The sequence below is a fragment of the Phyllobates terribilis genome, unplaced genomic scaffold (genome assembly GCF_046119375.1).
Source record: "Phyllobates terribilis strain yellow unplaced genomic scaffold, ASM4611937v1 Scaffold_9__5_contigs__length_417890890, whole genome shotgun sequence".
Taxonomy (NCBI): Eukaryota; Metazoa; Chordata; class Amphibia; order Anura; family Dendrobatidae; genus Phyllobates; species Phyllobates terribilis.
This window is the reverse complement of record NW_027362769.1, coordinates 406812349-406884437: the sequence shown is the minus strand read 5'-3', so window position 1 is coordinate 406884437 and position 72089 is coordinate 406812349. Positions and strand designations below refer to the sequence as shown.

Genomic DNA, 72089 nt, shown 5'->3' with positions numbered 1-72089 from the left:
AGGGATGGTCTTGATCAGAGCAGTGATGACATTGATTAGAGCAGTGATGGCCTTGATCAGAGCAGGGATGGCCTTGATCAGAGCAGTGATGACATTGATCAGAGCAGGGATGGCCTTGATCAGAGCAGGAATGGCCTTGATTAGAGCAGGGATGACCTTGATCAGAGCAGGGATGGCCTTGATCAGAGCAGGAATGGCCTTGATCAGAGCAGGAATGGCCTTGATTAGAGCAGGGATAACCTTGATCAGAGCAGTGATGGCCTTGATCAGAGCAGGAATGGCCTTGATTAGAGCAGGGATGGCCTTGAACAGAGCAGTGATGGCCTTGATCAGAGCAGGGATGGCCTTGATCAGAGCAGTGATGACATTGATCAGAGCAGGTATGGCCTTGATCAGAGCAGGAATGGCCTTGATCCGAGCAGGAATGGCCTTGATAAGAGCAGGCATGGCCTTGATCAGAGCAGTGATGGCCTTGATCAGAGCAGGGATGACCTTGATCAGAGCAGGGATGGCCTTGATCAGAGCAGTGATGTCATTGATCAGAGCAGGAATGGCCTTGATCAGAGCAGGGATTACCTTGATCAGAGGAGGAATGACCTTGATCAGAGTTGGGATGGCCTTGATCAGAGCAGGGATGACCTTGATCAGAGCAGGGATGGCCTTGATCAGAGCAGGGATGGCCTTGATCACAGCAGGAATGGCCTTGATCAGAGCAGGGATGGCCTTGATCAGAGCAGGGATGGCCTTGATCAGAGCAGGAATGGCCTTGATCAGAGCAGGAATGGCCTTGATCAGAGCAGTGATGGCCTTGATCAGAGCAGGAATGGCCTTGATCAGAGCAGGAATGGCCTTGATTAGAGAAGGGATGGCCTTGATCAGAGCAGTGATGGCCTTGATCAGAGCATGGATGGCCTTGATCAGAGCAGGAATGACCTTGATCCGAGCAGGAATGGCCTTGATCAGAGCAGGGATGGCCTTGATCAGAGCAGGGATGGCCTTGATCAGAGCAGTGATGACATTGATCAGAGCAGGGATGGCCTTGATCAGAGCAGGAATGGCCTTGATTAGAGCAGGGATGACCTTGATCAGAGCAGGAATACCCTTGATTAGAGCAGGGATGTCCTTGATCAGAGCAGGGATGACCTTGATCAGAGCAGGGATGACCGTGATCAGAGCAGGGATGGCCTTGATCAGAGCAGGGATGGCCTTGATCAGAGCAGTGATGACATTGATCAGAGCAGTGATGTCCTTGATCAGAGCAGGGATGGCCTTGATCAGAGCAGGGATGGACTTGATCAGAGCAGTGATGACATTGATCAGAGCAGTGATGGCCTTGATCAGAGCAGGGATGGCCTTGATCAGAGCAGGGATGGCCTTGATCAGAGCAGGGATGGCCTTGATCAGAGCAAGAATGGCCTTGATTAGAGCAGGGATGACCTTGATCAGAGCAGGGATGGCCTTGATCAGAGCAGGAATGGCCTTGATTAGAGCAGGGATAACCTTGATCAGAGCAGGGATGGCCTTGGTCAGAGCAGGGATGGCCTTGGTCAGAGCAGGGATGGCCTTGATCAGAGCAGTGATGACATTGATCAGAGCAGGAATGGCCTTGATCAGAGCAGGAATGGCCTTGATTAGAGCAGGGATGACCTTGATCAGAGCAAGAATGGCCTTGATTAGAGCAGGGATGACCTTGATCAGAGCAGGGATGGCCTTGATCAGAGCAGGAATGGCCTTGATTAGAGCAGGGATAACCTTGATCAGAGCAGGGATGGCCTTGATCAGAGCAGGGATGGCCTTGGTCAGAGCAGGGATGGCCTTGATCAGAGCAGTGATGACATTGATCAGAGCAGGAATGGCCTTGATCAGAGCAGGAATGGCCTTGATTAGAGCAGGGATGACCTTGATCAGAGCAGGAATACCCTTGATTAGAGCAGGGATGGCCTTGATCAGAGCAGTGATGACATTGATCAGAGCAGGGATGGCCTTGATCAGAGCAGGAATGGCCTTGATTAGAGCAGGGATGACCTTGATCAGAGCAGGAATACCCTTGATTAGAGCAGGGATGTCCTTGATCAGAGCAGGGATGACCTTGATCAGAGAAGGGATGACCGTGATCAGAGCAGGGATGGCCTTGATCAGAGCAGGGATGGCCTTGATCAGAGCAGTGATGACATTGATCAGAGCAGTGATGGCCTTGATCAGAGCAGGGATGGCCTTGATCAGAGCAGGGATGGCCTTGATCAGAGAAGTGATGACATTGATCAGAGCAGTGATGGCCTTGATCAGAGCAGTGATGACATTGATCAGACCAGTAATGGCCTAGATCAGAGAAGGGATGACCTTGATCAGAGCAGGGATGGCCTTTATCAGAGCAGGGATGGCCTTGATCAGAGCAGGGATAACCTTGATCAGAGCAGGGATGGCCTTTATCAGAGCAGGAATGGACTTGATCAGAGCAGTGATGACATTGATCAGACCAGTGATGGCCTTGATCAGAGCAGGAATGGCCTTGATTAGAGCAGGGATGGCCTTGATCAGAGCAGTGATGGCCTTGATCAGAGCAGGGATGGCCTTGATCAGAGCAGTGATGACATTGATCAGAGCAGGGATGGCCTTGATCAGAGCAGGAATGGCCTTGATCCGAGCAGGAATGGCCTTGATAAGAGCAGGGATGGCCTTGATCAGAGCAGTGATGGCCTTGATCAGAGCAGGGATGACCTTGATCAGAGCAGGGATGGCGTTGATCAGAGCAGTGATGTCATTGATCAGAGCAGGAATGGCCTTGATCATAGCAGGGATGGCCTTGATCAGAGCAGGGATGACCTTGATCAGAGCAGGGATGTTCTTGATCAGAGCAGGGATGGCCTTGATCAGAGAAGGAATGGCCTTGATCAGAGGAGGGATGACATTGATCAGAGCAGGGATGGCATTGATCAGAGCAGGGATGGCCTTGATCAGAGGAGGGATGGCCTTGATCAGAGCAGGGATGGCCTTGATCAGAGCAGGGATGGCCTTGATCAGAGCAGTGATGACACTGATCAGAGCAGTAATGGCCTTGATCAGAGCAGGGATGGCCTTGATCAGAGCAGGGATGGCCTTGATCAGAGCAATGATGACATTGATTAGAGCAGGAATGGCCTTGATCAGAGCAGGGATGACCTTGATCAGAGCAATGATGACATTGATTACAGCAGGAATGGCCTTGATCAGAGCAGTGATGACATTGATCAGAGCAGTGATGTCCTTGTTCAGAGGAGGGATGACCTTGATCAGAGCAGGGATGGCCTTGATCAGAGCAGTGATGGCCTTGATCAGAGCAGGGATGGCCTTGATCAGAGCAGTGATGACATTGATCAGAGCAGGGATGGCCTTGATCAGAGCAGAAATGGCCTTGATTAGAGCAGTGATGGCCTTGATCAGAACAGGAATTCCCTTGATTAGAGCAGGGATGTCCTTGATCAGAGCAGGGATGACCTTGATCAGAGCAGGGATGACCGTGATTAGAGCAGGGATGGCCTTGATTAGAGCAGGGATGGCCTTGATCAGAGCAGTGATGACATTGATCAGAGCAGTGATGGCCTTGATCAGAGCAGGGATGGCCTTGATCAGAGCAGGGATGGCCTTGATCAGAGCAGTGATGACATTGATCAGAGCAGTGATGGCCTTGATCAGAGCAGGGATGGCCTTGATCAGAGCAGGGATGGCCTTGATCAGAGCAGTGATGATATTGATCAGAGCAGGGATGGCCTTGATCAGAGCAAGAATGGCCTTGATTAGAGCAGGGATGACCTTGATCAGAGCAGGGATGGCCTTGATCAGAGCAGGAATGGCCTTGATTAGAGCAGGGATAACCTTGATCAGAGCAGGGATGGCCTTGGTCAGAGCAGGGATGGCCTTGATCAGAGCAGTGATGACATTGATCAGAGCAGGAATGGCCTTGATCAGAGCAGGAATGGCCTTGATTAGAGCAGGGATGACCTTGATCAGAGCAGGAATACCCTTGATTAGAGCAGGGATGGCCTTGATCAGAGCAGTGAAGACATTGATCAGAGCAGGGATGGCCTTGATCAGAGCAGGAGTGGCCTTGATTAGAGCAGGGATGACCTTGATCAGAGCAGGAATACCCTTGATTAGAGCAGGGATGTCCTTGATCAGAGCAGGGATGGCCTTGATCCGAGCAGGAATGGCCTTGATCAGAGCAGGGATGGCCTTGATCAGAGCAGGGATGGCCTTGATCAGAGCAGTGATGACATTGATCAGAGCAGGGATGGCCTTGATCAGAGCAGGAATGGCCTTGATTAGAGCAGGGAAGACCTTGATCAGAGCAGGAATACCCTTGATTAGAGCAGGGATGTCCTTGATCAGAGCAGGGATGACCTTGATCAGAGCAAGGATGACCGTGATCAGAGCAGGGATGGCCTTGATCAGAGCAGGGATGGCCTTGATCAGAGCAGTGATGACATTGATCAGAGCAGTGATGTCCTTCATCAGAGCAGGGATGGCCTTGATCAGAGCAGGGATGGACTTGATCAGAGCAGTGATGACATTGATCAGAGCAGTGATGGCCTTGATCAGAGCAGGGATGGCCTTGATCAGAGCAGGGATGGCCTTGATCAGAGCAGGGATGGCCTTGATCAGAGCAAGAATGGCCTTGATTAGAGCAGGGATGACCTTGATCAGAGCAGGGATGGCCTTGATCAGAGCAGGAATGGCCTTGATTAGAGCAGGGATAACCTTGATCAGAGCAGGGATGGCCTTGGTCAGAGCAGGGATGGCCTTGATCAGAGCAGTGATGACATTGATCAGAGCAGGAATGGCCTTGATCAGAGCAGGAATGGCCTTGATTAGAGCAGGGATGACCTTGATCAGAGCAGGAATACCCTTGATTAGAGCAGGGATGGCCTTGATCAGAGCAGTGATGACATTGATCAGAGCAGGGATGGCCTTGATCAGAGCAGGAATGGCCTTTATTAGAGCAGGGATGACCTTGATCAGAGCAGGAATACCCTTGATTAGAGCAGGGATGTCCTTGATCAGAGCAGGGATGACCTTGATCAGAGCAGGGATGACCGTGATCAGAGCAGGGATGGCCTTGATCAGAGCAGGGATGGCCTTGATCAGAGCAGTGATGACATTGATCAGAGCAGTGATGGCCTTGATCAGAGCAGGGATGGCCTTGATCAGAGCAGGGATGGCCTTGATCAGAGAAGTGATGACAATGATCAGAGCAGTGATGGCCTTGATCAGAGCAGTGATGACATTGATCAGACCAGTAATGGCCTAGATCAGAGAAGGGATGACCTTGATCAGAGCAGGGATGGCCTTTATCAGAGCAGGGATGGCCTTGATCAGAGCAGGGATAACCTTGATCAGAGCAGGGATGGCCTTTATCAGAGCAGGAATGGACTTGATCAGAGCAGTGATGACATTGATCAGAGCAGGGATGGCCTTGATCAGACCAGTGATGGCCTTGATCAGAGCAGGAATGGCCTTGATTAGAGCAGGGATGGCCTTGATCAGAGCAGTGATGGCCTTGATCAGAGCAGGGATGGCCTTGATCAGAGCAGTGATGACATTGATCAGAGCAGGGATGGCCTTGATCAGAGCAGGAATGGCCTTGATCCGAGCAGGAATGGCCTTGATAAGAGCAGGGATGGCCTTGATCAGAGCAGTGATGGCCTTGATCAGAGCAGGGATGACCTTGATCAGAGCAGGGATGGCCTTGATCAGAGCAGTGATGTCATTGATCAGAGCAGGAATGGCCTTGATCATAGCAGGGATGACCTTGATCAGAGGAGGAATGACCTTGATCAGAGTAGGGATGGCCTTGATCAGAGCAGGGATGACCTTGATCAGAGCAGGGATGGGCTTGATCAGAGCAGGGATGGCCTTGATCAGAGCAGGAATGGCCTTGATCAGAGGAGGGATGACATTGATCAGAGCAGGGATGGCATTGATCAGAGCAGGGATGGCCTTGATCAGAGGAGGGATGGCCTTGATCAGAGCAGGGATGGCCTTGATCAGAGCAGGGATGGCCTTGATCAGAGCAGTGATGACACTTATCAGAGCAGTGATGGCCTTGATCAGAGCAGGGATGGCCTTGATCAGAGCAGGGATGGCCTTGATCAGAGCAATGATGACATTGATTAGAGCAGGAATGGCCTTGATCAGAGCAGGGATGACCTTGATCAGAGCAATGATGACATTGATTACAGCAGGAATGGCCTTGATCAGAGCAGTGATGACATTGAACAGAGCAGGGATGGCCTTGATCAGAGCAGTGATCACATTGATCAGAGCAGGAATAGCCTTGATCAGAGCAGGGATGGCCTTGATTAGAGCAGTGATGACATTGATCAGAGCAGGGATGTCCTTGATCAGAGCAGTGATGACATTGATCAGAGCAGTGATGGCCTTGATCAGAGCAGGGATGACCTTGATCAGAGCAGGGATGGCCTTGATCAGAGCAGGGATGGCCTTGATCAGAGCAGTGAAGACATTGATCAGAGCAGGAATAGCCTTGATCAGAGCAGGGATGGCCTTGATCAGAGCAGTGATGACATTGATCAGAGCAGTGATGTCCTTGTTCAGAGGAGGGATGACCTTGATCAGAGCAGGGATGGCCTTGATCAGAGCAGTGATGGCCTTGATCAGAGCAGGGATGGCCTTGATCAGAGCAGTGATGACATTGATCAGAGCAGGGATGGCCTTGATCAGAGCAGAAATGGCCTTGATTAGAGCAGGGATGACCTTGATCAGAGCAGGAATTCCCTTGATTAGAGCAGGGATGTCCTTGATCAGAGCAGGGATGACCTTGATCAGAGCAGGGATGACCGTGATTAGAGCAGGGATGGCCTTGATCAGAGCAGGGATGGCCTTGATCAGAGCAGTGATGACATTGATCAGAGCAGTGATGGCCTTGATCAGAGCAGGGATGGCCTTGATCAGAGCAGGGATGGCCTTGATCAGAGCAGTGATGACATTGATCAGAGCAGTGATGGCCTTGATCAGAGCAGGGATGGCCTTGATCAGAGCAGGGATGGCCTTGATCAGAGCAGTGATGATATTGATCAGAGCAGGGATGGCCTTGATCAGAGCAAGAATGGCCTTGATTAGAGCAGGGATGACCTTGATCAGAGCAGGGATGGCCTTGATCAGAGCAGGAATGGCCTTGATTAGAGCAGGGATAACCTTGATCAGAGCAGGGATGGCCTTGGTCAGAGCAGGGATGGCCTTGATCAGAGCAGTGATGACATTGATCAGAGCAGGAATGGCCTTGATCAGAGCAGGAATGGCCTTGATTAGAGCAGGGATGACCTTGATCAGAGCAGGAATACCCTTGATTAGAGCAGGGATGGCCTTGATCAGAGCAGTGATGACATTGATCAGAGCAGGGATGGCCTTGATCAGAGCAGGAATGGCCTTGATTAGAGCAGGGATGACCTTGATCAGAGCAGGAATACCCTTGATTAGAGCAGGGATGTCCTTGATCAGAGCAGGGATGACCTTGATCAGAGCAGGGATGACCGTGATCAGAGCAGGGATGGCCTTGATCAGAGCAGGGATGGTCTTGATCAGAGCAGTGATGACATTGATTAGAGCAGTGATGGCCTTGATCAGAGCAGGGATGGCCTTGATCAGAGCAGGGATGGCCTTGATCAGAGCAGTGATGACATTGATCAGAGCAGGGATGGCCTTGATCAGAGCAGGAATGGCCTTGATTAGAGCAGGGATGACCTTGATCAGAGCAGGGATGGCCTTGATCAGAGCAGGAATGGCCTTGATCAGAGCAGGAATGGCCTTGATTAGAGCAGGGATAACCTTGATCAGAGCAGTGATGGCCTTGATCAGAGCAGGAATGGCCTTGATTAGAGCAGGGATGGCCTTGAACAGAGCAGTGATGGCCTTGATCAGAGCAGGGATGGCCTTGATCAGGGCAGTGATGACATTGATCAGAGCAGGTATGGCCTTGATCAGAGCAGGAATGGCCTTGATCCGAGCAGGAATGGCCTTGATAAGAGCAGGGATGGCCTTGATCAGAGCAGTGATGGCCTTGATCAGAGCAGGGATGACCTTGATCAGAGCAGGGATGGCCTTGATCAGAGCAGTGATGTCATTGATCAGAGCAGGAATGGCCTTGATCAGAGCAGGGATTACCTTGATCAGAGGAGGAATCACCTTGATCAGAGTTGGGATGGCCTTGATCAGAGCAGGGATGACCTTGATCAGAGCAGGGGTGGCCTTGATCAGAGCAGGGATGGCCTTGATCACAGCAGGAATGGCCTTGATCAGAGCAGGGATGGCCTTGATCAGAGCAGGGATGGCCTTGATCAGAGCAGTGATGACATTGATCAGAGCAGGAATGGCCTTGATCAGAGCAGGGATGGCCTTGATCAGAGCAGGAATGGCCTTGATCAGAGCAGTGATGGCCTTGATCAGAGCAGGAATGGCCTTGATCAGAGCAGGAATGGCCTTGATTAGAGAAGGGATGGCCTTGATCAGAGCAGTGATGGCCTTGATCAGAGCATGGATGGCCTTGATCAGAGCAGGAATGGCCTTGATCAGAGCAGGAATGGCCTTGATTAGAGCAGGGATAACCTTGATCAGAGCAGTGATGGCCTTGATCAGAGCAGGAATGGCCTTGATTAGAGAAGGGATGGCCTTGATCAGAGCAGGGATGACCTTGATCAGAGCAGGGATGGCCTTGATCAGAGCAGGAATGGCCTTGATCAGAGCAGGAATGGCCTTGATTAGAGCAGGGATGGCCTTGAACAGAGCAGTGATGGCCTTGATCAGAGCAGGGATGACCTTGATCAGAGCAGGGATGGCCTTGATCAGAGCAGTGATGTCATTGATCAGAGCAGGTATGGCCTTGATCAGAGCAGGAATGGCCTTGATCCGAGCAGGAATGGCCTTGATTAGAGCAGGGATAACCTTGATCAGAGCAGTGATGGCCTTGATCAGAGCAGGAATGGCCTTGATTAGAGCAGGGATGGCCTTGAACAGAGCAGTGATGGCCTTGATCAGAGCAGGGATGACCTTGATCAGAGCAGGGATGGCCTTGATCAGGGCAGTGATGACATTGATCAGAGCAGGTATGGCCTTGATCAGAGCAGGAATGGCCTTGATCCGAGCAGGAATGGCCTTGATAAGAGCAGGGATGGCCTTGATCAGAGCAGTGATGGCCTTGATCAGAGCAGGGATGACCTTGATCAGAGCAGGGATGGCCTTGATCAGATCAGTGATATCATTGATCAGAGCAGGAATGGCCTTGATCAGAGCAGGGATTACCTTGATCAGAGGAGAAATGACCTTGATCAGAGTTGGGATGGCCTTGATCAGAGCAGGGATGACCTTGGTCAGAGCAGGGATGGCCTTGATCAGAGCAGGGATGGCCTTGATCAGAGCAGGAATGGCCTTGATCAGAGCAGGGATGGCCTTGATCAGAGCAGGGATGGCCTTGATCAGAGCAGTGATGACATTGATCAGAGCAGGAATGGCCTTGATCAGAGCATGGATGGCCTTGATCAGACCAGGAATGGCCTTGATCCGAGCAGGAATGGCCTTGATCAGAGCAGGGATGGCCTTGATCAGAGCAGGGATGGCCTTGATCAGAGCAGTGATGACATTGATCAGAGCAGGGATGGCCTTGATCAGAGCAGGAATGGCCTTGATTAGAGCAGGGATGACCTTGATCAGAGCAGGAATACCCTTGATTAGAGCAGGGATGTCCTTGATCAGAGCAGGGATGACCTTGATCAGAGCAGGGATGACAGTGATCAGAGCAGGGATGGCCTTGATCAGAGCAGGGATGGCCTTGATCAGAGCAGGGATGGCCTTGATCAGAGCAGGGATGGCCTTGATCAGAGCAGTGATGATATTGATCAGAGCAGGGATGGCCTTGATCAGAGCAGTGATGACATTGATAAGAGCAGGGATGGCCTTGATCAGAGCAGTGATGACATTGATCAGAGCAGTGATGTCCTTGATCAGAGCAGGGATGGCCTTGATCAGAGCAGGGATGGCCTTGATCAGAGCAGTGATGTCATTGATCAGAGCAGTGATGGCCTTGATCAGAGCAGGGATGGCCTTGATCAGAGCAGGGATGGCCTTGATCAGAGCAGGGATGGCCTTGATCAGAGCAAGAATGGCCTTGATTAGAGCAGGGATGACCTTGATCAGAGCAGGGATGGCCTTGATCAGAGCAGGAATGGCCTTGATTAGAGCAGGGATAACCTTGATCAGAGCAGTGATGACATTGATCAGAGCAGGGATGGCCTTGATCAGAGCAAGAATGGCCTTGATTAGAGCAGGGATGACCTTGATCAGAGCAGGGATGGCCTTGATCAGAGCAGGAATGGCCTTGATTAGAGCAGGGATAACCTTGATCAGAGCAGGGATGGCCTTGGTCAGAGCAGGGATGGCCTTGATCAGAGCAGTGATGACATTGATCAGAGCAGGAATGGCCTTGATCAGAGCAGGAATGGCCTTGATTAGAGCAGGGATGACCTTGATCAGAGCAGGAATACCCTTGATTAGAGCAGGGATGGCCTTGATCAGAGCAGTGATGACATTGATCAGAGCAGGGATGGCCTTGATCAGAGCAGGAATGGCCTTGATTAGAGCAGGGATGACCTTGATCAGAGCAGGAATACCCTTGATTAGAGCAGGGATGTCCTTGATCAGAGCAGGGATGACCTTGATCAGAGCAGGGATGACCGTGATCAGAGCAGGGATGGCCTTGATCAGAGCAGGGATGGCCTTGATCAGAGCAGTGATGACATTGATCAGAGCAGTGATGGCCTTGATCAGAGCAGGGATGGCCTTGATCAGAGCAGGGATGGCCTTGATCAGAGCAGTGATGACATTGATCAGAGCAGTGATGGCCTTGATCAGAGCAGGGATGGCCTTGATCAGAGCAGGGATGGCCTTGATCAGAGCAGTGATGACATTGATCAGAGCAGGGATGGCCTTGATCAGAGCAGGAATGGCCTTGATTAGAGCAGGGATGACATTGATCAGAGCAGGGATGGCCTTGATCAGAGCAGGAATGGCCTTGATTAGAGCAGGGATAACCTTGATCAGAGCAGTGATGGCCTTGATCAGAGCAGGAATGGCCTTGATTAGAGCAGGGATGGCCTTGAACAGAGCAGTGATGGCCTTGATCAGAGCAGGGATGGCCTTGATCAGAGCAGGAATGGCCTTGATCCGAGCAGGAATGGCCTTGATAAGAGCAGGGATGGCCTTGATCAGAGCAGTGATAGCCTTGATCAGAGCAGGGATGACCTTGATCAGAGCAGGGATGGCCTTGATCAGAGCAGTGGTGTCATTGATCAGAGCAGGAATGGCCTTGATGAGAGCAGGGATTACCTTGATCAGAGGAGGAATGACCTTGATCAGAGTTGGGATGGCCTTGATCAGAGCAGGGATGACCTTGATCAGAGCAGGGATGGCCTTGATCAGAGCAGGGATGGCCTTGATCAGAGCAGGAATTGCCTTGATCAGAGCAGGGATGGCCTTGATCAGAGCAGGGATGGCCTTGATCAGAGCAGTGATGACATTGATCAGAGCAGGAATGGCCTTGATCAGAGCAGGCATGGCCTTGATCAGAGCAGGAATGGCCTTGATCAGAGCAGTGATGGCCTTGATCAGAGCAGGAATGGCCTTGATCAGAGCAGGAATGGCCTTGATTAGAGAAGGGATGGCCTTGATCAGAGCAGTGATGGCCTTGATCAGAGCATGGATGGCCTTGATCAGAGCAGGAATGGCCTTGATCCGAGCAGGAATGGCCTTGATCAGAGCAGGGATGGCCTTGATCAGAGCAGGAATGCCCTTGATCAGAGCAGGAATGGCCTTGATTAGAGAAGGGATGGCCTTGATCAGAGCAGTGATGGCCTTGATCAGAGCAGGGATGGCCTTGATCAGAGCAGGAATGGTCTCGATCCGAGCAGGAATGGCCTTGATCAGAGCAGGGATGGCCTTGATCAGAGCAGGAATGGCCTTGATCAGAGCAGGAATTGCCTTGATCAGAGCAGGAATGGCCTTGATTAGAGCAGGGATGGCCTTGATCAGAGCAGTGATGGCCTTGAACAGAGCAGTGATGACATTGATCAGAGCAGGAATGGCCTTGATCAGAGGAGGGATGGCCTTGATCAGAGCAGGGATGACGTTTATCAGAGCAGGGATGGCATTGATCAGAGCAGGGATGGCCTTGAACAGAGCAGTGATGACATTGATCAGAGCAGGAATGGCCTTGATCAGAGGAGGGATGGCCTTGATCAGAGCAGGGATGGCCTTGATCAGAGCAGGACTGGCCTTGATCAGAGGAGGGATGGCCTTGATCAGAGCAGTGATGACATTGATCAGAGCAGGGATGGCCTTGATCAGAGGAGGGAAGGCCTTGATCAGAGCAGGGATGGCGTTGATCAGAGGAGGGATGGCCTTGATCAGAGCAGGAATGGCCTTGATCCGAGCAGGAATGGCCTTGATAAGAGCAGGGATGGCCTTGATCAGAGCAGTGATGGCCTTGATCAGAGCAGGGATGACCTTGATCAGAGCAGGGATGGCCTTGATCAGAGCAGTGGTGTCATTGATCAGAGCAGGAATGGCCTTGATCAGAGCAGGGATTACCTTGATCAGAGGAGGAATGACCTTGATCAGAGTTGGGATGGCATTGATCAGAGCAGGGATGACCTTGATCAGAGCAGGGATGGCCTTGATCAGAGCAGGGATGGCCTTGATCAGAGCAGGAATGGCCTTGATCAGAGCAGGGATGGCCTTGATCAGAGCAGGGATGGCCTTGATCAGAGCAGTGATGACATTGATCAGAGCAGGAATGGCCTTGATCAGAGCAGGGATGGCCTTGATCAGAGCAGGAATGGCCTTGATCAGAGCAGTGATGGCCTTGATCAGAGCAGGAATGGCCTTGATCAGAGCAGGAATGGCCTTGATTAGAGAAGGGATGGCCTTGATCAGAGCAGTGATGGCCTTGATCAGAGCATGGATGGCCTTGATCAGAGCAGGAATGGCCTTGATCCGAGCAGGAATGGCCTTGATCAGAGCAGGGATGGCCTTGATCAGAGCAGGAATGGCCTTGATCAGAGCAGGAATGGCCTTGATTAGAGAAGGGATGGCCTTGATCAGAGCAGTGATGGCCTTGATCAGAGCAGGGATGGCCTTGATCAGAGCAGGAATGGTCTCGATCCGAGCAGGAATGGCCTTGATCAGAGCAGGGATGACCTTGATCAGAGCAGGAATGGCCTTGATCAGAGCAGGGATTGCCTTGATCAGAGCAGGAATGGCCTTGATTAGAGCAGGGATGGCCTTGATCAGAGCAGTGATGGCCTTGATCAGAGCAGGGATGACGTTTATCAGAGCAGGGATGGCATTGATCAGAGCAGGGATGGCCTTGAACAGAGCAGTGATGACATTGATCAGAGCAGGAATGGCCTTGATCAGAGGAGGGATGGCCTTGATCAGAGCAGGGATGGCCTTGATCAGAGCAGGACTGGCCTTGATCAGAGGAGGGATGGCCTTGATCAGAGCAGTGATGACATTGATCAGAGCAGGGATGGCCTTGATCAGAGGAGGGAAGGCCTTGATCAGAGCAGGGATGGCGTTGATCAGAGGAGGGATGGCCTTGATCAGAGCAGGGATGACCTTGATCAGAGCAGGGATGGCCTTGATCAGAGCAGTGATGACATTGATCAGAGCAGTGATGGCCTTGATCAGAGCAGGGATGACCTTGATCAGAGCAGGGATGGCCTTGATCAGAGCAGGGATGGCCTTCATCAGAGCAGTGATGACATTGATCAGAGCAGTGATGGCCTTGATCAGAGCAGGGATGGCCTTGATCAGAGCAGGGATGGCCTTGATCAGAGCAGTGATGACATTGATTAGAGCAGGAATGGCCTTGATCAGAGCAGGGATGACCTTGATCAGAGCAATGATGACATTGATCAGAGCAGGGATGGCCTTGATCAGAGCAGTGATGACATTGATCAGAGCAGTGATGGCCTTGATCAGAGCAGGGATGACCTTGATCAGAGCAGGGATGGCCTTGATCAGAGCAGTGATGGCCTTGATCAGAGCAGGGATGGCCTTGATCAGAGCAGGGATGGCCTTGATCAGAGCAGTGATGACATTGATCAGAGCAGGGATGGCCTTGATCAGAGCAGGAATGGCCTTGATTAGAGCAGGGATGACCTTGATCAGAGCAGGGATGGCCTTTATCAGAGCAGGAATGGCCTTGATCAGAGCAGGAATGGCCTTGATTAGAGCAGTGATGGTCTTGATCAGAGCAGGGATGGCCTTGATCAGAGCAGGGATGACCGTGATCAGAGCAGGGATGGCCTTGATCAGAGCAGGGATGGCCTTGATTAGAGCAGTGATGACATTGATCAGAGCAGTGATGGCCTTGATCAGAGCAGGGATGACCTTGATCAGAGCAGGGATGACATTGATCAGAGCAGTGATGGCCTTGATCAGAGCAGGGATGACATTGATCAGAGCAGTGATGGCCTTGATCAGAGCAGGGATGGCCTTGATCAGAGCAGGGATGGCCTTGATCAGAGCAGTGATGACATTGATCAGAGCAGTGATGGCCTTGATCAGAGCAGGGATGGCCTTGATCATAGCAGGGATGACCTTGATCAGAGCAGGGATGGCCTTGATCAGAGCAGGGATGGCCTTGATCAGAGCATGGATGGCCTTGATCAGAGCCATGATGACATTGATCAGAGCAGGGATGACCTTGATCAGAGCAGGGATGGCCTTGATCAGAGCAGGAATGGGCTTGATCAGAGCAGTGATGACAATGATCAGAGCAGTGATGACATTGATCAGAGCAGGGATGGCCTTGATTAGAGCAGGGATGGCCTTGATCAGAGCAGTGATGGCCTTGATCAGAGCAGTGATGACATTGATCAGAGCAGGGATGGCCTTGATCAGAGCAGGAATGGCCTTGATCCGAGCAGGAATGGCCTTGATAAGAGCAGGGATGACATTGATCAGAGCAGTGATGACATTGATCAGAGCAGGGATGGCATTGATCAGAGCAGTGATGACATTGATCAGAGCAGTGATGACATTGATCAGATCAGGGATGGCATTGATCAGAGCAGTGATGACATTGATCAGAGCTGGGATGACATTGATCAGAGCAGGAATTGCCTTGATCAGAGCAGGGATGACATTGATCAGTGCAGGGATGGCCTTGATCAGAGTAGGGATGACATTGATCAGAGCAGGGATGACATTGATCAGAGCAGGGATGGCCTTGATCAGAGCAGGGATGACATTGATCAGAGCAAGGATGGCCTTGATCAGAGCAGGGATGGCCTTGATCAGAGCAGGGATGACATTGATCAGTGCCGGGATGACATTAATCAGAGCAGGGATGACCTTGATCAGAGCAGGGATAACCTTGATCAGAGCAGGGATGACATTGATCAGAGCAGGGCTGGCCTTGATCAGAGCAGTGATGACATTGATCAGAGCAGTGATGTCCTTGATCAGAGCAGGGATGGCCTTGATCAGAGCAGTGATGACATTGATCAGAGCAGGGATGACATTGATCAGAGCAGTGATGACCTTGATCAGAGCAGTGATGACATTGATCAGAGCAGGGATGGCCTTGATCAGAGCAGGGATGGCCTTGATAAGAGCAGTAATGACTTTGATCAGAGCAGGGATGGCCTTGACCAGAGCAGGGATGGCCTTGATCAGAGCAGGAATGGCCTTGATCCGAGCAGGAATGGCCTTGATTAGAGCAGGAATGGCCTTAATCAGAGGAGCAGGAATGGCCTTGATCAGAGCAGTAATGGCCTTGATCAGAGCAGGGATGGCCTTGATCAGAGCAGGGATGGCCTTGATCAGATCAGGGATGGCCTTGAACAGAGCAGGAATGGCCTTGATCAGAGCAGGAATGGCCTTGATTAGAGCCGGGATTGCCTTGATCAGAGCAGTGATGACATCGATCAGAGCAGTGATGGCCTTGATCAGAGCAGGGATGGCCTTGATCAGAGCAGTGATGACATTGATCAGATCAGGGATGGCCTTAAATCGAGCAGAAATGGCCTTGATCAGAGCAGGGATGGCCTTGATCAGAGCAGGGATGGCCTTGATCAGAGCAGTGATGACATTGATCAGAGCAGTGATGGCCTTGATCAGAGCAGGGATGACCTTGATCAGAGCAGGGATGGCCTTGATCAGAGCAGGGATGGCCTTCATCAGAGCAGTGATGACATTGATCAGAGCAGTGATGGCCTTGATCAGAGCAGGGATGGCCTTGATCAGAGCAGGGATGGCCTTGATCAGAGGAGTGATGACATTGATTAGAGCAGGAATGGCCTTGATCAGAGCAGGGATGACCTTGATCAGAGCAATGATGACATTGATCAGAGCAGGGATGGCCTTGATCAGAGCAGTGATGACATTGATCAGAGCAGTGATGGCCTTGATCAGAGCAGGGATGACCTTGATCAGAGCAGGGACGGCCTTGATCAGAGCAGTGATGGCCTTGATCAGAGCAGGGATGGCCTTGATCAGAGCAGGGATGGCCTTGATCAGAGCAGTGATGACATTGATCAGAGCAGGGATGGCCTTGATCAGAGCAGGAATGGCCTTGATTAGAGCAGGGATGACCTTGATCAGAGCAGGGATGGCCTTTATCAGAGCAGGAATGGCCTTGATCAGAGCAGGAATGGCCTTGATTAGAGCAGTGATGGTCTTGATCAGAGCAGGGATGGCCTTGATCAGAGCAGGGATGACCGTGATCAGAGCAGGGATGGCCTTGATCAGAGCAGGGATGGCCTTGATTAGAGCAGTGATGACATTGATCAGAGCAGTGATGGCCTTGATCAGAGCAGGGATGACCTTGATCAGAGCAGGGATGACATTGATCAGAGCAGTGATGGCCTTGATCAGAGCAGGGATGACATTGATCAGAGCAGTGATGGCCTTGATCAGAGCAGGGATGGCCTTGATCAGAGCAGGGATGGCCTTGATCAGAGCAGTGATGACATTGATCAGAGCAGTGATGGCCTTGATCAGAGCAGGGATGGCCTTGATCATAGCAGGGATGACCTTGATCAGAGCAGGGATGGCCTTGATCAGAGCAGGGATGGCCTTGATCAGAGCATGGATGGCCTTGATCAGAGCCATGATGACATTGATCAGAGCAGGGATGACCTTGATCAGAGCAGGGATGGCCTTGATCAGAGCAGGAATGGGCTTGATCAGAGCAGTGATGACAATGATCAGAGCAGTGATGACATTGATCAGAGCAGGGATGGCCTTGATTAGAGCAGGGATGGCCTTGATCAGAGCAGTGATGGCCTTGATCAGAGCAGTGATGACATTGATCAGAGCAGGGATGGCCTTGATCAGAGCAGGAATGGCCTTGATCCGAGCAGGAATGGCCTTGATAAGAGCAGGGATGACATTGATCAGAGCAGTGATGACATTGATCAGAGCAGGGATGGCATTGATCAGAGCAGTGATGACATTGATCAGAGCAGTGATGACATTGATCAGAGCAGGGATGGCATTGATCAGAGCAGTGATGACATTGATCAGAGCTGGGATGACATTGATCAGAGCAGGAATTGCCTTGATCAGAGCAGGGATGACATTGATCAGTGCAGGGATGGCCTTGATCAGAGTAGGGATGACATTGATCAGAGCAGGGATGACATTAATCAGAGCAGGGATGACCTTGATCAGAGCAGGGATAACCTTGATCAGAGCAGGGATGACATTGATCAGAGCAGGGCTGGCCTTGATCAGAGCAGTGATGACATTGATCAGAGCAGTGATGTCCTTGATCAGAGCAGGGATGGCCTTGATCAGAGCAGTGATGACATTGATCAGAGCAGGGATGACATTGATCAGAGCAGTGATGACCTTGATCAGAGCAGTGATGGCCTTGATCAGAGCAGGGATGGCCTTGATAAGAGCAGTAATGACTTTGATCAGAGCAGGGATGGCCTTGACCAGAGCAGGGATGGCCTTGATCAGAGCAGGAATGGCCTTGATCCGAGCAGGAATGGCCTTGATTAGAGCAGGAATGGCCTTAATCAGAGGAGCAGGAATGGCCTTGATCAGAGCAGTAATGGCCTTGATCAGAGCAGGGATGGCCTTGATCAGAGCAGGGATGGCCTTGATCAGATCAGGGATGGCCTTGAACAGAGCAGGAATGGCCTTGATCAGAGCAGGAATGGCCTTGATTAGAGCCGGGATTGCCTTGATCAGAGCAGTGATGACATCGATCAGAGCAGTGATGGCCTTGATCAGAGCAGGGATGGCCTTGATCAGAGCAGTGATGACATTGATCAGATCAGGGATGGCCTTAAATCGAGCAGAAATGGCCTTGATCAGAGCAGGGATGGCCTTGATCAGAGCAGGGATGGCCTTGATCAGAGCAGTGATGACATTGATCAGAGCAGGAATCGCCTTGATCAGAGCAGGGATGGCCCTGATCAGAGCAGGGATGGCATTGATCAGAGCAGGGATGACATTGATCAGTGCAGGGATGGTCTTGATCAGAGCAGTGATGACATTGATCAGAGCAGGGATGGCCTTGATCAGAGCAGGGATGACATTGATCAGAGCACTGATGGCCTTGATCAGAGCAGGGATGACATTGATCAGAGCAGTGATGGCCTTGATCAGAGCAGGGATGGCCTTGATCAGAGCAGGGATGACCTTGATCAGAGTAGTGATGACATTGATCAGAGCAGTGATGACATTGATCAGAGTAGGGATGAAATTGATCAGAGCAGGGATGACAATGATCAGAGCAGTGATGACATTGATCCGAGCAGTGATGACATTGATCAGAGCAGGGATGACAATGATCAGAGCAGGGAGGGCCTTGATCAGAGCAGTGATGGCCTTGATCAGAGCAGTGATGGCCTTGATCAGAGCAGTGATGACATTGATCAGAGCAGTGATGGCCTTGATCAGAGCAGTAATGACATTGATCAGAGCAGGAATGAAATTGATCAGAGCAGTGATGGCCTTGATCAGAGCAGTGATGGCCTTGATCCGAGCAGTAATGACATTGATCAGAGCAGTGATGGCCTTGATCAGAGTAGTAATGACATTGATCAGATCAGGGATGACATTGATCAGAGCAGGGATGGCCTTGATCAGAGCAGGGATGGCCTTGATCAGAGCAGTGATGACATTGATCAGAGCAGGGATGGCCTTGATCAGAGCAGTGATGAAATTGATCAGAGCAGGGATGGCCTTGATCAGAGCAGGGATGGCCTTGATCAGAGCAGGGATGACCTTGATCAGCGCAGGGATGACCTTGATCAGAGCAGGGATGGCCTTGATCAGAGCAGTGATGACATTGATCAGAGCAGGGATGGCCTTGATCAGAGCAGTGATGACATTGATCAGAGCAGGGATGGCCTTGATCAGAGCAGGGATGGCCTTGATCAGAGCAGGGATGGCCTTGATCAGAGCAGGGATGACCTTGATCAGAGCAGGGATGGCCTTGATCAGAGCAGGGATGGCCTTGATCAGAGCAGTGATGACATTGATCAGAGCAGGGATGACATTGATCAGAGCAGTGATGGCCTTGATCAGAGCAGGGATGGCCTTGATCAGAGCAGGGATGGCCTTGATCAGAGCAGGGATGGCCTTGATCAGAGCAGGAATGGCCTTGATTAGAGCAGGAATGGCCTTGAGTAGAGCAGGGATGGCCTTGATCAGAGCAGAGATGTCCTTGATCAGAGCAGGAATGGCCTTGATCCGAGCAGGAATGGCCTTGATCAGAGCAGGGATGGCCTTGATCAGAGCAGGGATGGCCTTGATCAGAGCAGGGATGGCCTTGATCAGAGCAGTGATGACATTGATCAGAGCAGGAATGGCCTTGATCAGAGCAGGGATGGCCTTGATCAGAGCAAGGATGGTCTTGATCAAAACAGTGATGGCCTTGATCAGAGCAGTGATGACATTGATCAGAGCAGTGATGGCCTTGATCAGAGCAGGGATGACCTTGATCAGAGCAGGGATTGCCTTGATCAGAGCAGTGATGACATTGATCAGAGCAGGGATGGCCTTGATGAGAGCAGTGATGACATTGATCAGAGCAGTGATGGCCTTGATCAGAGCAGGGATGGCCTTGATCAGAGCAGGGATGGCCTTGATCAGAGTAGTGATGACATTGATCAGATCAGGGATGGCCTTGATCAGAGCAGGAATGGCCTTTATCAGAGCAGGGATGGCCTTGATCAGAGCAGTAATGACATTGATCAGAGCAGGGGTGGCCTTGATCAGAGCAGGGATGTCCTTGATCAGAGCAGTGATGGCCTTGATCAGAGCAGGGATGGCCTTGATCAGAGCAGTGATGGCCTTGATCAGAGCAGGGATGGCCTTGATCAGAGAAGGGATGGCCTTGATCAGAGCAGTGATGGCCTTGATCAGAGAAGGGATGGCCTTGATCAGAGCAGGGATGGCCTTGATCAGAGCAGTAATGACATTGATCAGAGTAGGGGTGGCCTTGATCAGAGCAGGTTTGGCCTTGATCAGAGAAGGGATGTCCTTAATCAGAGCAGTGATGGCCTTGATCAGAGCAGGGATGGCCTTGATCAGAGCAGTGATGACATTGATCAGAGCAGGGATGACATTAATTAGAGCAGGGATGGCCTTGATCAGAGCAGGGATGGCCTTAATCAGAGCAGTGATGGCCTTGATCAGAGCAGGGATGACATTGATCAGAGCAGTGATGACAATGATCAGAGTAGTGATGACACTTATCAGAGCAGTGATGACATTGATCAGAGCAGGGATGACATTGATCAGAGCAGGGATGGCCTTGATCAGAGCAAGGATGGCCTTGATCAGAGCAGGGATGGCCTTTATCAGAGCAGGGATGGCCTTGATCAGAGCAGGAATGGCCTTGATTAGAGCAGGAATGACCTTGATCAGAGCAGGAATGGCTTTGATCAGAGCAGGAATGGCCTTGATCAGAGCAGGAATGGCCTTGATCAGAGCAGGAATGGCCTTGATCAGAGCAGTGATGGCCTTGATCAGAGCAGGGATGGCCTTGATCAGAGCAGGGATGGCCTTGATCAGAGCAGTGATGACATTGATCAGAGCAGTGATGACATTGATCCGAGCAGGAATGGCCTTGATCAGAGCAGGGATGGCCTTGATCAGAGCATGGATGACCTTGATCCGAGCAGGAATGGCCGTGATCAGAGCAGGGATGGCCTTGATCAGAGCATGGATGACCTTGATCGGAGCAGGGATGGCCTTGATCAGAGCAGGGATGGCCTTGATCAGACCAGTCATGACATTGATCAGAGCAGGGATGGCCTTGATCAGAGCAGGGATGGCCTTGATCAGAGCAGTGATGACATTGATCAGAGCAGTGATGGCCTTGATCAGAGCAGGGATGGCATTGATCAGAGCTGGGATGACCTTGATCAGACCAGTGATGACATAGATCAGAGCAGTGATGACATTGATCAGAGCAGGGATGGCCTTGATCAGAGCAGTGATGGCCTTGATCAGAGCAGTGATGACATTGATCAGAGCAGGGATGGCCTTGATCAGAGCAGTGATGACATTGATCAGAGCAGGGATGACATTGATCAGAGCAGGGATGGTCTTGATCAGAGCAGTGATGACATTGATCAGAGCAGTGATGACATTGATCAGAGCAGGGATGGCCTTGATCAGAGCAGGGATGGCCTTGATCAGAGCAGTGATGGCCTTGATCAGAGCAGGGATGGCCTTGATCAGAGCAGTGATGACATTGATCAGAGCAGTGATGGCCTTGATCAGAGCAGGGATGGCCTTGATCAGAGCAGTGATGACATTGATCAGAGCAGTGATGGCCTTGATCAGAGCAGGGATGGCATTGATCAGAGCTGGGATGACATTGATCAGACCAGTGATGACATTGATCCGAGCAGGAATGGCCTTGATTAGAGAAGGGATGGCCTTGATCAGAGCAGTGATGGCCTTGATCAGAGCAGTGATGACATTGATCAGAGCAGGGATGGCCTTGATCAGAGCAGTGATGACATTGATTAGAGCAGGGATGACATTGATCAGAGCAGAGATGGCCTTGATCAGAGCAGTGATGACATTGATCAGAGCAGTGATGGCCTTGATCAGAGCAGGGATGGCATTGATCAGAGCTGGGATGACATTGATCAGAGCAGGGATGGCCTTGATCAGAGCAGGGATGGCCTTGATCAGAGCAGTGATGACATTGATCAGAGCAGGGATGGTCTTGATCAGAGCAGTGATGACATTGATCCGAGCAGGAATGGCCTTGATTAGAGAAGGGATGGCCTTGATCAGAGCAGTGATGGCCTTGATCAGAGCAGTGATGACATTGATCAGAGCAGTGATGGCCTTGATCAGAGCAGGGATGGCCTTGATCAGAGCAGTGATGACATTGATCAGAGCAGGGATGGCCTTGATCAGAGCAGGGATGGCCTTGATCAGAGCAGTGATGACATTGATCAGAGCAGGGATGGTCTTGATCAGAGCAGTGATGACATTGATCAGAGCAGTGATGACATTGATCAGAGCAGGGATGGCCTTGATCAGAGCAGTGATGACATTGATCAGAGCAGTGATGACATTGATCAGAGCAGTGATGGCCTTGATCAGAGCAGGGATGGCCTTGATCAGAGCAGTGATGGCCTTGATCAGAGCAGGGATGGCCTTGATCAGAGCAGTGATGACATTGATCAGAGCAGTGATGGCCTTGATCAGAGCAGGGATGGCCTTGATCAGAGCAGTGATGACATTGATCAGAGCAGTGATGGCCTTGATCAGAGCAGGGATGGCCTTGATCAGAGCAGTGATGACATTGATCAGAGCAGGGATGGCCTTGATCAGAGCAGTGATGACATTGATCAGAGCTGGGATGACATTGATCAGACCAGTGATGACATTGATCCGAGTAGGAATGGCCTTGATCAGAGCAGTGATGACATTGATCAGAGCAGGGATGACATTGATCAGAGCAGGGATGGCCTTGATCAGAGCAGTGATGACATTGATCAGAGCAGTGATGGCCTTGATCAGAGCAGGGATGGCATTGATCAGAGCTGGGATGACATTGATCAGAGCAGTGATGGCCTTGATTAGAGAAGGGATGGCCTTGATCAGAGCAGTGATGGCCTTGATCAGAGCAGTGATGACATTCATCAGAGCAGTGATGGCCTTGATCAGAGCAGGGATGGCCTTGATCAGAGCAGTGATGACATTGATCAGAGCAGGGATGACATTGATCAGAGTATATGTGTACAGCATGTGTGTTTATATGTGTGTAATTATATTTTGCGTGTATTTTGTGTGTGTAGTATTGCCTCTTGTATGCTTGTATGTGTATACTGTATATATATATATATATATATGTGTGTGTAGTATTGGCTCTTGTATGTGTATATATATATATATATATATATATGTGTGTACCGTATTTTTGTCTGTGGATACATCTGTATATCTTTGTGCACAGATGGATAAATGATTGCGGTCCCTTGGATAATGGATCCATATCAGGGGCCGTGGACCCTGGATGATATAATAGACAGAAGGAAAGCGGTGACCTCCGGTGCTGCCGCGTTGCTGCCTCCGCCATCAGGACAATGTATCAGAGGTGAATAGTAACCGGCGACGTCCAGGACACAAGAGAACATTTATTCTACAAGAACAAATCTATATGAAGGATGAGGAGAAGTCACAGATCCGCCTGTGATACAACAGTGTAAAGTCCAGCACAAAACGACACAAAAAGGGAGAATCCGACCTCAACAATATCCATCAAAACCATCATAGAAGTATCCTAAACTTATGGGAAAAACTGCGTCCAGTAACACCGCAGCGGGTCTGTGGCTCCCTGCGCGTCACACGTAGGTCATGGTGTAGAGGTCCGTACTGGGTGGTGACCACCCGCTCATGAGAATGACCCATTGACGCTGATCATGACCCCTAGGTTCGGATGATGACCCAATGATGTTAATAATAATGACCTTTGCATAATTAATGAGTATCAGTTCTTGACGATGAAGCTTTGGTAATCGTGTTGACCTCCTAGTAATGATGATCATAGCTCTCTAGTGATTATGGTGATGACTGTGTTCAGTGATGATAATGATGACTTTTAGGTGATGATGATGATGACTCTTGATTGATGATGATTGTCACGATAACACACTTGGTCAGACCTTGCAGCTCTCTGGCGCCCCCTTATCCTGCTGGTCACACACGGTATTGACCAAGGATAAGCACAGGTACAGCTGCTCTAATTTATGTCGACTATTGCGGCACGTGATGTGACAGGACGTATATATACCACCAGTTCCTTCCAAGAACGTATATATACCTCCGACCAGCCACCCTCAAACCACAATATCACATAAATACTGGTATACTGCCACCACCGATCGCTTAACAGGTGGATCGGGTACCTGGTAGGTAACGTGAATTAGCGAGTGAGGAACGTGTTTGCTCGACATAGGACAAGAAGAACGAAGCTGGTAAATAATTAATGATTTACTCCCAAAAGGGGGGCAGTGTTTACAAAATATATACAAGATATTATAAAGGAGACAATTTACATGTATGCATAAACAGTTATTAAAATAAAAGGGATAAGTAATAGCAAAACCTGCTTCACAAGGTGATGGTCTCAGATTCTGTGGGGGGGACGGCTCCCCGGAAATTAGGTGTGATTCTTCCACGCAGCGAGGGGTGCATGCGTCTGACTTCCCGGGGTAAGAATGAAGTAAAATTGCCATTCTGGTTTTTAGTAAGGGGCCAAAACATTAGGAGACACCCATGTTGTTTACCTCACACGGGGGCTCGGTTTTGTGAACCCACTCAGCTGCATAAGACATAAAAATCCTTTAGATTTCATATCTTGGTATGGGGGGGTCCCACATCCAAGATGGAGACATCATGTTTACTGTCACCAATATTCATGAAGATGGATATCAAATATGATATCTCTATGATGCTCAGAAGCTTAGAATCCATTTCCCAGGTTCCCGGTGATCTCCCAGCCACGAAAACCACACCATCACAATTGGAAAAAGGTGAACATCTCAAAAATGTGGTCCCTGGGTTTGTGACAGTCATGTGCATTATTAAAATCGACATTAAAAGTTTGTACAGTTAGACAATAGGATTGGAAGGAAAATCCAGGGTACACCAGTATGCTTGCTCTGGGGCTGAGGTTTTATGGCGGTCATAAAAATTCCTTGTTTGGGGGGAGAAGAGTGAGTTCTATGTCGGTCTCTTCCAAATGAGCAGGGGGTGGAGATTTAAGACATCTCTCATTTTTTAAACTAGGACAAAAATACATTTTGCCTGACACCTCCCCCTTTTTAGACTGCGCTATGGAGGTAGGACCTTCTGGTACTCCTCCAGGCGTATCTCTGGAGGCTCCCCTCGCCGGGACAACCCATCAGCATTGCCATGCTCGCTGCCTTTGCGGTGTTGAACGGTAAAGTCGTTCTGCTGGGGGGTGAGGCTCCAGCGTAACAACCTTCCGTTGGCACCGGACATGGTGTGCAGCCAACTCAGGGTGTTGTGATCAGTCACGACAGTGAAGGGGCGCCCGTACAAGTAAGGCTGTAAACGGTTGAGGGCCCATACAATGGCCAGGCACTCCTTCTCTGTGGTGGAATAGGCCACTTCCCTCGGCAGCAGTTTCCGACTTAGGTACAACACGGGGTGTTCTTGGTTATACATATTCCAGTAAGAGTGTCCATTTTCTGCTGGCTGTACCAGGACTCCCCAACTACGACCATGATCACCAAAATAAAAATAGAAAAGAAAAAACGAAGAAGGGTAGGGGTAACTGCTACACATACAGTATTGTCTCAGATCTAATAAATACTGAGTTCGATCTTCAAAACTTTTGTGCAAGTTTTTAGTGAGAGGAATGATTGCTCAAACCAGATCACTAATGTCCTATGATCCCACCGCTTGCCACCAATTGTCATGAAAACCACCACTTTGGTCAGACCTTGCAGCGCTCTGGCGCCCCCTTATCCTGCTGGTCACACACAGTATTGACCGAGGATAAGCACAGGCGCAGCTGCTTTCATTTATGTAGACTATTGTGGCACGTGATGTGACAGGACGTATATATACCACCAGTTCCTTCCAGGAATGTATATATACCTCCGACCAGCCACCCTCAAACCACAATATCACATAAATACTGGTATACCGCCACCACCGATCGCTTAACAGGTGGATCGGGTACCCGTTAGATAACGTGAATTAGCGGGTGAGGAACGTGTTTGCTCGACATAGGACAAGAAGAATGAAGCTGGTAAATAATAATGATTTACTCCCGAAAGTGGGCAGTGTTTACAAAATATATACAAGATATTATAAAGGAGACAATTTACATATATGCATAAACAGTTATTAAAATAAAAGGGATAAGTAATAGCAAAACCTGAGCCACGAGGTGATGGTCTCAGATTCTGTGGGGGGGACGGCTCCCCGGAAATTAGGTGTGATTCTTCCATGCAGCGAGGGGTGCATGCTTCTGACGTCCCGGGATAAGAATGAAGTAAAATGGCCGTTCTGGTTTTTAGTAAGGGGCCAAAACATTAGGAGACACCCATGTTGTTTACCTCACACGGGGGCTCGGTTTTGTGAACCCACCCAGCTGCATAAGACATAAAAATCCTTCAGATTTCATATCTTGGTATGGGGGGGTACCACATCCAAGATGGAGTCATCATGTGTGCCGTCACCACTATTCATGAAGATGGATCAATTTCCCAGGTTCCTGGTGATCTCCCAGCCACAAAAACCACACCATCACAATCGGAAAAAGGTGAACATCTCAAAAATGTGGTCCCTGGGTGTGTGACAGTCATAGGCATTATTAAAATCAACATTCAAAGTTTGTACAGTTAGACAATAGGATTGGAGGGAAAATCCAGGGTACACCAGTATGCTTGCTCTGGGGCTGAGGTTTTATGGCGGTCATAAAAATTTCTTGTTTGGGGGGAGAAGAGTGAGTTCTATGTCGGTCTCTTCCAAATGAGCAGGGGGTGGAGATTTAAGACATCTCTCATTTTTTAAACTAGGACAAAAATACATTTTGCCTGACAATGATGATGTCTGTTCAGTGATAATGATGATGACTCTTCGGTCATAATGATGATGACTGTTCAGTGATAATGATGACTCTTCAGTGATAAGGATGATGACTATTCGGTGATAATGATGATGACTCTTCAGTGATAATGATGATGACTCTTCAGTGATAATAATGATGACTCTTCGGTGATTATGATGATGACTGTACAGTGATGATGATGATGATGATGACTCTTCGGTGATAATGATGATGACTCTACAGTGATGATGATGATGATGATGACTCTTCAGTGATAATGATGATGACTCTTCGGTGATAATGATGATGACTCTTTGGTCATAATGATGATGACTCTTCAGTGATAATGATGACTCTTCAGTGATAATGATGATGACTCTTCGGTCATAATGATGATGACTGTTCAGTGATAATGATGACTCTTCAGTGATAAGGATGATGACTATTCGGTGATAATGATGATGACTCTTCAGTGATAATGATGATGACTCTTCAGTGATAATGATGATGACTCTTCAGTGATAATAATGATGACTCTTCGGTGATTATGATGATGACTGTACAGTGATGATGATGACTCTTCGGTGATAATGATGATGACTCTACAGTGATGATGATGATGATGATGACTCTTCAGTGATAATGATGATGACTCTTCGCTGATAATGATGATGACTCTTTGGTCATAATGATGATGACTCTTCAGTGATAATGATGACTCTTCAGTGATAATGATGATGACTCTTCAGTGATAATGATGATGACTCTTCGGTCATAATGATGATGACTGTTCAGTGATAATGATGACTCTTCAGTGATAATGATGATGACTCTTCAGTGATAATGATGATGACTCTTCAGTGATAATAATGATGACTCTTCGGTGATTATGATGATGACTGTACAGTGATGATGATGATGATGATGACTCTTCGGTGATAATGATGATGACTCTACAGTGATGATGATGATGATGATGATGACTCTTCAGTGATAATGATGATGACTCTTCGGTGATAATGATGATGACTCTTTGGTCATAATGATGATGACTCTTCAGTGATAATGATGACTCTTCAGTGATAATGATGATGACTCTTCAGTGATAATGGTGATGACTCTTCGGTGATAATGATGATGACTCTTCGGTGATAATGATGATGACTCTACAGTGATGATTATGATGATGACTCTTCAGTGATAATGATGATGACTCTTCAGTGATAATGATGATGACTCTTCGGTCATAATGATGATGACTCTTCAGTGATAATGATGATGACTCTTCGGTCATAATGATGATGACTCTTCAGTGATAATGATGATGACTCTTCGGTGATGATGATGATGACTCTTCGGTGATAATGATGATGACTCTTCGGTGATAATGATGATGACTCTACAGTGATGATGATGATGATGACTCTTTTGTGATGATGATGATGACTCATTGGTGATGATGATGACTTCTTCACTTGCTGATTTCAGATTCTTCACAATGTCACGCACAGGACGATAATCAGCACAACAAATAACACGAGGATGCCGCCTCCAATAATCCAGAGCACCTAAGAGACAAGCACAATTACTGAGACATTTTATCAGCCGTATTGCAGCGCTCCACCATCCTGACCCTGGGATCGGATCTTCTCATCATGAGTCATTCTCTAAGATTACATTTACATAGTGGCGCCGTGGTTAGCACTGCAGCCTTGCAGCGCTGGGGTCCTGGGTTCAAAGCCCACCAAGGACAACATCTACAAGGAGCTTGTATGTTCTCCCCGTGTTTGTGTGGGTTTCCTCCCACACTCCAAAGACTGATAGGGAATGTAGATTGTGAGTCCCAATGGGGACAGTGCCCATGATGCATGTAAAGTGCTGTGGAATTAATGGCGCTATATAAGTGAGTAAAACAAATAAATTAAAAGAATATATATATATTTCTTCATTTCCACTTTGTCCCTGTTCACATTGTCTGTTGGTTATTGAACACTGGGGTGGGACTGAATCTAGAGGAAACATTCCTTTGTTCCGAGGTTCCTTTAAGAACCTTACATAACATTCTTGTTTGTGATAGGAGTCAGTTCACATACAACGGTGTTTGTAAAAATGGCCAGTCCGCCAGACGTGGATCCACAGGAGGAGAAATCTCCATGCTTCCTCCGTTATTCCCCATTCCCTGGCTATAGCTCAAAAACCTCCCCAGAAAAAGCCTCAGATTGACGGGATCAGATTTTATTAGAAGGCCAGTTTTTGGGCAGGAAGTCGCCCACAGTCTGGGGAATGGTGTCGTCTATCCTAGGACTCGGTGATGACTCTGCTGACCATCCATTGTGGTTGACCATCAGTAGAGAACCATTATCTCCAAGGTGAAGTGTCCCAGAGAAATGACTGCGGGCCAACAGAAGACCACCACCCCCAATAATGACAGAAGAGAAGCTGCAGTGTACAGCAAGGAGGCCAACCTCCTGGACTTAGCTATGTGCTTAGTGTAACGCGTGGCCAGTGCACCGGTTGTCCAGCGATTACCTTGTCCTTTCTCCAGTTTTTTTGGCCCTTTAATATAAAGAAAAAAATCAAAGTCAGCCAAGAAATAGAAAAGTCCACGTCTCCGGTCATTAATGGTCCATATCCGGCAGCCCCCTCATTGTACCAGTCTGACACATTATACCAGGAGACATATATATATAACATAAGCTATGATATGACATATGGGTGGGCTCTGACCTTTAATGGGGTCAATTAGGTTTGTTATTTTTGTTATTCTTTCCATCAAACCTCCTGATGACCCTACAAAGTCTAGAGAAGATGTGACCACCGTCCCTCCACCCAGTGAACCTTGTCCTGCACATTATTTGGGGGACATCAAGTTCCCCTCCCTATACCTAAAATCATGATTGGTCTGGGGGAGGTCACCCGCTCACTTCACCTCTTCCATCATCATGAAAAACTAGATAGACAGATTATAGAATGATCCCACCATGTCGCCTTAAGAGCCATTAGACCACCCTCCGGACCCACATTCTACATAACATGATGACATTCCTGGTCCCGGGGAACTCGGACGTAGGATTTACCTTCTCGTTATCGTTGATCGGGGGGATCTATAATGGAAATAGAGAAATCAATGAATGGAGAGCGATGTCCTGTGAAGAACGCCCCATCACCCGTCAGGCCTTACTCACCGGGACGATGATGGGTGGGTTTCTCTGGTTGTCGTCTCCGATGAGTTTACTCTATAAGAAATAATTACATTTTATCCATCATTCCAGACACAGGAAGAACAGGGGGCGAAAAATAAAGATGGAGCCCCTCATAGCGCTGGATGGGCCAGGATCTGTTCACCCACTCACTCCCTGCACATTTCACCCAACACAATTCATAGAGTCTGGCCAGTGGTGAAACATGAAGTCTTGGGCGGGGACTAACTGCCATGGCTCTACAGTGTTACTGGTCATATGGGCCAAAGAAACCTCCAGGCTCCAAGTCCGACTGCATCCGCTGCACCCATCATGGTAGCACTCCTCCTGAGACCAGGGCAGGAGACACATACAGGGACGGATATACTAATCCTGCACAGACATGGTGCCGCAATCTGGAGAATGTTCTTGCATTTTAAGTCACACCCTGTTTCTCATCAAGCCACACCCTCATGATGACACACTTCCAATCACAAAGTCTTTCTCACAGTGTCACACCCTCTTCCACAAGGCCACACCCTCATTCTCAGGAAACCACACCCTGTTTACAAAATGCATGCCCTTTCACTTGATGCCACACCCACTCATACAAAGCCACACCCACTCATACAAAGCCACACCCACTCGTATAAAGCCACACCCTCTTTCCAAATAAGGCGTTAACAGTGTTTTAAGCCCATATATAGGCCAATAACCAGTGGCGTCAATATGCATCGAAAGGTATGAAAACTTCTAAAGTACAGTATGACGGCATTATTATCAGGATTGTCAGAAACCCGGAGACTCGCACCTCTTCATCGCTCCTCGTGTCTGAAATGTAAGAGAAAGTCGTCAGAATTCTTTGTACTTCTATTACCACTATTATTACTGCTATTATTATTATTACTACTACTATTACTACTACTATTATTATTACCACTACTATTACTACTACTATTATTACTATTACTGCTCTTATTATTACTACTACTATTATTACAACTACTATTATTACTGCTACCACTATTACTATTACTGCTCTTATTATCTTCCACTATTATTTCCTCCGGTCACATGATGATAAAACCCGCGGACAGAACATGAACCGTGTACATTAATGTCCGGTGGTGACCGATAGAGACTGTGAGACTGTAGGGAGCAAATAGCCGGGGGAGATATGAGAGGAGAAAAGAGGAAAGGAGGAGAGAAGAGGAAAGGAGAGAAGGAGAGAGAAATGGAGAGAAGAGAAGAGAAGAGGAGAAGAGAGGAAGAGATAGAGTAGTGGAGCGGAGAGAAGTGGAGTGTAAAGGAGAGAAGTTTAAAACATACTAGAGGAGTGAAAAGCAGATATCTGGAGACGAGAGGAGAAAAGAAAAGAGGAAAGAAGAGAAGCGGAGTAGACAGGAGAGGAATGGTAAGACAAGGACAGAGCAGAGAGGGGAAAAAATGAGAAAAAAAAACAGATGAGTGAAGAAGATTGAAAAGGAGAGGGGTGAAGAGGACTAAAGAGGAGAGAAAAGACGACCTGAGGTGAGGAAATGAGAAAAAATGAGAACTGAGGTGAGAAGAGAAATGTAGTAAAAAAGAGGCGAGAATAGGAAAAGAGAGGAGAGAAAAGAAGAAGAGAATAGGAAAGAAGAGAGGAGGGAAGAAAGGAGGAGAGAAGACAGGAGAGAATAAGGTGGGAAAGTAAAAGAAGAGAGGAGAACCGTAGCAAAGAGAAGAAGAGTTAAGAAAATAGGAGAGGAGAGGAGCGTGATGTCGTTTTCCGTCACTCACAAGTCATCTGATTAGTGGGGATCCCCGGTCACCCCCCTGAGGACACATCGAGTCTGTGTCACTCACTGACAGGTGAGCAGTTACATCCTATAGGTGGGTGATGGGTGGACCCCACGTACAGTGTTCAGCTGCCATTACTCCAATCCCAGCTCAGCCCAGACGTGACGCTGTAGGTAGGACGCCGCGGGCAGATCTCACTCTTTATTCATTTGTAGCAGATTTGCCCCATTTTCCCTCTATTCTGACTCCGTCCATGTCCATGGCCCTGAGGACACATAGTGATACAGGACGTAGCTCCTAACTCCTCACCTGAGCCGGGTCGCTGGGACGATCGGACGCTGCTGTCATCTGATGGAGACAAGACATAACAAGATACAAAATGATAACAGTTCTCTGCAATGACAATGACGTTACCCCCCGAGTATCACCGTGAGCTCCGCACCCCACAGAGACATCGCCAGGAATGATCAGGACTTATGTAGGTGTCTTGTAGCACACTGGCAACTTTAGGGGCAATTTTGTTCCTTAATGTTTGTGCTTTTGTCTCTAAAGCATTTTTGTAATATATTTTCTTAACTAGTTTTGTGCAGTTTGTCTTAGCCATCCTCTATGTATCACTGTGCATAGCAGACTGCAGAATGAGTTAGCAAGGAACAGTCAGTGAGCTCTTTCTCTGATCTATTCCTCTTACGGTGGGTACGGAAAGTATTCAGACCCCTTTACATTTTTCGCTCTTTGTTTCATTGCAGCCATTTGGTAAATTCTAAAAAGCTCATTTTTTTCTCATTAAAGTCCACTCTGCACCCCATCTGGACTGAAAAAAAACAGAAATGTAGAAATTTTTGCAAATTTATTAAAAAAGAAAAACTGAAATATCACATGGTCATAAGTCTTCAGACCCTTTGCTCAGTATTGAGGAGAAGCCCCCTTTTGAGCTAGTACAGCCATGAGTCTTCTTGGGAATGATGCAACAAGTTTTTAACACCTGAATTTGGGGGTCCTCGGCCATTCTTCCTGGCAGATCCTATATATCACTGTACATAGCATTCTGTATGCACACGACTACAGTCCTCATAGGCCAAGACTAGAGAGGAAAAGAAAGTCCTTCAGAACTAGAAGAAAACCTGGAGCGATCATTTACAAAACTGAGGAAAGCTCAGATACATTGAAAAACTTTCCCCCACAATTCTGTAACTCAGGTTCATACGACCCGCTCCCCCACTACACGACCCGCTCCCCCACTACACGACCAGATCCCCCACTACACGACCCGCTCCCCCACTACACGACCCGCTCCCTCACTACACGACCCGCTCCCTCACTACACGACCCGCTCCCTCACCACACGACCCGCTCCCCCACTACACGACCCGCTCCCCCACTACACGACCCGCTCCCCCACTACACGACCCGCTCCCCCACTACACGACCCGCTCCCCCACTACACGACCCCCTCCCCCACTACACAACCCGCTCCCCCACTACACGACCCGCTCCCCCACTACACAACCCGCTCCCCCACTACATGACCCGCTCCCTCACTACACGACCCGATCCCCCACTACACGACCCGCTCCCCCACTACACGACCCGCTCCCCCACTACACGACCCGCTCCCCACTACACGACCCGCTCCCCCACTACACGACCCGCTCCCCCACTCACGACCCGCTCCCTCACTACACGACCCGCTCCACCACTACACGACCCGCTCCCCCACTACACGACCCGCTCCCCCACTACACGACCCGCTCCCCCACTACACGACCCGCTCCCCCACTACACGACCCGCTCCCTCACTACACGACCCGCTCCCCCACTACACGACCCGCTCCCTCACTACACGACCCGCTCCCCCACTACACGACCCGCTCCCTCACTACACGACCCGCTCCCTCACTACACGACCCACTCCCCCACTACACGACCCGCTCCCCCACTACACGACCCGCTCCCCCACTACACGACCCGCTCCCCCACTACACGACCCGCTCCCCCACTACACGACCCGCTCCCCCACTACACGACCCCCTCCCCCACTACACAACCCGCTCCCCCACTACACGACCCGCTCCCCCACTACACGACCCGCTCCCCCACTACATGACCCGCTCCCTCACTACACGACCCGATCCCCCACTACACGACCCGCTCCCCCACTACACGACCCGCTCCCCCACTACACGACCCGCTCCCCACTACACGACCCGCTCCCCCACTACACGACCCGCTCCCCCACTCACGACCCGCTCCCTCACTACACGACCCGCTCCACCACTACACGACCCGCTCCCCCACTACACGACCCGCTCCCCCACTACACGACCCGCTCCCCCACTACACGACCCGCTCCCCCACTACACGACCCGCTCCCTCACTACACGACCCGCTCCCCCACTACACGACCCGCTCCCTCACTACACGACCCGCTCCCCCACTACACGACCCGCTCCCTCACCACACGACCCGCTCCCCCACTACACGACCCGCTCCCTCACTACACGACCCGCTCCCCCACTACACGACCCGCTCCCCCACTACACGACCCGCTCCCTCACTACACGACCCGCACCCCCACTACACGACCCGCTCCCCAACTACACGACCCGCTCCCCCACTACACGACCCGCTCCCCCACTACACGACCCGCTCCCTCACTACACGACCCGCTCCCCCACTACACGACCCGCTCCCTCACTACACGACCCGCACCCCCACTACACGACCCGCTCCCCCACTACACGACCCGCTCCCTCACTACACGACCCGCACCCCCACTACACGACCCGCTCCCCCACTACACGACCCGCTCCCCCACTACACGACCCGCTCCCCCACTACACGACCCGCTCCCCCACTACAGACCCGCTCCCCCACTACACGACCCGCTCCCCCACTACACGACCCGCTCCCCACTACACGACCCGCTCCCTCACTACACGACCCGCTCCCCCACTACACGACCCGCTCCCTCACTACACGACCCGCACCCCCACTACACGACCCGCTCCCTCACTACACGACCCGCACCCCCACTACACGACCCGCACCCCCACTACACGACCGCTCCCCCACTACACGACCCGCTCCCCCACTACACGACCCGCTCCCCCACTACACGACCCGCTCCCCCACTACACGACCCGCTCCCTCACTACACGACCCGCTCCCCCACTACACGACCCACTCCCCCACTACACGACCCGCTCCCTCACTACACGACCCGCTCCCCCACTACACGACCCCCTCCCCCACTACACGACCCGCTCCCTCACTACACGACTCGCTCCCCCACTACACGACCGGCTCCCTCACTACACGACCCGCTCCCCCACTACACGACCCGCTCTCTCACTACACGACCCGCTCCCCCACTACACGACCCGCTCCCCCACTACACGACCCGCTCCCTCACTACACGACCCGCACCCCCACTACACGACCCGCACCCCCACTACACGACCAGCTCCCCCACTACACGACCCGCTCCCCCACTACACGACCCGCTCCCCCACTACACGACCCGCTCCCCCACTACACGACCCGCACCCCCACTACACGACCCGCTCCCCCAATACACGACCCGCTCCCCAATACACGACCCGCTCCCCCACTACACGACCCGCTCCCCCACTACACGACCCGCTCCCCCACTACACGACCCGCTCCCTCACTACACGACCCGCTCCCCCACTACACGACCAGCTCCCCCACTACACGACCCGCTCCCCCACTACACGACCCGCTCCCTCACTACACGACCCGCACCCCCACTACACGACCCGCTCCCTCACTACACGACCCGCACCCCCACTACACGACCCGCTCCCTCACTACACGACCCGCACCCCCACTACACGACCCGCACCCCCACTACACGACCGCTCCCCCACTACACGACCCGCTCCCCCACTACACGACCCGCTCCCCCACTACACGACCCGCTCCCCCACTACACGACCCGCTCCCTCACTACACGACCCGCTCTCTCACTACACGACCCGCTCCCTCACTACACGACCCGCTCTCTCACTACACGACCCGCTCCCTCACTACACGACCCGCTCCCCCACTACACGACCCGCTCCCCCACTACACGACCCGCTCCCCCACTACACGACCCGCTCCCTCACTACACGACCCGCTCCCCCACTACACGACCCGCTCCCCCACTACACGACCCGCTCCCCCACTACACGACCCGCTCCCCCACTACACGACCCGCTCCCCCACTACACGACCCGCTCCCTCACTACACGACCCGCTCCCCCACTACACGACCCGCTCCCCCACTACACGACCCGCTCCCCCACTACACGACCCGCTCCCCCACTACACGACCCGCTCCCTCACTACACGACCCGCTCCCCCACTACACGACCCGCTCCCCCACTACACGACCCGCTCCCCCACTACACGACCCGCTCCCCCACTACACGACCCGCTCCCCCACTACACGACCCGCTCCCCCACTACACGACCCGCTCCCCCACTACACGACCCGCTCCCCCACTACACGACCCGCTCCCCCACTACACGACCCGCTCCCCCACTACACGACCCGCTCCCTCACTACACGACCCGCTCCCCCACTACACGACCCGCTCCCCCACTACACGACCCGCTCCCCCACTACACGACCCGCTCCCCCACTACACGACCCGCTCCCCCACTACACGACCCGCTCCCCCACTACACGACCCGCTCCCCCACTACACGACCCGCTCCCTCACTACACGACCCGCTCCCCCACTACACGACCCGCTCCCCCACTACACGACCCGCTCCCCCACTACACGACCCGCTCCCCCACTACACGACCCGCTCCCCCACTACACAACCCGCTCCCTCACTACACGACCCGCTCCCTCACTACACGACCCGCTCCCCCACTACACGACCCGCTCCACCACTACACGACCCGCTCCCCCACTACACGACCCGCTCCCCCACTACACGACCCGCTCCCCCACTACACGACCCGCTCCCTCACTACACGACCCGCTCCCCCACTACACGACCCGCTCCCCCACTACACAAAAGAGAAGTGATTAAAGATTCCCTTAAAGCTATTTCCTCTTCCTGCCGCGCAGAGGACAAAGCTTCCTCTTTATGTAAAACTATCTCAGATAAGGAAATGCCAAAGGGAATAAAATCCTCCCCAAAAAATAAAAGTCCAGTCCCAGACGGCCCTCCCTCCTCCTATTATGTCCTGTTTGGAGCTGAGCTTCTGCCGTATCTGATAAAATGATGCAGTGAGGTCTTATCTCGGAGCCCCATTCATGACCAGGACTTTGGCTGCACAAATCTCCATGGAAAGATCCTTCATTGTTCAGTCAATATACTCCGAGCTGAATGCAGACTGGAACGTTTTCAGAAGATATTGGCCCTAAGACTTTTGCTCTCCATAGTAATTTGCCCAGATCAGTTTGGTTTTGTTCCAAGCAGAGAAGATAAAGAAGAGCACCGTGCGTCTGGTCCATCATGGTCATACGTCTAATCCCCCCTATTGCTCCTGGGCATGGATGCAGTAAAGGCGCGGGACAGGGCGGAGTGGATCTATACAGGAAACATTTCATCTCTCCCAACAATCCATCTCCGAGGTATTTACAATGCATCAAAAACTCTCAAAGTCCTGGTTAATGATTGAACATCACTCCAGAAACTCAGAGTAGACGCAGGGATCCTTGGAGTGAAGTTTGGTAGACCTGACCACAAATCTGCAGCATACGCTGGTGCCTACTTCTTATGATTATCAATCCTAGAAATACCCTCCCAGCGGAGCGAGCCACCATAGAAATATATGGGACACGCTCAAACTTCAAGGAGAGATGAGGAAATCTCAAATACTCAACATCTCATCACCGATTAGAGAAACAGCACAGTTGGGCTTTGTGCACATGACGTCTCTTTCAGGAACTTAGCACCACAAAAGCTCCCCATAAAATGTGCATAATGCACAGAAATGTGAATACGCCATGTGCACCATGATCAGTCTTATAAGTTAGCACAGATATGTATCTCTCCTAGTTGAGAAGGGTCCACACTGCGACCACGGCCGCCTTCCCCAGCGACCACGGCCATCTTCCCCAGCGACTACGGCCGCCTTCCCCAGCGACCACGGCCACCTTCCCCAGCGACCACGGCCATCTTCCCCAGCGACCACGGCCGCCTTCCCCAGCGACCACGGCCGCCTTCCCCAGCGACCTCGGCCGCCTTCCCCAGCGACCACGGCCGCCTTCCCCAGCGACCACGGCCGCCTTCCCCAGCGACCTCGGCCGCCTTCCCCAGCGACCACGGCCGCCTTCCCCAGCGACCACGGCCGCCTTCCCCAGCGACCTCGGCCGCCTTCCCCAGCGACCACGGCCACCTTCCCCAGCGACCACGGCCGCCTTCCCCAGCGACCACGGCCACCTTCCCCAGTGATCTTGGCCGCCTTCCCCAGCGACCACGGCCGCCTTCCCCGGCGACCACGGCCACCTTCCCCAGTGATCTCGGCCGCCTTCCCCAGCGACCACGGCCACCTTCCCCAGTGATCTCGGCCGCCTTCCCCAGCGACCACGGCCGCCTTCCCCAGCGACCTCGGCCGCCTTCCCCAGCGACCACGGTCGCCTTCCCCAGCGACCACGGCCGCCTTCCCCGGCGACCTCGGCCGCCTTCCCCAGCGACCTCGGCCGCCTTCCCCAGTACTTTTGTCTATTTACTTTTCCATGTTCTCCTTAGCGATCCTTGTCTGATGAAGGTCCAATTTGTGGTAATTTGGACAAATTTCTTCCAGTGGAGTGCTGAGTACCTTTCTCATGGCATGTTCAGTCTTATGCCACGTTCTTTAACTGCTTAAATGTTCAGAAACCCTGGAGTCATGAGAAGAAGCGACCTGCTCGTTTGCTCCTATACTTGAGAGTAAAAGAGTAAAAGACGCCAGTGGTGGAGTCCCACCAGTACTAAACCATACAGCTCCTTAATCTCAAGCTGGTCCATCCCTTACATCTCTTGGGTCTACAGGAAAATCCTTAAAAAGTATAATTTGGCCTAAAATTACTTAACTCCTATAAGCTCTCCCAAAATATCTACCACAAACTGTTGTCATTTCTTTCAGTAAACTCCTCTCTGGCTTTTTGTAGGGATCACAACAATCTTGGGAGTCTCGCACCACCCAAAGGTGGCAATCCATCTTCAAAGAATATCAGTCTGGATCAGACGCCTTCCTACAAAACCTGGATCCACGTAGAAGAAGGAACTCTCTCTTCCTTCCAGAGAGATGATATTGTTGGATCCAGAGACATCCAGAATCTTAAACATTTGTATCCCGCTCACAGCAACTGAGAGAAGAGAAGATTCTCCGACACAGAAATCCTCAGACTTCTCTCAGCTCCTACACAAGTGTCCAAATGTGTACAGCTGCAGGAAAATGGTTATAAGACCCTTATGAGATGGCACTGGCCATGATAAAACTAAATAACAACGTCAACCCTAAATCCTGGAGGTGTAAAGAAGAAATAGGCTCCGTTCTCCACCTGTGGTGGTCCTTCACTCAACACCTTCTGGTATGAGGTCCATGAAGCTGTCATACATTTAGTTGGGATTTCTCTTCTCTTTTTCCTCCTAAACTGCATTTATCACGACTGATGCTTGTTGGGAAGTGGTCAGGGTATTAATCCCCCTCACTGGATATCCAGTAATCCCCCATCTCTTCTCAATTGGAAACAAAGTGGAACTAATCTATGGATTAGAGGAATTTGTGAGTTAGGAGTTTAAGAGACAGATACAGTCCAGTAAAATCTGGGCCCCGTTGGTCGCTGTTAAGAAACAGGTTCTCAGTTACTCCACACGTAGGGTCAAAGGTTTTTTAAAACCTCCTCTATCTCTTGAAGCAACTTGTAAAATTCTCACATGACGTCCTTCAGAAGGAAGCACATCCTAGGAAAATGAATGACTACATGTCACACCTCTGTCTTCAGTTTTACTAAGTCATGGCAGAAAGGCTTCTCACCCCACCTCATCCCCTCCATTCACCCCCCATTACCTTCCCCCCTCATCCCCTCCATTCACCCCCATTACCTTCCCCCCTCATCCCCTCCATTCACCCCCCATTACCTTCCCCCCTCATCCCCTCCATTCACCCCCCATTACCTTCCCCCCTCATCCCCTCCATTCACCCCCATTAACCTCCCCCCTCATCCCCTCCATTTACCCCCTATTACCTTCCCCCCTCATCCCCTCCATTAACCCCCCATTACCCTCCCCCCTCATCCCCTCCATTCACTCCCCCTCATCCCCTCCATTCACCCCCCTTACCTTCCCCCCTCATCCCCTCCATTCACCCCCCATTACCTTCCACCCTCATCCCCTCCATTCACCCCCCCAACCCCTCCATTCACCCCCCATTACCTTCCCCCCTCATCCCCTCCATTCACCCCCCATTACCTTCCCCCCTCATCCCCTCCATTCACCCCCCCTTACCTTCCCCCCTCATCCCCTCCATTCATCCCCCATTACCTTCCCCCTTCATCCCCTCCATTCACCCCCCATTAACTTCCCCCCTCATCCTCTCTATTAACCCCCATTACCCTCCCCCCTCATCCCCTTCCATTAACCCCCATTACCCTCCCCTCTCATCCCCTCCATTCACCCCCCCTTACCTTCCCCCCTCATCCCCTCCATTCACCCCCCATTACCTTCCCCCTCATCCCCTCCATTCACCCCCAATTATCTTCCCCCTTCATCCCCTCCATTAATCCCCCCTTACCCTCCCCCCTCATCCCCTCCATTAACCCCCCATTACCCTCCCCCCTCATCCCCTCCATTCACCCCCCATTACCTTCCCCCCTCATCTCCTCCATTCACCCCCCATTACCCTCCCCCCTCATCCCCTCCATTAACCCCCCATTACCCTCCCCCCTCATCTCCTCCATTCACCCCCCATTACCCTCCCCCCTCATCCCCTCCATTCACCCCCCATTACCCTCCCCCCTCATCCCCTCCATTCACCCCCCATTACCTTCCCCCCTCATCTCCTCCATTCACCCCCCATTACCCTCCCCCCTCATCCCCTCCATTAACCCCCCATTACCCTCCCCCCTCATCCCCTCCATTCACCCCCCATTACCTTCCCCCCTCATCCCCTCCATTCACCCCCTTTACCTTCCCCCCTCATCCCCTCCATTCACCCCCATTACCTTCCCCCCTCATCCCCTCCATCCACCCCCCATTACCTTCCCCCCTCATCCCCTCCATTCACCCCCCATTACCTTCTCCCCTCATCCCCTCCATTCACCCCCCATTACCTTCCCCCCTCATCCCCTCCATTAACCCCATTACCCTCCCCCCTCATCTCCTCCATTCACCCCCCATTACCCTCCCCCCTCATCCCCTCCATTAACCCCCCATTACCCTCCCCCCTCATCCCCTCCATTAACCCCCCATTACCCTCCCCCCTCATCCCCTCCATTCACCCCCATTACCTTCCCCCCTCATCCCCTCCATTCACCCCCCATTACCTTCCCCCCTCATCCCCTCCATTCACCCCCCATTACCTTCCCCCACATCCCCTCCATTAACCCCCCCATTACCTTCCCCCCTCATCCCCTCCATTCACTCCCCATTACCTTCCCCCCTCATCCCCTCCATTCACCCCACCTTACGTTCCCCCCTCATCCCCTCCATTCACCCCCCATTACTTTCCCCCCTCGTCCCCTCCGTTCACTCCCCATTACCTTCCCCCCTCATCCCCTCCATTAACCCCCCATTACCCTCCCCCTCATCCCCTCCATTCACCCCCCATTACTTTCCCTCCTCATCCCCTCCATTCACTCCCCATTACCTTCCCCCCTCATCCCCTCCATTCACCCCCCATTACTTTCCCCCCTCATCCCCTCCATTCACCCCCCATTACCTTCCCCCCTCATCCCCTCCATTCACTCCCCATTACCTTCCCCCCTCATCCCCTCCATTCACCCCCCATTACCTTCCCCCCTCATCCCCTCCATTCACCCCCATTACCTTCCCCCCTCATCCCCTCCATTCACTCCCCATTACCTTCCCCCCTCATCCCCTCCATTAACCCCCCATTACCTTCCCCCCTCATCCCCTCCATTCACCCCCATTACCTTCCCCCCTCATCCCCTCCATTCACCCCCCCATTACCTTCCCCCCTCATCCCCTCCATTCACCCACCATTACCTTCCCTCCTCATCCCCTCCATTCACCCCCCCATTACCTTCCCCCCTCATCCCCTCCATTCACCCCCCATTACCTTCCCTCCTCATCCCCTCCATTCACCCCCATTACCTTCCCCCCTCATCCCCTCCATTCACTCCCCATTACCTTCCCCCCTCATCTCCTCCATTCACCCCCCATTACCTTCCCCCCTCATCCCCTCCATTAACCCCCCATTACCCTCCTCCTCATCCCCTCCATTCACCCCCCATTACTTTCCCTCCTCATCCCCTCCATTCACTCCCCATTACCTTCCCCCCTCATCCCCTCCATTCACCCCCCATTACTTTCCCCCCTCATCCCCTCCATTCACCCCCCATTACCTTCCCCCCTCATCCCCTCCATTCACTCCCCATTACCTTCCCCCCTCATCCCCTCCATTCACCCCCCATTACCTTCCCCCCTCATCCCCTCCATTCACCCCCATTACCTTCCCCCCTCATCCCCTCCATTCACTCCCCATTACCTTCCCCCCTCATCCCCTCCATTCACCCCCCATTACCTTCCCCCCTCATCCCCTCCATTCACCCCCATTACCTTCCCCCCTCATCCCCTCCATTCACCCCCCCATTACCTTCCCCCCTCATCCCCTCCATTCACCCCCCATTACCTTCCCTCCTCATCCCCTCCATTCACCCCCATTACCTTCCCCCCTCATCCCCTCCATTCACTCCCCATTACCTTCCCCCCTCATCTCCTCCATTCACCCCCCATTACCTTCCCCCCTCATCCCCTCTATTCACCCCCATTACCTTCCCCCCTCATCCCCTCCATTAACCCCCCCATTACTTTCCCCCCTCATCCCCTCCATTCACCCCCCATTACCTTCCCCCCTCATCCCCTCCATTCAACCCCATTACCTTCCCCCCTCATCCCCTCCATTAACCCCCCCATTACCTTCCCCCCTCATCCCCTCCATTCACCCCCCATTACCTTCCCCCCTCATCCCCTCCATTCACCCCCCATTACTTTCCCCCCTCATCCCCTCCATTCACTCCCCATTACCTTCCCCCCTCATCCCCTCCATTCACTCCCCATTACCTTCCCCCCTCATCCCCTCCATTCACCCCCCATTACCTTCCCCCCTCATCCCCTCCATTCACCCCCATTACCTTCCCCCACATCCCCTCCATTAACCCCCCCATTACCTTCCCCCCTCATCCCCTCCATTCACTCCCCATTACCTTCCCCCCTCATCCCCTCCATTCACCCCCCATTACCTTCCCCCCTCATCCCCTCCATTCACCCCCCATTACTTTCCCCCCTCATCCCCTCCATTCACTCCCCATTACCTTCCCCCCTCATCCCCTCCATTAACCCCCCATTGCCCTCCCCCTCATCCCCTCCATTCACCCCCATTACCTTCCCCCCTCATCCCCTCCATTCACCCCCCATTACCTTCCCCCCTCATCCCCTCCAATCACCCCCATTACCTTCCCCCCTCATCCCCTCCATTCACCCCCCATTACCTTCCCCCCTCATCCCCTCCATTCACCCCCCATTACCTTCCCCCCTCATCCCCTCCATTCACCCCCATTACCTTCCCCCCTCATCCCCTCCATTCACCCCCCATTACCTTCCCCCCTCAACCCCTCCATTCACCCCCATTACCTTCCCCCACATCCCCTCCATTAACCCCCCCGTTACCCTCCCCCCTCTTTACCATCTTACCCTTATTACTTATTATATACAGCTTGAAGCTATATAATCTTTTTTTTTGTATTAATAGAAGACAGAAGATTGGTTTAGTTCCACTGATTATCAACAAAAGAGAGCAATGGATCAACCAAGAAGATCTACCGCCCTCCGTAAGAGGCTCTCCCGTTCTTCTCCTCTATGTCCGCCCCGGAGAGACTCTAACAATAATTTACTGCATCGCTTCATGGAATCTATTCTATCAATGTTTTTGTGCTGTTTATATCATATGGACTTTGTTCGATTTTTTTTCTTTTATATTTTTTTGTTCTTCCTGTTTTCATTATTCTGAAAATCTCAATAAAAGGAATTTAAAAAAAAGATAAAAATATAGAAAAGAGTTCAGAAGAGGAAAGACGAGAGTTAGAGAGCAGATAAAGAGTTCACCAACTGATCACCGGTAACTCGTTTTACAGGCTGCTATGTACAGTGGTATAAGAAGGATACAGAAGATGGGTCAGGATGGGAGAGATAATGATGATAGACTAGAATAAACTCATCACTGGGAACTCATCCTGGAGACTCACATGTACAATGATACATGGAGGATGCAGAAAATGCTCCATGTAACGGTTGAAGGTAAGAATGAGCAATGATAACACATTCAGCAGTCTGCTTTGTACTGTGATACATAAAGGATGTAGAAGTTGACACAGAAGAGGAGAGATAAGGGTTACAGACCAGAATAAGCTCACTGGTGGATCACTGTTAACACTTTCTGCAATCTACGGCACTGTGATACATAGAGGATGTAGAAGATGATTCAGTAGAGAAGAGATTAGGCTTACACATGAGAATGAGCTCACAGACATCACTGGTGAGCGGTAACACATTTTGTTTTCTGTTGCGCTAAGCAACATATTGGATGTAGAAGATGGTTCATGAAAGTAGAAATAAGCGTTTCAATCCAGAGCTCCCTCACTGACAGATTACTGGTAACACATCCTGCAGTCTGCTATGTACTGTGATATATAGAGGATGCAGAAGACAAACCGGCCAGAAATTATAATGGAACACTACCAGAAAAATGATTTTGTAAATAAAATAATGTAATAAGTCTCCGTCGCATCAGGTAAAAGCATCAAATCAATGGACTGCAAGCATCATATCTGCATCTATCTAACTGGCTCTGGTCACTTTGGTCTCATGGAGGAGCAAAGACGGAGTGCATCATTACCATCATTTACAGAAGATAATGCAGAAAAGGTGGAGACGTGGTCAGGATTATTATCAGGGCGAGATTAAAACAGGAAAACAGTAAGGAGGCACTAATGTGTTACAAGGAAAAAACGAGAACCTGCAAAAAACAAATAAAAATAGCGAAGGAGGAAACAGAGAGACGTATTGCTAGGGAAAGTAGATCCAATCCCAAACTGTTCTTTACGTATATAAATAGTAAAAGGATTAAATCGGATAATATTGGACCGATAAAAAGTGATGAAGGCAAAATCATAGAGAAAGATGAGGATAAAGCTAATCTATTAAATAAATTTTTTTTCGACAACTTTCACAAAGGAAAAAGAACTAACAGGCGAAATGAGAAGTGAGAAGCTTAATCCTCCACTAAGTATGACAAATCTAACCCAAGCTGGGGTACAGGAACGCCTCAGTAACATTAAAATAATCACCAGGACCTGATGGCATACACCCACGGGTACTAAGGGAACTAAGTAATGTGATAGACAGACCCTTATATCTTATATTTAAGGACTCTGTTGAGACTGGGTCTGTGCCACTTGATTGGCGACAGGCGAATGTAGCGCCAATATTCAAAAAGGGAGCGAAAAGTGACGCCGGAAACTATCGGCCGGTGAGTCTGACGTCCGTTGTGGGCAAAATTTTTGAAGGCTTTATTAATGAGGCAATTACGGAGCATCTTGATGCTAATAATTTATTAACCCCGAACCAACATGGATTCATGAGGAATCGCTCCTGCCAAACAAACCTGATTGACTTCTACGAGGAGGTTAGCTCTCGAGTAGATCAGGGGGAACCAGTGGATGTCGTGTATCTCGACTTCTCAAAAGCGTTCGATAGCGTGCCACATAATAGGTTGGTATACAAAATGAGAATGATGGGGCTGGGGGAAAATGTCTGCAAGTGGGTAGCTAACTGGCTAAAGGATAGAAGGCAGAGGGTGGTTATAAATGGAATATTCTCAGATTGGGTAAGCGTCACTAGTGGGGTACCACAGGGGTCTGTACTAGGCCCAATGTTATTTAATATCTTTATTAACGACATAGTCAACGGGATAAATAGTAAAATATCAATATTTACAGATGACACAAAGTTATGTAAAACAATTAATACAAAAGAGGACAGTGCAGACCTACAGAGGGATTTGGATAAGCTGGGTAGGTGGAGCATTAAATGGCAAATGAGGTTTAACGAGGAGAAATGTAAGGTCATACATATGGGAAGGAAAAATGGAAGTCACCAGTACTCACTGAATGGGAAATCATTGGGGAATTCAGAGATGGAGAAGGACTTGGGCATCTTGATTGATAGCAAACTAAATTGGAGTGCCCAAAGTCAGGCGGCTGCTGTAAGGGCAAACAGGGTAATGGGATGTATCAGAAGAGGTATAGCTGCAAAGGAGGAGAACATTGTTCTTCCACTGTACAAAGCACTGGTCAGACCACACTTGGAATACTGTGCTCAGTTATGGGCCCCAATATATAGAAAGGATAGAAATGAGCTTGAAAAGGTACAAAGGAGGGCAACAAAATTAATAAGGGGAATGGAGGGACTGCAATACCCAGAGAGGTTGGCAAAACTAGGACTATTCAGCCTGGAAAAGAGAAGGTTGAGGGGGGACATAATAAATGTGTACAAATATGTTAGGGGACAGTATAGAGACCTTGCCCGGGATTTGTTCAAAAGGAGGGATATTACGGTAACAAGAGGGCACTCACTAAGACTGGAAGAGAAAAGGTTTCAGCACCAGCATAGGAAGGGGTTCTTTACGGTAAGAGCAGTGAGAATATGGAATTCACTGAGTGAGGAGACGGTAATGTCGGATTCACTAAACCAGTTCAAGCTGGGACTGGATGCATTTCTAGATACCAGGCAGATTTCTGCATATACTTAAAAATAGAATAAAATAGTAGGTTGATACAGGGATTTATTCTGACTGCTGGTTTCAGAGTCGGGAGGGAATTTTTCCTCAGGTGAAGATTGGCTAAATCATTTGGGGTTTTTGCCCTCCTCTGGATCAACTTTAGCAATTACAGAACTAACAGGTCGAACTTGATGGACGCAAGTCTTTATTCAGCTTTACAAACTATGTTACTATGTTACTATGTTACTATATACCTCCATGTTATGTTCATCCAGATAAAGAAAGTATTTACAAAGAAAGATGAGTCAGGAGAGCGGACAGATCCTCATTAAGGTCTCACTTTTCCATCTTTTCGAGTGGAGTTGATGCATAAACCATTCATGTAAGAAGAGAACATGAGATGGAGTGTAAATCTGAAGATCCGTATGTGGCGCCCTGCTGTGCATTGGTGCCACAGATCCCAGAGGGGTGCATGGACGGATTTCTCCACAAGAGGCCCTCATAGCATTCACACACCTCCACCTTCCACCTCAGACCAGCAGAGGGAGCCCGTTAGGGATATATAAAGGGAAGGTGGAGCTAGGCAGTTCAGTCTGAAGTCCACAGAGAGTGAAGCCTGTGTGAAGTCTGCTGCAGCCAGAGAGGTTGTCAGGTCAGTTCAGACTCAGTGAGCTCAGATTAGTGAGCCTAGGGCGCGCCGACGCCACAAGAACGGTGAAGAGTAGCGAGGCCTACTGCCCGTGTGAAGCCTAGTGAGGGCCCCGAGCGTGGCCAAAGGCAAGTGGAGTAAGCAAGCTACATAGGGGGCAGAGGAGCTTAACCAGCTCACCCTAAAACCATTTACCGGACACCGGGTCCGCATCTGCAGGGATCCTTTACATCCAGCAGAAACAACCGGAACCCCTGGCGAACTATATGTCCCAGGAACACCAAAATCTGATTACGTACCAGGGTCAGGAGTCACGGAGGACCAAGAGATCGGAGAGTGTGATCTCCAACAGAAGGCCCTACCACCAGGTCAGCAGGTGCAAGACAGAGACCAAGTTAGACCTAGCTCCAGGCAGGTCAGAAACTTATCAAAGAAAGGCAAGGAACAGGAGGCCCCACACCTGCTCACTGGGGAGAGTCCTGATATGCATCCTTCACCCTACAGTGCCTTGGATCGTGCCAGAACCACCACCAGTAAAGGTACTGAAGTGAACTGTCGTGTGTGTGCCTATTCTTCCTCTGACCCGGCTGGGTCCCCTCTGTCCTGCATCCCCTACACTCACGCTGCCCTGAGGCCCCGCTCCACCAGTGGGGAGCCTCACCAACTAAGCTGCCTAAACACCGGCCTCAGAGTACTGTAGCAGCACTGGTGATCCTCACCAGACACCACGGGTGGAGTCACGAACATTCCCCTATTCCATACCATTTTCCCCCTTCTTTTAATAGTGACCCCAGGGTACGGGCACCGCGACATCCCCCAGAGTCAGGCAATAAGGCCCGGGCGCCGAGTCGTCCCCATCCCCTGGGCGCATCATGTATATTACACCGGACCTTCTGGTTGTGTCATCGGCATCTTACCGGGAGACCTGAAGCTACTATTAGAAGTCACCACTAATGGGACTGGTACTGAAATAGAAAAGACTCGTGACCGTGAGAAGACGACGCTTCAGTCCAGTGGTCGTAGTTGATCTCCGGCAGCCTCTCGGCTTCTCGTCACGTCTTGTAGGGTTTACCTGTCCTCCTGCCGCCAGACGAGGATTCAGACGAGGTTGAATCACGACGACCTTGTAAATAGAAAAGAAATCCTGAATGTTATTCTGTTTACTATAAAGTTAGAAGGCTTCCCCCGGTGCGATCCACGTCAGTGCACCAAGCAGTGATAGAGACCACCGGCCGGAGGAATGCTGACCCTGACATGTGCATGCTACATACTGTATATACTAACCCACAATATTCAGTTCTATGTTCTGTCTACCACCGAGTAACACTACTCCTTCTCCACCTTTATAAGACACGGTCAGTGAGACCATTTGCCCACCTTATCCTTCTTGACCCCACGGCTGGTACCTGTGTTGCTATGTGGAGCGTTGTTGATGATGTCCTTCAGCTTATCCAGCTTGTTTTTCAAGGAGTTGTGGGCGTCGTGCATCTGGGCAGAGATCGGTGATTCACTAAAGCTCGGATCGGGTCCGGTCAGATTGGCCGATTCCTTCTCCCGCTCACTGATGAGGATCAGTTCGGTGGCGTAGGCATCCAGCCGCTGCTCCTCTAATATTCGCCTTTTGTTACTGTCACCGCTGTCCTCCACGTCATCCACCAGCACAACCACATTACTTCTCCCTGAGCAAAGACAGAAGATATTAAAATATAGGGTGCCACATTCACATAAACTGGCCCTGGTGTCAGACCCCACATACACTGGCCCTGGTGACAGATCCCACATAGAGTGGCCCTGGTCCCAAACCCCACATACACCGGCCGTAGTGTCAGATCTCACATACAACAGCCCTGGTCTCAGACCACACATACACCGACCCTGGTGTCAGACCCCCACATACACTGGCCCTGGTATCAGACCCCACATACACCGGCCCTGGTGTCATACCCAACATACACACGCCCTGGTGTCAGATTCCACATGCCCCGGGCCTGGTCCCAGACCCCACATACAATGGCCCTGGTCCCAGACCCCACCAACACCTGCCCTGGTCCCAGACCCCACATACATTGGCCCTGGTCCCAGACCACAAATACACCGGCCCTGGTGTCAGACCCCACATACACTGGCTCTGGTCCCAGACCCCACAGAGACTGGCCGTGGTGACAGACCTCACATACACTGGCCCTGGTGTCAGACCCCACATTCACCAACCCTGGTGTAACATCCCTGGCGGCATGCTTGCATAGTGCACCACCTCCCACTATGCAAGACCGCAATCTTACCCACCAGTCCAGCCTGCAAACCTTGCTCCAGTTCATGCTGTGTGCATGTCTCTTGTCTGACTGCTTAGGGCAGCGTCCCGGTTACTTCCTGATTCTTATAGCTGCTGTGGGCGCACTCCTAATGCGTCTCCAGCCTATTGTTGTGAGTCACTGAATATTTAAACCCACTCCACCCAGAAGGAGGTGCCTGAGCAACACTATCTATCAGTGTGCTCCTTGCCTCTGAGTTGCCAGGTCTTGTCCTGTATTTTGCCTGTTTCAGCCACCCTGGGGGCTGCATACCCAGGCCTGTTATCTCTGACTTCTAGTCAGTTTCTGCCACCCTGGGGGCTGTATACCCAGGCCTGTTACCTGTGACTTCTAGTCTGTTTCCACCTCTGGGGGCTGTATGCCCAGGCTCGTTCCTGTATCTCGTTGCAGTGTCAGTTCCTGTCTGAACTGTCTCCTAGCCTGTTACCTGTTTGTCTCTATGTCCATACCTTCCCTTTTCCTGCTGTGTCTGAACCTGCACCTAACTCCAACTCATTGTCTCTGTACTTCTGTTTGTGAGTTTTGTGTCCACTCGCTACTTTATTGTAAGTACCTTGTGTGTATCTGGTTCTGCTTGTCCCTTTTCCCTTCCTCCGTATCTACCTCCTGTGTTCTAGCCATCTTTCTGTATTTTCCAGTCTGTTTCATGTGAACAGAGCCCTGTCCTCTCTGCCTGCACCTGCAGCCCTGTTCTGCTCTGCTTGCTCACCGCGCCAGCGGTTTCTCTCTGCTTTGCCTTGCCCACCGCTCCGGCGGTTCCTATCTGATCAGCCTTGTCCACCGGACCTGTGGTTTCACTCTGCTCTGCTTGCTCACCGCACTTGCGGTTTCGCTCTGCTCTGCCTTGTTCACCGCTCCGGCGGTTCCTCTCTGCTCTGCCTTGTCCACCGCTCTGGCGGTTTCGCTCTGCTCAGCCTTGTCCACCACACTTGCGGTTTCGCTCTGCTTGCTCACCGCACCTGCGGTTTCGCTCTGCACTGCCTTGTCCACCGCTCCAGTGGTTCCTCTCTGCTCTGCCTTGTCCACCGCTTCCGCGGTTTCGCTCCGCTCTGCTTGCTCACCGCACCAGCGGTTCCTCTCTGCTCTGCCTTGTCCTCCGCTCCGGCGGTTCCTCTCTGCTCTGCCTTGTCCTCCGCTCCGGTGGTTTCGCTTTACTCTGCTTGTCTACCACATCTGCTGCTCTGTCCCTTTCTCCTAGTCTGTATTGGACCTTATCCAGCCTGCGCTCCAACCTGGTAGTATCTCCCTGTCTGCACTCCAGCCGTGCTGGCCAGTATCTCGCTGTCTGCACTGCAGCCGTGCTTGCCAGTACTCACCTGTCTGCATACCAGCCGTGCTTGCCAGTACCCACCTGTATGCATACCAGCCGTGCCTGCCAATACCCACCTGTCTGTATGCCAGCCTAACCCACCTGTTCCTGCATTCCCCGGTGTGGGTCAACAGCTGTGACCGGGGTCTGACCTGGAGTAGCACCTGGTCCCTCTGCTCGGTTCCTCCTTGGTTCACGGAGTCGAATGAGCCGCCGGATCGGGTTGATACTTAGTTACGCCCCTCCAGGCACTCCTCGGTTCATGGTACAGTGGGATCACTAATCACGCTCACGCCAGTCAGTCCAGGCGCGAGCGTAACGCCTGGTCCCAGACCCCACATTTACTGGCTCTGGTGTCAGATCCCACATACGCCGGCGGCCCTGGTGTCAGACCCCACATACACTGGCCCTGGTGTCAGAACCCCACATACACTGGCCCTGGTGTCAGACTCCACATACACCGGCCCTGGTGTCAGAACCTACATACACCGGCCCTGGTCCCAGACCCCACTTACACCTGCCCTGGTCCCAGACCCCACATTCACCAGCCCTGGTGTCAGACCCCACATACACTGGCCCTGGTGTCAGAACCCCACATACACTGGCCCTGGTGTCAGACTCCACATACACCGGCCCTGGTGTCAGAACCTACATACACCGGCCCTGGTCCCAGACCCCACTTACACCTGCCCTGGTCCCAGACCCCACATTCACCAGCCCTGGTCCCAGACCCCACATACACCGGCTCTGTTCCCAGACCATACATACACCGGCCCTGGTGTCAGACCCCACATACACCGGCCCTGGTGTCAGATCCAACATACACCGGCCCTGGTGTCAGACTCCACATACACCGGCCCTGGTATCAGAACCCACATACACCGGCCCTGGTGTCAGACCCCACATACACCGGCCCTGGTGTCAGGCCCCACATACACTGGTCCTGGTGTCAGACCCCACATACAGCGGCTCTGGTGTCAGACCCCACATACACTGGCCCTGGTGTCAGACCCCACATACACCGGCCCTGGTGTCAGGCCCCACATACACTGGTCCTGGTGTCAGACCCCACATACAGCGGCTCTGGTGTCAGACCCCATATACACCGACCCTAATGTCAGACCCCATATACACCGGCCCTGGTGTCAGACCCCACATACATCGGCCCTGGTCCAAGACCCTACATACACCGGCCGTGGTGTCAGACCCCACATACACCGGCTCTGGTGTCAGACCCCACATACACCGGCCCTGATGTCAGACCCCACATACACCGGCTCTGGTGTCAGATCCCACATACTCCGGCCCTGGTGTCAGACCCAACATACACCGGCCCTGGTGTCAGATTCCACATACACCGGCCCTGGTGTCAGACCCCACATACTGCGGCCCTGGTGTCAGACCCCACACGCACCGGCCCTGGTTCCAGACCCCACATACATCGGCCCTGGTCCCAGATCCCACATTCACCAGCCCTGGTCCCAGACCCCACATACACCGGCTCTGGTCCCAGACCCTACATACACCGGCCCTGGTGTCAGACCCCACATACACCGGCTCTGTTCCCAGACCATACATACACCGACCCTGGTGTCAGACATCACATACATCGGCCCTGGTGTCAGACTCCACATACATCGGCCCTGGTTTCAGACCCCACATACATCGGCCCTGGTGTCAGACCCCACATACATCGGCCCTGGTCCAAGACCCTACATACACCGGCCATGGTGTCAGACCCCACATACACCAACTCTGGTGTCAGACCCCACATACACCGGCCCTGATGTCAGACCCCACATACACCGGCTCTGGTGTCAGATCCCACATACTCCGGCCCTGGTGTCAGATCCCACATACACAGGCCCTGGTGTCAGATCCCACATACTCCGGCCCTGGTGTCAGATCCCACATACATCGGGCCTGGTCCCAGACACCTTATACACCGGCCCTGGTCCCAGACCGACCCCACATTCACCGGCCCTGGTGTCAGACCCCACATACACCGGCCCTGGTGTCAGACCCCACATACACCGGCCCTGGTGTCAGACCCCACATGCACCAGCCCTGGTGTCAGACCTCACATACAACGGCCCTGGTGTCAGACCCTACATACACCGGCCCTGGTGTCAGACCCCACATACATCGGCCCTGGTGTCAGACCCCACATACACCGGCCCTGGTGTCAGACTCCACATACATCGGCCCTGGTGTCAGACCCCACATACACCGGCCCTGGTGTCAGACTCCACATGCATCGGCCCTGGTGTCAGACTCCAAATACATCGGCCCTGGTTTCAGACCCCACATACATCGGCCCTGGTGTCACAGACCCCACATACACCGGCCCTGGTGTCAGACCCCACATACACCGGCCCTGGTGTCAGACTCCACATGCATCGGCCCTGGTGTCAGACTCCACATACACCGGCCTTGGTGTCAGACCCCACATACACCGGTCCTGGTGTCAGACCCCACATACACCGGCCCTGGTGTCAGACCCCACATACACCGGCACTGGTGTCAGACCCCACATACACCGGCCCTGGTGTCAGACCCCACATACACCGGCCCTGGTGTCAGACCCCACATACACCGGCACTGGTTCCAGACCCCACATACACCGGCCCTGGTCCCAGACCCCACATTCACCAGCCCTGGTCCCTGATCCCACATACACCAGCTCTGGTCCCAGACCATACATACACCGGCCCTGGTGTCAGACCCTACATACACCGGCCCTGGTGTCAGACCCCACATACATCGGCCCTGGTGTCAGACCCCACATACACCGGCCCTGGTGTCAGACTCCACATACATCGGCCCTGGTGTCAGACCCCACATACACCGGCCCTGGTGTCAGACTCCACATGCATCGGCCCTGGTGTCAGACTCCAAATACATCGGCCCTGGTTTCAGACCCCACATACATCGGCCCTGGTGTCACAGACCCCACATACACCGGCCCTGGTGTCAGACCCCACATACACCGGCCCTGGTGTCAGACTCCACATGCATCGGCCCTGGTGTCAGACTCCACATGCATCGGCCCTGGTGTCAGACTCCACATACACCGGCCTTGGTGTCAGACCCCACATACACCGGTCCTGGTGTCAGACCCCACATACACCGGTCCTGGTGTCAGACCCCACATACACCGGCCCTGGTGTCAGACCCCACATACACCGGCACTGGTGTCAGACCCCACATACACCGGCCCTGGTGTCAGACCCCACATATACCGGCCCTGGTGTCAGACCCCACATACACCGGCACTGGTTCCAGACCCCACATACACCGGCCCTGGTCCCAGACCCCACATTCACCAGCCCTGGTCCCTGATCCCACATACACCAGCTCTGGTCCCAGACCATACATACACCGGCCCTGGTGTCAGACCCAACATACACCGGCCCTGGTGTCAGATCCCACATACACCGGCCCTGGTGTCAGACCCCACATACTGCGGCCCTGGTGTCAGACCCCACACACACCGGCCCTGGTTCCAGACCCCACATACATCGGCCCTGGTCCCAGATCCCACATTCACCAGCCCTGGTCCCAGACCCCACATACACCGGCTCTGGTCCCAGACCCTACATACACCGGCCCTGGTGTCAGACCCCACATACACCGGCCCTGGTGTCAGACCCCACATACACCGGTCCTGGTGTCAGACCCCACATACTCCGGCCCTGGTGTCAGACCCCACATACATCGGCCCTGGTGTCAGACCCCACATACACCGGCCCTGGTGTCAGACCCCACATACACCGGCCCTGGTGTCAGACCCCACATACACCGGTCCTGGTGTCAGACCCCACATACACCGGCCCTGGTGTCAGACCCCACATACACCGGCCCTGGTGTCAGACCCCACATACATCGGCCCTGGTGTCAGACCCCACATACAACGGCCCTGGTGTCAGACCCTACATACACCGGCCCTGGTGTCAGACTCCACATGCATCGGTCCTGGTGTCAGACCCCACATACATCGGCCCTGGTGTCAGACCCCACATACATGGGCCCTGGTGTCAGACCCCACATACATCGGCCCTGGTGTCAGACCCCACATACATCGGCCCTGGTGTCAGACCCCACATACACCGGCCCTGGTGTCAGACTCCACATACATCGGCCCTGGTGTCAGACTCCACATACATCGGCCCTGGTGTCAGACCCCACATACATCGGCCCTGGTGTCAGACCCTACATACACCGGCCCTGGTGTCAGACTCCACATACATCGGCCCTGGTGTCAGACTCCACATACACCGGCCCTGGTGTCAGACTCCACATGCATCGGCCCTGGTGTCAGACTCCACATACATCGGCCCTGGTGTCAGACCCCACATACACCGGCCCTGGTGTCAGACCCCACATACATCGGCCCTGGTGTCAGACTCCACATACACCGGCCTTGGTGTCAGACCCCACATACACCGGCCCTGGTGTCAGACTCCACATACATCGGCCCTGGTGTCAGACTCCACATACACCGGCCTTGGTGTCAGACCCCACATACACCGGCCCTGGTGTCAGACTCCACATACATCGGCCCTGGTGTCAGACCCCACATACACCGGCCCTGGTGTCAGACCCCACATACACCGGCCCTGGTGTCAGACCCCACATACACCGGCCTTGGTGTCAGACCCCACATACACCGGCCCTGGTGTCAGACTCCACATACATCGGCCCTGGTGTCAGACTCCACATACATCGGCCCTGGTGTCAGACTCCACATACACCGGCCCTGGTGTCAGACCCCACATGCATCGGCCCTGGTGTCAGACCCCACATACACCGGCCCTGGTGTCAGACCTCACATACACCGGCCCTGGTGTCAGACTCCACATACACCGGCCCTGGTGTCAGACCCCACATGCATCTGCCCTGGTGTCAGACCCCACATACACCGGCCCTGGTGTCAGACCCCACATGCATCGGCCCTGGTGTCAGACCCCACATACACCGGCCCTGGTGTCAGACTCCACATACACCGGCCCTGGTGTCAGACTCCACATACACCGGCCCTGGTGTCAGACCCCACATACACCGGCCCTGGTGTCAGACCCCACATGCATCAGCCCTGGTGTCAGACCCCACATACACCGGCCCTGGTGTCAGACCCCACATACACCGGCCCTGGTGTCAGACTCCACATGCATCGGCCCTGGTGTCAGACCCCCCACATGCATCGGCCCTGGTGTCAGACCCCACATACACCGGCCCTGGTGTCAGACTCCACATACACCGGCCCTGGTGTTAGACTCCACATACACCGGCCCTGGTGTCAGACCCCACATACACCGGCCCTGGTGTTAGACTCCACATACACCGGCCCTGGTGTTAGACTCCACATACACCGGCCCTGGTGTTAGACTCCACATGCATCGGCCCTGGTGTCAGACCCCCCACATGCATCGGCCCTGGTGTCAGACCCCACATACACCGGCCCTGGTGTCAGACTCCACATACACCGGCCCTGGTGTTAGACTCCACATGCATCGGCCCTGGTGTCAGACCCCCCACATGCATCGGCCCTGGTGTCAGACCCCACATACACCGTCCCTGGTGTCAGACCCCACATACACCGGCCCTGGTGTCAGACCCCACATGCATCGGCCCTGGTGTCAGACCCCACATACACCGGCCCTGGTGTCAAACTCCACATACACCGGCCCTGGTGTCAGACCCCACATACACTGGCCCTGATGTCAGACCCCACATACATCGGCCCTGGCATCAGACCCCACATACACTGGCCCTGGTGTCAGACCCCACATACATCGGCCCTGGTGTCAGACTCCACATACACCGGCCATGGTGTCAGACCCCACATGCATCGGCTCTGGTGTCAGACCCCACATACATCGGCCCTGGTGTCAGACCCCACATACATCGGCCCTGGTGTCAGACTCCACATACACCGGCCCTGGTGTCAGACTCCACATGCATCGGCCCTGGTGTCAGACCCCACATACATCGGCCCTGGTGTCAGACCCCACATACACCGGCCCTGGTGTCAGACTCCACATACACCGGCCCTGGTGTCAGACCCCACATACACTGGCCCTGGTGTCAGACTCCACATACACCGGCCCTGGTGTCAGACCCCACATACATCGGCCCTGGTGTCAGACTCCACATACACCGGCCCTGGTGTCAGACCCCACATACACCGGCCCTGGTGTCAGACCCCACATACACCGGCCCTGGTGTCAGACCCCACATACACCGGCCCTGGTGTCACACTCCACATACACCGGCCCTGGTGTCAGACCCCACATACATCGGCCCTGGTGTCAGACCCCTCATACACCGGCCCTGGTGTCAGACTCCACATGCATCGGCCCTGGTGTCAGACCCCACATACACCGGCCCTGGTGTCAGACTCCACATACACCGGCCCTGGTGTCAGACCCCACATACACCGGCCCTGGTGTCAGACCCCACATACACTGGCCCTGGTGTCAAACCCCACATACATCGGCCCTGGTATCAGACCCCACATACACCGGCCCTGGTGTCAGACCCCACATACATCGGCCCTGGTGTCAGACTCCACATACATCGGCCCTGGTGTCAGACCCCACATACATCGGCCCTGGTGTCAGACTCCACATACATCGGCCCTGGTGTCAGACCCCACATACATCGGCTCTGGTGTCAGACCCCACATACATCGGCCCTGGTGTCAGACCCTACATACATCGGCCCTGGTGTCAGACTCCACATACACCGGCCCTGGTGTCAGACCCCACATACACTGGCCCTGGTGTCAAACCCCACATACATCGGCCCTGGTATCAGACCCCACATACACCGGCCCTGGTGTCAGACCCCACATACATCGGCCCTGGTGTCAGACTCCACATACATCGGCCCTGGTGTCAGACCCCACATACATCGGCCCTGGTGTCAGACTCCACATACACCGGCCCTGGTGTCAGACCCCACATACACCGGCCCTGGTGTCAGACCCCACATACATCGGCCCTGGTGTCAGACTCCACATACATCGGCCCTGGTGTCAGACCCCACATACACTGGCCCTGGTGTCAGACCCCACATTCATCGGCCCTGGTTTCAGACTCCACATGCATCGGCCCTGGTGTCAGACCTCATATACATCGGCCCTGGTGTCAGACCCCACATACATCGGCCCTGGTGTCAGACTCCACATACATCGGCCCTTGTGTTAGACCCCACATACACCGGCCCTGGTGTCAGACCCCACATACACTGGCCCTGGTGTCAGACCCCACATACACCGGCCCTGGTGTCAGACCCCACATACATCGGCCCTGGTGTCAGACCCCACATACATCGGCCCTGGTGTCAGACCCCACATACATCGGCCCTGGTGTCAGACTCCACATACATCGGCCCTGGTGTCAGACTCCACATACATCGGCCCTGGTGTCAGACCCCACATACACCGGCCCTGGTGTCAGACCCCACATACATCGGCCCTGGTGTCAGACTCCACATGCATCGGCCCTGGTGTCAGACCCCACATACATCGGCCCTGGTGTCACACTCCACATACATCGGCCCTGGTGTCAGACCCCACATACACTGGCCCTGGTGTCAGACCCCACATACACTGGCCCTGGTGTCAGACTCCACATGCATCGGTCCTGGTGTCAGACCCCACATACATCGGCCCTGGTGTCACACTCCACATATATCGGCCCTGGTGTCAGACCCCACATACTTCGGCCCTGGTGTCAGACTCCACATACATCGGCCCTGGTGTCAGACCCCACATACACTGGCCCTGGTGTCAGACCCCACATTCATCGGCCCTGGTGTCAGACTCCACATGCATCGGCCCTGGTGTCAGACCCCACATACATCGGCCCTGGTGTCAGACCTCATATACATCGGCCCTGGTGTCAGACCCCACATAAATCGGCCCTGGTGTCAGACTCCACATACATCGGCCCTTGTGTTAGACCCCACATACACCGGCCCTGGTGTCAGACCCCACATACACTGGCCCTGGTGTCAGACCCCACATACACCGGCCCTGGTGTCAGACCCCACATACATCGGCCCTGGTGTCAGACTCCACATGCATCGGCCCTGGTGTCAGACCCCACATACACCGGCCCTGGTGTCAGACCCCACATACATCGGCCCTGGTGTCAGACTCCACATGCATCGGCCCTGGTGTCAGACCCCACATACACCGGCCCTGGTGTCAGACCCCACATACATCGGCCCTGGTGTCAGATCCATTCTGTTCTTGGCTTATTACATATTACGTGTCTTATTCAGAAGGACCTCCCGGTCACTAATCTTCCTGTCCTCACACTGTGACTGGGTGGATGACAGTTGTGTCTGAGGTCCTCTTCGTGCTTCCCTCCACTGCTGGGCTCTGACCAAGGTGGGGAATCGAGGGCCCAGTTACCATATGAGCCGTCGCTTTCATGGAGATGAGTTAGGTGTTGTATGAGCTTTTGTCTCCTTACCGAGGTGATCTGACAGATCCTTCAGCTCATTGTCATACAGAGAATCGGTCACGTTTGCGATATTCAGGCGCCCTCTCCTCTTGGTGTGATACACGATGGCAAACGAGCTGTGAGACAGTCCGGTGATGAAGTCCCTGCCACTGTTGGAGATATAGATTGAATGGACATTCGCCACCACATTGTAAATCATCCACCCTCGGAGCAGGTTCTGCAGCCACTTGTAATTGGCCTCCCCATCTCTGGAGAAGATCCCGACCTCGTGCTTTTGGTTTCCAGTCATTTTATCTCCTGTGGAGAAATCATAGGAAATATTTCATGTTTATGAGGATGGGGGATAGATAAAGGATGCATGAGCTGTCACCAGCCAGTATCTGTAGTGCTTTTGGGTGCGGTGGAGTTTGATGGAGAATTATGTTCAGAGAAATAGTGAATGTGCTATAAATATATAAAGGGACTTCAATTAGGGAACGTGATAGGCCACCATAAACAGATGTGTTTTTAGGTAGCGCCTAAAACTGTGTGAGTTGTGGTTCGTCCTAATTTCTTGGGGAAGAGCATTCCAAAGAATAGGTGCAGCTCGGGAGAAGTCATGGAGCCTGGAGTGGGAGGTGCGGATTAGTGCGGATGTTAGTCGAAAGTCGCTTGCGGAGTGTAGGGAACGGGTAGGCCGATAAACAGAAATGAGGGAAGGGATGTAGGGGGGTACTGCATTGTAGAGGGCTTTGTGGGTGAGAACGAGCAACTTAAATTGGATCCTATAATTCATGGGCAGCCAGTGCAATGACTGGCACAGAGTGGAAGCGTCTGAGTAACGGTTAGCCTGATAGATGACCCTGGCTGCAGCATTAAGGATGGACTGGAGGGGGGAAAGTCGAGTGAGGGGGAGGCCAATTAATAGAGAGTTACAGTAGTCAAGGCGGGAGTGGATCAGGGCGACAGTGAGGGGTTTTTGTTGTTTCCAAGGTGAGAAAGGGGCGGATTCTAGAGATGTTCTTCAGGTGCAAGCAACAAGAGCGGGCAAGAGATTGTATATGGAAGGTGAAGGAAAGATTGGTGTGAAACACAACGCCCAGACAGCGCGCCTGCTGGCTCGGCATTATTGTGATACCACACATGGAGAGAGAGATGTCAGATTTAGGGAGGTGGGTAGACGGCAGGAGCAGAAGAAGTTCAGTTTTGGACAGGTTGAGTTTCAGATATAGAGCAGACATGATGTTGGAAACTGGGGACAGACAGTCACTGGTGTTCTGTAATACAGGGGGGGTAAGATCAAGGGATGAAATGTATCCAAATCTGCTGATGGTTTGTCCAATTGGGGTCGTGTAGAGAGAGAAGAGAAGAGGGCCAAGGACTGAATCCTGAGGAACCCCAATAGCGAGAGAAAGAGGGGAAGAAGTGGAGCCAGCAACCGATACACTGAAGGAGCTGTCAGAAAGATAGGAGGAGAAGCAGGAGAGAGCAGCGTCTTTTATGCCGATTGAGTGGACCATAGAGAGTAGGAGGTGGTGGTCAACAGTGTCGAAAGCTGCAGAGAGGTCAAGAAGAATGAGCAGAGAATAGTCACCGTTACGTTTTGCTGTCAGAAGGTCACTGGTCACATTGAGTGCAGTTTCTGTATGATGTAGAGGGCAGAAGCCGGACTGTGATGGGTCTAGAAGAGAGTGAGTGGAGAGGTATCGGGTAAGGCGGGAGTAGACCTGGTGCTCCAAGAGTTTAGAGATGAAGGGGAGATTGAAGACTGGTCTGTAGTTATTTGTGCAGGATAGGTCATGAGAGGGTTTTTTTTTAATAATGGAGTAATAATGGAGTGTTTGAAGGAGGAGGGGAAGATACCAGAAGAGAGGGAGAGGTTGAAAATTTTAGTTAGGTGAGTAGTGACAATTGAAGAGAGAGACTGGAGTAGGTGTGAGGGAATTGGGTCAGTAGTGCATGTAGTAGGACAAGAAGAAGAGAGGAGCCTGGAGACATCTTCTGTGACTGGGTCAAATGCGGAGAGTGAGCCAGAGGAGATGTGGAGAAGGATAGGAGTCTTGGCACTTGGTGGTTGTTAGCTGATTTCCTGACGGGTATTTTCTATTTTCTCTATAAAGTAGGAGGCCAGATCATCAGCACCAATGTCTGTGATAGGGGCCTGCCCTTTATGACTGAGGAGGGAGTGTTTGGCGAGAGTTATAGGTTCTTAACATAAATTTATAGTGGATGGAGTTTTCTGGTGTGCAAGTTTTCCTCCATAGGCGTTCAGAACTCCTAGAGCATCTCTGGAGAAATCGAGTTTGTGGTGTGAGCCAGGGCTGTTTTACTCTATATTTGGAGGTACTGTGGGTGTGGGGCGCTACTTGGTCCAAGGTGCTTCTAAAAGGTCGTTGTAGTGATGTGACGTAGTGATTTGTGTGTCTCAGAGGTTAAAAGTTGTGAGAGGCCAAGAGAAGTGGTTAGAGATAGAAGCTGGGATGCAGAAGTGGAGGTGGAGCTGTTTTTGTGGATGTAGAAGTCTCCCAGGATAAGGGTTTTGTTACACGCACGCCGCTAGGTTCAGATAGGGCGAGACGGGTTTCATGAATTCTTTGGAACCCTGGGGTAACCATTACTTAGGGTGACCGTAGGCTGTAGCTTCTCCCAGGCACACGATGAACTCACTTGCCAACCAGACACATCTGACAAAAGTCTTTTTCAACAGTTTTAGGCTGCGTACCCACTATGCGTTTTTCAAGCGTTTTTGCCGCGGAATTTCCACAGCAAAAACGCTTAAAAAACTTGGTAATATGGGCCCCATAGTCCCCAATGATAATCTGCATGTGCGGAAAAATACGCAGCATGTCCATTAATTTTGCGGACACCCAGCGTAATCGCCGCCATTGACTTGCATTGAAATGCTTGATATCCGCATAACTACATGTGCACACGCGGATATGAAGCTATTCAATGTGCGGATGGTACCCGGGTCTGGAGAAGAGGAGACACGGGTACCATAGTACCTGTAAAAAAAAGAATTTAAAATAAAAAATAAAGATTATACTTACCTTCCAATGTCCCCCGGACTCCTCAGCGATGCGCCCGGTCTCTTGTACAGCTTACGGTGGTGTGAGGACCTGACATGACGTCATTGAGTCATATGACAGGTCACGCGACCGCCGACGTCGGCGGTCGCGTGACCTGTCACATGACTCAATGACGTCATGTCAGGTCCTTTTACACAACCGCGAGACACCGGGGAGACCGGACGCATCGGAGAAAGAGACCGGGGGCCATCGGAAGGTAAGTATAATCTTTCTTTTTTATTTTTTACCATTCTTATTCTTTTTTTTTAACTATTACTTGGTCACACTATATATGCCATTTGCCGGTTGCATGGATTTATATAGTGTGACCAAGTTGTCAAGCAGTTTCCAAGTGATGCTAAAATCGCTTGGAAAAGTGCTTGACAACCCGCATGCAGAAATGCTGCAAAAACGCTTGACCTGGCGGGAAAAACGCATGTAAAATCCACATGCGTTTTTCCTGCCAGGGAGAAGCGGAAAAAATATGCAGCATTTCTGCATCGTGGGCACATAGCCTTACAGTGGAATTTAATCTGAAGCACGGCCTGTGCAATTCAGGGATATTACAGCACAATCTTCATTACAACAGTAGTTTCTTCACAAGGCACAGTATTACAATCTCTTCAGTAGTATAATTCAGCATAGATTAGATCTCTTAGCAGCACACTTCTATGCATACGCAACCACAGACTTTTCCTTCACAAGGACACAATAGTACACAGCATTCTTTATCCTGCATGGAGATGAAGGGGGGAGGCTTTGATGAGGGAGATGATCCCTGTGACCCAATTCCTTCCAGTCCTTATCTTCCTGCCCGATAATACTCTGCACTGTTAGTTCAGGGAGTTTATCTGACCTGTGTTTAGTTTCTCTCCTGATTTGAATCCTGTTCAGTTGCCTTCTGTCAGATCCAGAAAACACACCACCTTTCTCTTCAGCTTCAGCCACACAACAATAACAAGTTCCCCACAATCCCCTGGGGGCTCTGCTAAAACACTCCCTGTCTCCTGCGACTGTGTTAACCCCTCTAGTTGCTGGATGCTTCTGAAGCACAACACTCTCCTGTCTCCAGATTGAAAGAGTTAGTCAGAAAGTAGTTGTGCACGAAAGGAAGCTTGTTGCATACAGACCGTGGATTCCAGAGTGTAGTGATTACAACATGTTCAAAATTAATCCAGCCTAAAGGTCATGGAGGTCCTATGTCCTCCTTATGATCTGGGTGGATGAACAAGGGACAGGCACTTCAGGTTCTGGACTGCGTGCCATGAACCGATAATAGGAGCAGAGCACCATTTTCATATTTACTATGGAGCTTCTCCACTCTATGAACCCTGCATGCAGCCAGACATCTTAAGGACTTATGGGAGATCACAAAAAAGATGTGTTTGACAGTCACTGCAATACCAGATCTAACCATGGACAAGGGAGGCGATATTTCATATGACAGCAGGTGAGAGATGGAGCCTCCATAAAACAGAACATAGATCTGAAAGCATTGCTGACAATTACATAGTGGAATCTGCAGATCTTGTAGTTGTTGGCTCCAAATTAATGCTGGAACTGGTCATGGAAAAGTGTATGAAATGGTTAATACCGTGAAATACTGCAAGACGCCATTGCTTATATTCACTTACACATGACTCTCCAGAAGAGAGCACCACTAATCATGTACACATGGGGTCCCACGGACTAACTAGGTAATATATAACTGGAGTCTAACATAACAAACAACCCGCAAATAAAATATACTTTTTATTAATATTAATTAAAAGGTACAAAATAACATACCCGAAAAGGAAAGGGAGCTGTAAATGGCCCCAGGGCCACAATCAATGTCCACTACTTTCTATAGGACAGCAAAATAGGAGGGGATAAGAGGAGGGAGAGATACGTTCCCTCAACAGTAAACCATCATCCTACCTGACCGCGGAGGTTGGCACCCTAAAAATCATGCAAGATTGGCACCCGACACTCAGCATCATTTTACCCTAGAGAAGCCCTATACAACAAAGTCCATCTCTGAAATAAGGTTTCCCCTAGAAGGGGAAGACAAAACTCCTATCCATACAAGAATATAAGTCACACTGTAGCTGCCTATCGCATATGGTGATTATCGACAAGGATAAAGTGCTATAGTGCTTAAAGGGAAAGTGTAGAGAACCCTATTTACAATATAGAATGGAAGTATTTGGAAACGGTCAGAATCCCACATCTCCACCCAGATCCACCAAAATTGGCAAGGAAACCAACATAGCTACCATATCACCATGACATCGACGAACTCCACCAGATCCACCAAAATTGGCAAGGAAACCAACATACAGTAGCTACCATATCACCATGACCTCGACGCATTTCTCCATTTTGATGCTGGTTCAACAGGAGGCACGTAGAAGGTGTCCCATCATAGGAGGTTTGTCGGGGTAGTGACACATGGATGTCAATGTTGATATGTGGTATAGGGCTTCTCTAGGGTATACTAGGGTGATACGATGCTGAGCGGGGAGGCCAATCTTGCTTGATTTTTAGGGTGCCAACCTCAGCAGTCAGGTAGGGTGATTGTTCAGGGTTTACTTTTGAGGGAAAGTATATTTTGCTGCCCACACACAATATAGTGGACATTGATGGTGGCCTTGGGGCAATTTACCACTCCCTTTCCTTTTTTCTTTTGGGATATGTTAGTTTTTTTTACCTTTTAAATAATATTAATAAAGAGTATATTTTATTCGGGGGTTGCTTGTTATGTTAGACTTCCTACGGACTATTCCATCACTACAAAAAAGACCACTACCCAGTGGAGGAGACCCTCACTCTACAGTGGAGACCATCACTCTCCCCCACTCTACAGATGAGCCTCTCACTCTACAGACGAGATGCTCATGCTAAAGTGGAGACCCTCACTTAACAGTGGAGAACAGCACCCTACAGAGGAGACCCTCATTCTACTGAGGAGATCCCCACTCTACTGAGGAGATCCCCACTCTACTGAGGAGATCCCCGCTCTACAGATGAGATCCTCACTCTACAGATGAGATCCTCACTCTACAGTGGAAACCATTAGTGTATAGTGAAGACCATCACTCTACCGAGTAGATCCTCACTGTACAGTGGAAACTTTCACTCTACAGAGAAGACCTTCACTCTTCAGTGGACATGAGACGCTACAGTGGAGACATTGCTTTACAATTGTCTGTGGTTCTACAGATTATTCCATCACTTTACAGAGGAGACCATCACTTTACTGTTCAGTCTGTGGTCCTAAAGATCATTCTGTCATGAAGACCACCACTAAATGAAGGTGATCCAACTCTGAAGTGGAGACCCTCACTCTCCTCACTCTACAGAGGAGACCATCACTCTACAGAGGAGACCCTCACTCTACAGAGGAGACCCTTACTCTACAGAGGAGACCCTCACTCTACAGAGGAGACCATCACTCTACAGAGGAGACCCTTACTCTACAGAGGAGACCCTCCCTCTATAGAGAAGACCTTCACTCTTCAGTGGACATGACTCTACCGTGGAGACATTGCTTTACAATTGTCTGTGGTTCTACAGATTATTCCATCACTTTACAGAGGAGACCATCACTCTACAGAGTAGATCCTCATTCTACAGTGGAAACCATTAGTGTATAGTGAAGACCATCACTCTACCGAGTAGATCCTCACTGTACAGTGGAAACTCTCACTCTACAGAGAAGACTATCACTTTACTGTTCAGTCTGTGGTCCTACGGATCATTCTGTCATGAAGACCACCACTAAATGAAGGTGATCCAACTCTGAAGTGGAGACCCTCACTCTACAGAGGAGACCATCACTGATTTACAATTGACTGTAGTCCTACCGACGCTTCCGTCATTTTACAGTGGAGACCATCTCTCCAAAGAGTTTACAATTGCTTTACTGGTTAGCCTATGGTTCTACAGATTATCCAGACATTAGACATCATTCTACAGACAAGACCACTACTCAGTGTCAGAGACCATCATGCTAGAGAGGACACCATTGCTTTACAAGCTTCTGTGGTACTACAGATTATACCTTTATTCTACAATGAAGACCATCAATCTATGGAGACCATTGGTTTACTCGATGGCCTGATTCTACATATTATTCTGTTATTCTACAGACAAGACCATAAGTGTATGGAGCAGAGACCATCCCTGTACAGAGGACACCATTGCTTTACACGTGAGCCTGTGGTTCTATAGATTATTCCATTACTCTATGGAGGAGACCACTTTAGACTATTTATCTACAGGTGGGACAACTTCCCTATAGTTAACACCATTCACTACCATCAGTTGTTTGTTTGAACCCCCCCAGAGACCCCAGTCCTTGCCGTCTACATTACATTTACCTGTACAGCCCGGTTTCTGTGCATCTGTAGAGACTTCAGATCTGATCTTTGATCTCTCCTCACACCCTTGGCTGTACCAGGAAGAAAGCGTAAAATGGTCTGCAATCATGCGGGAGGGTGTGGTGTGCGAGATTATTGCTGGAAGGTTGCAGTTTCTGTTTTATTGGACTCTATGCAAATTTGATCTTTTGCCAACCATAACCGGCTGAAGAAGGAAATGTAGTGAAACAGACACAACAGTGTGAACCAGCCCAAGAGACTGATGGCAGAGACCAAGTCTGCACACAGAAGATTCTCACACATCATTATATCCAGACAAAGAATCAATGATAGAATGTGAATAGAACCATAAAGGTGGAGGTGACTAATACAGGAAGGTCCTTGTCAGGACGTAAAAAAATTCTATAATGTAGTCACAATCGCTGAAAAATAGCAGCTCCAGCCCAGCAGAGGCTGATATGGGTGATCCTTCAATGTTTGCAAGTCAACATTCGGGGACGACCTGTGGATGCTAAAACAATGCCAGTTAATATCATCATCCCTGACCTGTGGATGATGGCTTTGTGGCGCCCCTGAGGGTTCGGTCGCCACAGGGGTACTGCATCTCTTTAATGAGGTGTGGTACCTCTCCTTCGAGGTAAGGACGGTGCAGCTGTCAGGACCCCACCTCTGCATCCAACACTACACCTCTCCCACCTGAGGGGGGCTTATATGCACCAGGGTGCTGCCCCAGCCGGGATAAGAGGAGATGGGGAAACCAAAGTTAGGGGGAACCAGGTAGTGGGTGAGGGTGGAGGACACACTTAGAGGTTACACTTACTAAATTCATATTTAATAAACAGCCATCTTGGGCTTATGGTCTTTGATTGTGATCTTCATCACTGAACGTGGCTTTCTGTGTGAACCTGCAGTTGTTGGGGACACGGTCCTCGTGCTCTGGCCTTGAGGCGAGGAGCGGGCTAGAGGTAACGGCTGTCTCTACGCGGTCAAGGTCCCTACCCAAGAAGGCCTGGAGGGGAGTAGAGGAGACAAGCTCCACAGGCGAAAGGATCCCAGGGGGATGCAGGTTGTCGGACCCCCGGTCCTGGTGGCCGCAGAGCACCGTGAGGAGCAGGAGAAGCCTTGCAGCTGTGCATTCTACCGTGAGTAAAGCTTGGAAGACTACCCCTATGGCCTCCGGTTTCTTATTGCAACGCGGCTCTGCACCACACCGCACCACATTTCTCACTACTACCTCCTCCATCCGCGTCTCTGCCCTGAGGCCCTGCTCCGCCTGTGGGGAGTAGCACCATCCAAAGCTGCCACTACATCCCTTCTCAGGGGACTGCCGCAGCGCTGGTGGCCATCACCATACACCACAGGTGGCGTAGTCAATATAACCACTCGAATCACTGTCACCGTCCCTCCTAGCCCTTAACTTTTTAATGTGACAACCCTGGGCACGGACTGGGCCTAGGCCGTGACTACATCCACCTTGCACAGTGGCCCGGCTTCCAAGTACCCCAACTATCAGGGTGGGCTAGCGAGCGGGGAAGGAGAGGCGTCCCCCCCCCCCTAGTCCGACCAACGCGGACATAGTACTTCCATCTGACTCTTTCTCCTCCGCCCGGGCGTCACATCTGTCACAGCTTGAAAGGACAGTTGAGAACTATATAAAGGCATCTCTGTCTCTGTTCTGTTTGACTCTACAGGATGTCAGCTTAGGGGACCACGGCCCCAGCTGGAAGTATGCAGATCTTCTCCATTGACCATCGCTGAACCCTCAGAGACATTTTGAAGAAATCCAGGTTGGGATAAGCAGGTCACCCGGCCACACATCTCACTGCTCTTGGTTAGTTTCCTAAACTTGTCATTACCTCCTCTCTGTGGAGGTCCGCCAAAAGGTGGGTGCCACTGGTGGGGGTAGTCGACCCTGGAAGCCCTAAAATCGCAGCTGCTCTAATCCCAGCGAGTCAGCGGAAAGGTGAGACTCTGTCATTTGCACCATCTTGTGTATTAGCTGGGACTGTTCTATATATTATTGTTTCCTGGTGGTCCAATAAATTATTGCCACACTGTTTTACCATCATCCTGTGTTGTCTGAGTAGTGTTCTGCCCACGACAAAAGCGAGCAGGCGTTTAGTGGTATGAGCCATGGTCCATGTGATCTTTCTAAAGACAGCTGGGCCAGCGGACGAGAGCACCCACTGACCCCCGTGTCTCCACAATTGGGAATATTATGTGCTGGATCATGCCAGTAGCATCCACAGTCGTACATGAATGTCTATGGTGACCAACGAACATCTTCAATGATCCATTCAGTGATCTATGGACTTATACAGAACTTCAAGGGCTACAGGGATCTATTGATGTCTACAATGATCAGTAATTAATTACAGTGATCCTTAACTATTAACAGTGACCCATGAAGGTCTATTTTGACCCATTAACAGTGATTCATGATTGTCTAAAATGATCTTTAGATGTCTACAGTGATTTGTGACTACACAGATCCATTAACATCTATATTGGTCGATGAAGGTCTTTAGTAATCCTTGAATATCTGATATCTAATATCTACTCTGATAGTCTGGCCAGTGTGAATTCACCAAGTGTGATTCATACAAGTGTGGCATATTGAAGAATTAGACCTGAATTTAACCTGAAGGGAACCAAAGGAAACTGGATACCCAGGCAAAGTAAACAATGTTTCTGTTTGGTTTCATTCTCTCCCCTATAGTTCTTCATTTTCTACTAACCCCCCTAATCCCTACACCTAACAAGGAACTCTTCATCTCTCCCTCCATCCTCCCCATTCATCTCATCTCTTCCTCAGAACTATTCCTCAATATTCACTCCTATGTCTCCAAACACAGACAGCCACCTCACGCCCTCTCCTGCTCCCACCTACTTACACTTTCCCTGCTCCTTCTGACTGCAGGCGATATCTCTAAAAATCCTGACCCTCCTCAGCACATCCCCACAGTCACTTCCACCTTCTATCCATGATCTTTCACAAACTCTCGCAACCTTTCAAACCTTATACCCATCCGCCCAGCCCCCGCTTCCCCAGTACCACTAATAGGAGCTATAAGGAACGCTTGCTCCATCTGCAACAAACTTTCCTACATCCACAATCTTTTCATTACTAATACATTTTCCTACCTCGCCATTGTGGCGCCCCTGAGGGTTCAGTCGCCACAGAGGTACTGCACCTCACCCAGAGGTGTGGCCTCTCCTTCTCTCAGGTAAGGATGGAGTACTGCCCGGGACCCCAACACCTGCATCCAACACTACACTGCTGCAGGCTGGCTGGAAGGGCATTATGCACTTCTTTTGCTGCCCCGTCCCTGGCTGGAGTGGAGGGAACCAAAAGTGAGGGGGAACCAGTAGTGGGTGTGGGTGGAGGACGTCGACCAGGGGAGCACTTGAAGAGGAGGTATATATAAAGGGAAGCCATCTTAGTCAGGGAGTTCAGTAAGTGAGTCAGAAGAGGAGAAGTGAAAGGAGCAGGGGCTCTTCAGGAGCTCTGCTCGGGTGGCAGGCTTGGCCTGTCCTGCCCAAGACTGAGAGAGGAGTGGTAGCAAAGAGGGAAGAAGGCTCCAGTAACAGAAGGGAACCCAGGGGGTACAGTGAGTGCAGGACGGCACCCATATGCCCGAATCTGCCAGGCATCAGAGGGATCAAGCCTCAAGAACGGCACCGGTCCCTGGACTAGCCAAGTTACTTCAAGTCTCGGCTGGAAAACCGGAGGCTTCTGCACTTTCAGGGTGTAGTTGTCACATTCGTGTAGCACCCTGAGGACTCGGCTGCTACAAGGGTATTGCACCTCGAACCAGAGGTGTGGTATTCCACTCCCGGGTAAGGATGGAGTGTGGGACTGAGCTCAGCTAGCTGCATGCACTACACTCACCCCATTTCCGGGGGACAGAACAACGGTACTCCCACCAAATAGATGTGCAGGTACGATAGCGTCTGTCCCTGGCTGGAGTGGGGGGGGGGGGAACATCCCAGTAGTGTAGGGGCAGATAGGGGAGGGACTCTGGGCATAGAAGTAGGAGCCCATTGGGTGCTAGTCACCTGGGCTCACACATAGAGGGAGTATATAAGGTGGGCACCATCTTAGGACGAGGTTCAGTCCAGGTCTGTTCAGAGAGGAGCTCAGCCAGAGAGGGCTGACAGGGAGCTGTGGCTCCGGCTGGGCCCAGCTCCAGGGCCAGGCCTGTAGTGGAGAGGAGGAGGAAGAAAGGCCCAGAGACGCAGGACAAGAGGGAACCCTGAGATCCCACAAGTTGACGGGTGAAGGGTTGGCAGAAAAGGGTACCGGATCCCAAACTGGCAGAGGCAAGATATCCTTAACCAGGAACCGGAGGTCGTGGTCAATCTTTGGCACGACCCTCACGACACCCACCAGGAAGGCATACCACGAATAGGGTCAGGAAAGCCAGAGAAGGTTTTACCACCAAGAGGCCCGAGGGAGCCGGACAAAGGTGGGTCCCTGGTGGGAACGGCCAGTAGGAAGGAAGAGAGGGGAGCTCAGGACCACGCTCTGGAACTGCCTGGGAGTTGGCCGAGTCCCACACCTGGTGGACGCAGCACGGCTCGGGTGGTCACTAAAGGCCGGAGTGACCGGGGCAACACCTGTGAGTAAAAACCCTGAAACTGCATCACATGTCTCTGAGCTTTCTTGCTGCACCATCGCTACCACCATCATCTACTCTTGCTGCCCTGAGGCCGTACCCCTCCCGTTGGGGGTTATACCATCTACGCTGCACAACCATATCACCAGCCTCAGCGGACTGTCCTGCAGCAGCAGCCCTAAAGCTGCATTCAACGGGTGGCGTAGTCGTACAACACCCTACTATTCAAGACACTGCCGCTCAGCTTGACTCC

At 51.7% G+C, this 72089-nt stretch overlaps 1 protein-coding gene across 1 annotated transcript; it reads right to left on the bottom strand.

The window, feature by feature from the left end:
• Positions 1 to 27211: 27211 nt before the first annotated feature.
• Positions 27212 to 67348, bottom strand: LOC141162647 (uncharacterized). Its single transcript, XM_073648976.1, has 10 exons — positions 67218 to 67348; positions 59816 to 60103; positions 49115 to 49387; positions 48781 to 48831; positions 32395 to 32433; positions 31118 to 31137; positions 30313 to 30363; positions 30205 to 30231; positions 29657 to 29683; positions 27212 to 28695 (listed from the first exon to the last, which is right to left on the bottom strand). The coding sequence occupies exons 1-10, from the start codon at positions 67324 to 67326 to the stop codon at positions 28621 to 28623; spliced, it is 960 nt and encodes a 319-aa protein (XP_073505077.1). The 5' UTR covers positions 67327 to 67348; the 3' UTR covers positions 27212 to 28620.
• Between the last annotated feature and the right edge of the window lie 4741 nt (positions 67349 to 72089).

Coding starts and splice junctions, on each gene's coding strand:
- LOC141162647 (XM_073648976.1), bottom strand. CDS start 67,326: ATGATTGCAGACCATTTTACGCTTTCTTCCTGGTACAGCCAAGGGTGT. Junction 48,832..49,114: donor CGCTCCACATAGCAACACAG/GTACCAGCCGTG, acceptor TCTATTTACAAG/GTCGTCGTGATTCAACCTCG. Junction 29,684..30,204: donor CGATCAACGATAACGAGAAG/GTAAATCCTACG, acceptor TTTATATTAAAG/GGCCAAAAAAACTGGAGAAA.